Source organism: Mytilus californianus, unplaced genomic scaffold (genome assembly GCF_021869535.1).
Source record: "Mytilus californianus isolate M0D057914Y unplaced genomic scaffold, xbMytCali1.0.p SCAF_2, whole genome shotgun sequence".
In the NCBI taxonomy this organism is placed as follows: domain Eukaryota; kingdom Metazoa; phylum Mollusca; class Bivalvia; order Mytilida; family Mytilidae; genus Mytilus; species Mytilus californianus.
In genome coordinates this window covers 7297811-7369899 of record NW_026262668.1, presented here as the reverse complement: position 1 = coordinate 7369899, position 72089 = coordinate 7297811, and the positions used below count along the sequence as shown (strand labels likewise).

General features: G+C 32.0%; 2 protein-coding genes across 2 annotated transcripts in view; both read right to left on the bottom strand.

The window, feature by feature from the left end:
• Positions 1 to 33429: 33429 nt before the first annotated feature.
• LOC127728764 (histidine-rich glycoprotein-like) lies at positions 33430 to 51850 on the bottom strand. The gene is made up of 9 exons (XM_052236387.1): positions 51805 to 51850; positions 51024 to 51074; positions 49200 to 49361; positions 38996 to 39190; positions 38481 to 38609; positions 37399 to 37944; positions 34622 to 34750; positions 34201 to 34288; positions 33430 to 33478 (listed from the first exon to the last, which is right to left on the bottom strand). Exons 1-8 carry the CDS (start codon positions 51848 to 51850, stop codon positions 34218 to 34220), a joined length of 1329 nt encoding a protein of 442 aa, XP_052092347.1. The 3' UTR covers positions 33430 to 33478; positions 34201 to 34217.
• An 11294-nt stretch (positions 51851 to 63144) lies between these two features.
• LOC127729193 (histidine-rich glycoprotein-like) overlaps positions 63145 to 72089 on the bottom strand; it is a 12284-nt gene continuing 3339 nt past the window's right edge. The window contains exons 4-9 of the mRNA XM_052236881.1: positions 70530 to 70655; positions 69470 to 69757; positions 68977 to 69105; positions 65967 to 66500; positions 63919 to 64047; positions 63145 to 63233 (exon numbers count right to left, since the gene is read on the bottom strand). Coding sequence (XP_052092841.1) covers positions 63163 to 63233; positions 63919 to 64047; positions 65967 to 66500; positions 68977 to 69105; positions 69470 to 69757; positions 70530 to 70655 — 1277 coding nt within the window. The 3' untranslated portion in view covers positions 63145 to 63162. The remainder of the gene's footprint in view (positions 63234 to 63918; positions 64048 to 65966; positions 66501 to 68976; positions 69106 to 69469; positions 69758 to 70529; positions 70656 to 72089) is intronic.

Here is a 72089-nt window from a genome sequence, read left to right as displayed (position 1 = left end):
AAACATTTAAACTTGCACAAGAAGATAGCCACTCACCATGTTGAACGAATCCATCATACAGCCAACAGTCATGTATCTGCAATATCTCATCTATCCAACAAACACGTGCGAAACATCCAATACGAGACTAACAAACACCTGAGCAGAATTTCAAACAAGGCTAACAAACACATTAATAAGTTCAGACAACTGATAAACCATCATATCAACAGACTTCACTAACAGACAAAACATCATCTGTCTGCAGTTGAATATCAACATAAAAGACATTTGAGTGAAAGTGAATATCAGAATCAATGACATCTGGCAAATGAGGAACACATCCATAAGAAAAATGAATATGATTTAAGTAAACAACATAGCATGGTTGATTATGGTTATGACCAAGGACACATAGTTACCTACCTTGATTACTACAAAAAGTACCATGGATTCAGAATTGATCATGACAGATTTTCATATGGTGGAAAAGTAAGATAAAGATAAATTTTAAGTTAAAATTATGTTTTAAAATCATGAAAACATGCATATCGTCTAATAATCTCTAACAAATGTATCAAAATCCAAATGATGAATATCAGTATTTATATATTTACAGCACAGATTACATTTATAAAATATATTTAGGTGTTTACAGATCTTTAGGAGATAAGTCGATGATTATCTGTACTACGGAAGTAAAAAATTGTAACAGTTAAGATAGTCATGCAGGTTTTCTTTTCATTTTCAAAATATTTGAGGTTTATTGCCTTAATATCAGTCCGTGTATAGTTTTACATCATTTGACTCAGTTTGTATGGTTTCTCAAGTTTTTAATTTAAAAATTGGCATGTCTGTTTTTAATTTGTGTAGAGTCATGATTTTTCAAATTGAATTTGATGCCATTTCTTAACACGAAACTTCTTAATTAAAAATACTAGCAAACATTAAATCAGTATATAAAGTTTTATTTTGAACCAAATAATGATTTTAGATAACCTATGATCAAAATTTAAATGTCCACTGGAAATCTATCGTTTTGTTTTTGTTTTTAAAAGGTTTTCGAAGTATATTTTTGTTTTTGTTTTTGACCTCAGACCATCAAAAACATATCAGCAAGCAAAGGAAAAAACAAAAACAATAACTTTTCGAACGCGCGAAATATGGTATGTTTGTCTTTGATTACGTGCATTATTTTCTTACAAGTACTATGTGACTCATTCAAATGCACATTTTAATATATTTGTAGCATACACGCTGAAATGTGAAAGTATACGAAGTCCTTGAGTGATTGCTGGTCTCAGTATCATAGCAGGAGTACCTGTTTTGCAAACCTGAGGAAACAACACCTCTTTATTGACTACCCTGGAGGTAAATTACTTTGAATTGGATAGATCAGAATCAGATATACAGGTTCTTTTAGATTTAACATATACAAAAAAATTGAAGAAAACACATAATTTCAGTCGAATGTGCCTTTTGTAATGGTATATTTTTTGAATGGTGTTTTATTTAAGTTTCCTGCGTTTTTTTAACTATTACCTTGCCTTACTTCAGCTGATCTTTCCATGATGAGTATAAGAAATGAACTATATTTATAATAATACATAATCACTTACAATTGTGGTTGCTTAAGATATGTATAGAATAATTTACTGTTTGTTTTTATTTGGGTTATGCAGATCCTTACACACCGACAAAGATTGTACTCAAGGAGGGAGGCGATTATGAGTACAAAAAATAAGGGATTACTTATAGGAGGAAAGTAATTTAGTTCATGAACAAAAGTAATTACGCTCAGCAACAATATGTAGCTGAAAAATATTAATGAGTTTTCTTCGTCAAATCCAGTTACAGGCAAATCTATCCTAAACTCCATTTATATAAGGAGATATGGTATTATTGCCAACGAGACAAATATAGACTTAAAACAAAAGGACAAGAATGTGAATATCTACCGGTCACTGTATGGCTTTTAACAATGAGCAAAACCCATAATGTATAGTTACGACTCGGGATAACAAAATGTTAACAAAGAGGGGAACTAAACCGCCGATTTAATTTGCTCAAAACAATAAGCGAAAAACAATTATGGCAGACAGTTACCAACGACAGCAAATGAACTACTGGCTCCTGAGGGACAGGCATATAAAGAATGTAAAGTGGTAATAGATGTGTAAGCCCGCAATCCTCTCCCTCAGTGTTAACTAAAAATAGTAGTTATCTTTTCTGGGAGAAATCGCTGTCTGCAATGTTTACATCATTGCGTTTCTTTTTATCGAAATGAACTAAGGTATGTGATGGCAATACAAATACCACACATACTACTAATGAAGAGAAAAAAGGGAGAATAGTGTCTCAAATAATAGAATGTGTGATTTAATTCGATAAATAAAGGCAACAGTATTATACCGCTGTTCGAAATTCAAAAATCAATTGAAAAAAAACAAATCCGGGTAACAAACTAAAACTGAGGGAAACACATCAAATATAAGAGGAGAACAACGACACAACAGAAACTCAACACTAAAATGCAACACACACAGAAACGAACTATAATATAACAATGGCCATTTTCCTGACTTGGTACAGGACATTTTAAGAAAAAATTGGTGGGTTGAACCTGGTTTTGTGGCATGCCAAACCTCCCGGTTTTATTGTAATGTTAAATATGACATTAAAATGACAAGATTACATGACAGGACTACAATACAAATAAATAGGAGAACATACAGGACAGAGACACACACAAATAATAGCTATCAAAAGATACCAGGCTTATAATTTAATACGCCAGACGCGCGTTTCGTCTACATAAGACCCATCAGTGACGCTCAGATGAAAAACGTTTGAAAGCCATAACAAGTAAAAAGTTGAAGAGCATTGAGGACCAAAAGTTCCAAAATGTTGTGCCAATACGTCTAAGGTTATATGCCTGGGATAAGAAAATCCATAGTATTTAGAATAATTCATACTTTTGCAAACAGTAAATTTATAAAAAATTACTATGTAATAGATATACATGTTAACACCGATGTGGTGATAGCTACAGAATAAAGACGAATACATAAAACAACCTAAAATAGCACATAAAAAAGGCAAAGCCGATTAAAGATTTGAAAGTAGATTTTACAAAATCTGTTGACGTAACATGGTAGCCGCTGATAACTGAACAGCTTATTGTCATTTTTATATTGTAGAATGAACAATGACGAGTACGCTGATTATAAATAAATCTATTTCAACCAATGAACATTTTCGTTATACAACTTAGTAATGTTTATGTTGGGAAAAAATAATAATATGATAATGCTTTCGCCAATATGCTCCAAATATAGTTTCTGTGAGTCTATCGTAGGGGTGGCTGCACTTGGCAGATGTGTTCGATTCCGATCTTAATTTACTATGATTGCCAGTTTTCTTGGCAAAGGCCGGTGGTTTTCTCCGGACACTCTGGCTTCCACAACGAATAAAACTGACCGCCACGATATAGCTACGAGGGGAACAAGTGGCGTTAAACAAAAACTATCAATCGTATGGGTTGATTTAAAATACAAATACTGATTTTTTTCCGGGAGCAATAAGGCACCAAGAGACCGAACATGATCAAATTGATTCGGGCGAGAGACAAAACCACGATCAAAAGAAGAACAACACAAAAAGTAAGTGATCTCCAATGTCAATTTTAAGTCTTTTTAATTGACTATTTTATAATTTTTTGAAAAAAACGGCTGTTATGAAAGTCATAAATACTATATTATTGATAAAACTTTCCACGCTTAAATCTAACGAGATCAGGTCTATACTGATACTGGCTAGGTACCCGTTAGTGAAAGAAGATCTAGAAATAAAGTTATAAATTCTACGAAATGTTTCATGATCAAACCTTTGATTATATATGCAGTCTCGTTCCTCGACATCTTTTCCAAGTTTATGACTATAGTAATAGAACGGCATTAAAAAAAATGAGGCGGAAGATTCCAAGGGGACATTCAAAACTCATAAGTCCAGAAAAAAAAAATGACAAAACTTTGGCAATAAACGAAAAACAACGAAAATACAAACAAGTCCACAACACACTACATAAAAAACGAAGGATTGAACAACACGAATTCCACCATAAAACTCAAGGATATTAAGCAGTTCCTGCTCGATATGTAGTACGTGTGGTGTTGTTCATGCAAGTTCAAATCTTGTAATAAATCTCATTCGGAGATGTCACAATCGAGAAAAAGGGGACTGGAATGTGGTTACAACAATTGAAACATGTCCGTGGTCATCTGTGACATAGATATTCCATAACGGAACGGTCATCCAACTCAAGATGGCGTCCGAACAACTTTCGACGGAATGATTTCAACTTCACCCCATGGAACCTTTGGTTCAATAGCTTCATTGTAAGCAGCAATCAAAGAAATCATGATAGGAAACGCATGCTCTGAAATAGCATACCAACTGGGAGATAAATACTCCATATGCAGGCGCTGCTGTAATGTTGCTTCATGGAAACACAAAAAAATCCCAATTCGGAAGCTGAAATCATCCCTTTTGTAGTAAATTTTTATCTCAACCGACCCTCATTTTCAATTTCTAGATTTAAGTCAATGTTCAGAACATCAACTGCCGAACTCCTTTTTATCAAGATTCTTTTTAACGTTGGTCTGTTATTCGTGAACGGAACAACCTACCACAAGACATTTTTTTTATTTGTGATGTTAAGAAAGTCCATTCATATTATAATACTGCTTGTAGAAAAGGCCAGATACTTCATGCCAGACTCCTGATGAACTGCAGTGGTTTAAGTGAGCGTCTTTTCCATAAACAATATTGTTCATTTCAACCTCTCTATATGTGGACGGGTTCAGAACAGCAAGCACTTCATGCTAGATTGCCAAAATTATAGATTCAAAGAACACAAACCATTTATACTCTGCCAAGAAATTTCAACATACAAACTTTCTTATCATGTAGTGAACACGAAAAAAGTTTAAAATTGTACATAATTTTATTTTGGAAACAAGAAGATTAAGCATTTAATTCTTCTACGTTGATTTAAAAAAAAATTAAAGTAAGAAATTTCAATCAAAATTAATTGGTAGTGCATATGATTTTATAGGCAAATAAAAAATACAGATTAGCTAGCTGAATTGATTATTGAAAGAAAGAAATCCTGCCATCATTATCGCATACATTATATATTGCAACATTTAACGATACTGATATATAGAAATGCCAGCACATGCTACAACACTGAAAACTTCTATCGGTAATTCATTAAGACATCATGCGCTTGAGGCGATTTAGAGCTTGACCTGTTGAATAGACACTTGTCTATTTTTGACCTCTAGATGTATTTCAGAAATTATTGTGTCATCGGTTTTCTATGTCATAGACGTATATACTCTTTGTTTATGTTAATAAAGATATGTAATTCAAAGAGAACAATAAAGTTGTGTTCTATTTTTAATATGTCTTCAATTGATGGACTCAGTATCCTTTTCCATAGGATCTACCACCATAACCACCATAACCTTTGCCACTATAACCGCCTCCTGCGCCATAACCTTTGCCACCATAACCGCCTCCTGCGCCATAACCTTTGCCACCATAACCGCCTCCTCCGCCATAACCTTTGCCACCATAACCGCCTCTTCCTCCGCCATAACTACCTCCATAACCTTTGCCTCCATAACTTGTACCTCCATAACCTTTGCCTCCATAACCTTTGCCTCCATAACCGCCTCCTGCGCCATAACCGCCGCCATATCCTCTACCTCCGTATCCTCCACCTCCGCCATATCCTTTTCTTCCGCCGCCATATTTTCCTCCACCGCCGCCATACCCTCCTGCACCACCGCCATAACTACCTGCACCATAGGTACAAGCAATAAGGGCTAACAGGGTAAGAAGAATAAAGTATCTCATCTTGGTTCCTGGAAAATTAATCAACAGAAAAGATGACACATAAATAGATCTCTATTGTATCAAGAAATGTCAGATATAGCATAGTATCTTATGTTGTAATTGTTATCTAAAAGAACTACCGGTGAAGGATATCAAAATATATTTTTTACCAATTTAAATCTTACTCCGCATTGATATGTTATATGCATTTTTTCAATATTTTGTCAATGAAAGCCACAACACTTTATTTGTTTGACAAATATGTATGAAATTACATAGAGAAATTACAAAACGACACTATCAAATAAATGAATTTTTATAATTCAAGACATTGCATTTATTTGGATATTTTTTTATTTCAATCAATGTAATTGAATACATATGATTTTTTTTATTAAATTTCTTAATGCCTGAATTAAGCAAAAAGGATCAAATATATACTGTGAAAAACTGAAACAGCTAGAAAACTCTAAATGTTTCAATGAATTGGACTGTGCCATTACAAAAGCCATTTCACATTTGAAATTCAATAAATCATCAGTCTTTGACAGCACTAGTAATAATATAAGGAAGGGACAGACGTTCCATTCAAATAGCTATCAGACAATAGTTGATACCTGTCTATCATCAGTTGTATACCCAACATCCTGGGCTGAAGTTTATACTACACTATTTTTAATGCAACAATGCAAGTGACCCTAACAATTATATAGCAATGACAATAACATGTGCAATTGGAAAACTTTTTAACAGAATTTTAAGTTTTTGACTGGACAAATTTCTCGATGAACATAGTATCATACATGAAAGCCAAATTGTTTTTTTAAGAAAGCCAAAACGGCAGACCTTATGTTCATACTTAACCGCCTCATGACCAAATACTGTAATTCAAAAGAAGGTTGACTGTTTGCCTGTTTTGATTATTTTCCGAAGGCATGTGATACTGTTATTCATACAGCAATTATAATTAATCTATTTGAAATTGGGGTTCGGTTTTACTTCTATAACATTGTCAAGAATATGTATGCGAAAAAAATCAAAATCATGTCAGTTTTTTCCCCATTAAATACTGGCGTCAAACAAGGTAACAACCTTAGTCCTGACTTATTCATGATATTTATAAACGATTTACCAAACAATTTGTCAAGAACAAGAGACCATGTCAATGTTAATGATAAAGATTCACCTAATTTAATGTATGCTGATGATATTGTTTTATTATCTAGATCAGCAGAAGGGCTACAAGATAAGCTGAACATGCTTGTCAAATTTTGCAAAGATTGGTGTCTCAACGTAAACACTAACAAAACAAGGATTTTGATTTTCAAAAAAGCAGACAGGTATGTTAAACAGAAATTCACATTCCAGAATATAAACCTGGAATGATTTTCAAAATACAAGTATCAGATTTATATTTAAGCTAATTTAGCTAAAAGTGAACTGTACAAGAAATACTTAAATTCTCATTATAAATTTTAGAAAGATTTTTTATCACTATATCTGAACATGACTACAAGTATTTATGTTTTGATCACACTCATTCCTCTTTAATATTTTGCGTCTTGATTTAGAAGTCAAACACATATTAGTCATTTAAAATTGGAATTAGAAGATATATATTGATTAATACATATTTTTCTTCTATAAATGAAAATATTTTTATATTCTAATGGCATCATCTCCTGGTGTCAACTGCATTCAATTTACTTTTTATGCTTTTGATACTGGTAGGATAAAGACATTTCCACATATATATTTAGCATGCCAGTCAGTCTTGAAGATATCACCCCTGGTTTCAGTTGCATTTAGAATACCACACTGCTATCTTACTTGCTGTAAACATGCGCAACCTTTTGGGCGAGACAACTTTATATAACTATGTAGTATTATTTTACAAAAGCTTAGGCTGCTAAAAAATTTACTTAAGACAGTTATATATCACTTGATTTTATTGAATGTTATTTGTTTTCATCTCAAATTATATGGTTATTGTCATGTCAAATGTGTATGCCCTAAATATTTTTATTCTTCTTCTTTTATACGCACCAAAAGAAAAGGTATGAAAATTAACTGAATTTACTTTGTTTGTTTCACTTGTTTTTGTTAATATATCTTTTGATTGAAAAAGCCATTTCAATTGATATTTTATAGTGTGTCTTTCTATGTTGTAATGTTACACTATTGTTTGAGGTAGAGTCAATGTTGGCGGCTATTAAAACGTTTAAACCCGCTGCATTTGTTTGCACCTATCCTAAGTCAGGAACCTGTTGTTCAGTGGTTGTCGTTTGTTGATGTAGTTCATAAGTGTTTCTCGTTTCTCAGTTTTCATATAGATAAGACAGTTGGTTTTCCTGTTTGAATGGTTTTACACTAGTCATTTTTTGGCCCTTTATAGCTTGCTGTTCGGTGTAAGCCTAGGTTCCGTGTTGAAGGCCGTACTTTGACCTATAATGGTTTACTTTTACAAATTGTGACTTGGTTGGAGAGTTGTCTCATTGGCACTCATACCACATCTTCTTATATATATTATCAGCTGCAGTCTTACCAATCAGACGAACAGATTGAAAACTAAACACATATACTTTTCAGTATTGTTAACTGTTTTGCATTAATTACTGATCAACTTACCTTTAGTTTGGAGACTGGTCAGGTGTGCAATGTTTGGAACTAAGTCCATCTTATTTATACACATGTTTCGTTCCAGCACATGCACGGTATCAGGCACAAAATTTGCGACATGCATTGCCTGTAGATATTTGGAAACACGAAAGTAATTAAGGAAGTCTACATGACATATCTCTATTATAATAGAAGGAAGATTGATAAAAATCAGATTTGGTGTGGAATTTGTCCCTGAACTGTATGTTTGTACTTCTCTGGTTCATGTGCTCCATTCATGTGCTTTTACAATACTTAGGAACATTAAATTGGCATAGAACTTCCCAAGAATCAGTAAACCATTTTATTTTTTTATTCTTTTTGAAAGAATTCCAAATTTAATGAACTCTCAACATACACCCAATCTAAAATGGGATTACAAACGTAAATTAGTTTCATCATGAAAGTAATGTAAAAAAAGAGATTGGTATGATTGCCAATGAGACAAGTATCCACCAGAGTTTAAAGTGGATGCCAGCAGCATTTGGTCACTTTGCAGTCTCGAACAATGAGCAATACTGATACCGTATAGTCAGCTATATTAAAGACCCTCGTATGACAAAATATAAAACAATTCAAACGAGACAACCAAGGGCCTGATTTAAGCTGAAACAATTAACGAAAAACCAATATGACAAACTGCAGACAAGGACAACCACTGACTAAGAGGCTGCTGACATGAAACAGACATTTACATAATGTGGAGGAATTAAACATGTTTGTGGTGTATACCCTTATATTTTATAGTTATGGGTCTTTTGCTTCTGAAGGAGTTGTCTGCCGTTAGTGTTTATTATTATATATGTTCTATTATTTCACTTTTTCATGTCATGGCATTTTATAGCCGACTTTGCGGTGTGAGTTTTACTAATGGTTGAAGGCCGCACGGTGGCCTATAACTGCTTACTACCACTTCATTTTAACTCTATGGATAATTGTCTCATTGGCAATCATTCCTTATCTTATTACTTTTAGTTCAGAAACGTGTATTCTGCATTTTAATCGGTGTCATGAATATATTCGCTTTGAGACCTGTCCTATAAAAATATATTTGAAATCTAAACTGCAATTGCTCTATCTTTATTATCTTTGTAGTATTTATTTAACTGTTGTTGGCATTTTTGTATTTGATTTTCTTTTGTGCATGGTGTTGTGATCATTAAATAACGCGATATTACCTTTGGAATAACGTAACGTCGTTCCCGGCAACATTGACTGTTGCCGATTTAGCGTTACGAAATTCGGCCAACATGTGGCATTCGAATAACAGCTTTGTTTTCTAGCTTATTATTAATCCTACATTTCTTTAGTTACTGCTATTTACATGCTTTATATTGATAAATCGGTGTCAAGACGTAGGAAATCGTGCTTGCTTTCTATATAATCTAATATTTATGTACGTATTGACAGTGATTTATATGATAAATATAAATTCAAGTTGAATCATTCTGAAATAAGTACAAAATCAAAAAGGATAAATTTCAATCCAAGTTGAATTTTCCATTTGAAATCTTCATCCTAGTATATATTTTAACAGTAAAATGTATATCTCGTATACCAAAGGGTCCAATTCACTTGGTAGGGGAATAAACACATAAATGAGTTCAACTATTTCCACTTGGTCTTTTGCATCTACAAATATTGATACCTGCTCATTTTGGGATGCCACTTCTCATAATTATTTAGACTGGAACCAGGGTATTAGTTTAAACCAGGGGGAGATAAGTACACGCTCAAGTTCATTTCATAGTTATTGGAATAATACAGAAAGGGAGATTACTCACCGATTTGAACAAAATGCTAGTTCTTTGGGCAATTTTAGTGTGAGTTTACAACGGGATAATATTCAAAGGGAAGTAAGCACAAACCCATTTTTTTTCCCAACTCAAAGTAGGAGTGATAGTGCTATAGCTACTATGACAATAGCAAAATCATGTGAGAGTGAGGAAATGATAAAGTTGAGACAAGAATTAGAGCGTTAAGAAATGAAAACCTTCAGATGAAAAACAATGCTCAACATTTCCCTCAGATTGAACCTGACCATGCGTTCATTAGTCAAAATCGTCATGCAAATGTTTCGCAACCAACAGCATTATTACACCAGAATGTCTACACAGGTACAACATTGCCAGAGACCTAGCAACGTCCGACATACTCCTACACTAATACAACAATGCCAGAGGCCGAGCAACGTCCAACATACTCCTACACTAATACAACAATGCTAGAGACCCAGCACCGTCCAAACTACTCTTACACTAATACAACAATGCTTGAGATCCAGCAACGTCCAAAATACTCTTACACTAACACAACAATGCTAGAGACCCAGCAACGTCCAACATACTCCTACACTAATACAACAATGCTAGAGACCCAGCAACGTCCAACATACTCCTACACTAATACAACAATGCCAGAGGCCCAGCAACGTCCAACATACTCCTACACTAATACAACAATGCTAGAGACCCAGCAACGTCCAAACTACTCTTACACTAATACAACAATGCTTGAGATCCAGCAACGTCCAAACTACTCTTACACTAGTACAATGCCTGAGATCCAGCAACATCCAAACTACTACCTGCAGTATCCAAACAACTCAACAGTTCGAACATTAAGGAAACAAGGCAGAGAAAGCATTCATGAGTATGCATCCAGATTAGAAATGCTGGTCTGACGGTCATTTCCTACTATCGATGCAGCCCCTCATAGTAAATTGAATGTCGAGTACATGATAAGAGGAATAACTGACCAGAGCATTGCAATAGAATTACTGACTCAGAGGATTACTAAGGCTATTCAACAGGTGACCTTATATGAAACATACAAAAGAGGGAAAAGGAACAGAAAATACGTCAGCTTAGTACACAAGATAATGTTGACTCACATGAAGTTGAAGATGATAAAGAAATAAGGAAAGTTGATGGAAAGAGATATGTCACTGAGGAGAGACTTATACAATTCGAAAGAGGGATGAAAGATTCCATCACCAAGTCCATCACCCAGTCAGTAGGAGAGATAATTCAGGAAGAGATAACAAATTATTACAAACCTGATGTTAACCAAAGTTATAGACAAAACCAACAGTATAACAAAGACAACAAAACAAAAACAACAACAACTAGATGTTTTAATTGCAACGAAGAAGGCCATTATAATAAAGACTGTAGAAAACCAAAACAAATTCAAAGAAGTATAGAAAACAGGGGGTTTACCACTGAAAATGATATTCAAGAGGGTACTAATTCTTCAAACTGTTAAGGATTGAGACTGGTAATTAGCGAGGTTGAAACCGAGGCAGTTAGTGACAATGGAACTGTGGTGACAGTGGTGAGTGAAGAATTGTATTTCAAGGAGCTCATACCAATCAATGCAGGAATAGTCATTGCTGGAGAGAGGGTTAATGGTAAAACAAAATAAGATATTTCGCTTGATCATGGCAATAAGGGAAAAATCAGAATTCCTGAGTCATGGATAAACTGTTCAGAAAACAGATCAGTGATGAAGTCAAGGACGGTTGTCAGATGAATAAGGCCAATATTCAGAAGATGCCTGAAAAACTGGAAGATTGGTACGGAAGAAACTTGTTGTTGATAAATAGGTATGAAATTGTAGCACCTAAAACAGATTTAGACCAAAAGTTGAAGAGAGTACTGGAATAAACAGAGCAAAGAACAGAAGACATCAGGAAGGATTGGCGAAAAAAAAAGAAAAGACCAGAATAGGACACAAGAAAAATGAAAATCATGAAAGATTTGAGAAAGAAGACCAGAAGAGGACACAGGAAGGAAGGACATCATGAAAGATTAGAGGAAAAGGAAGAAAACACAGAAGAAAAGGACGATATGAAAGAACCAAAAACCCATATCCAATGTAGAAAACATTTAATTCAAAACATTTTATTTACAAGAAACCAAACTAGAATTTTTACATTATTTATTCGTATCGTTGTTGTATTCGATGAATACAATTATAATGTGATTTGTGATATCCGTGATTAATAACGTGTCCAACACTATAGTCCATATTGACAGACACAATTTTTTTCTTAATTTTAATATTCTATTGAGACAGCAGATGCTTGTTAATATTAACTTTTTATTGTTTTATTGTATGTAATGATCTAATATTTCGCAATTATCTAAATTTCGAGAAGAAATTTTATTTTTGACGGAGGGCAGTGTTGTGAACATTGAATAACGCGATATTACCTTTGGAATAACGTAACGTCGTTCCCGGCAAAATTAACTGTTGCCGATTTAGCGTTACGAAATTCCGCCAACATGTGGCATTCGAAGAACATCTTTGTTTTCTAGCTTGTTATTTATCCTACATTTCTTTAGTTACTGCTATTTACATGCTTTATATTGATAAATCAGTATCAAGACGTAGGCAATCGTGCTTGCTTTCTATATAATCTAATATTTATGTACGTATTGACAGTGATTTAAATGATAAACCTTGAACTTTAACGATCTATTTTCTTGCACGTAACGTTATTGTGTGATTCAGCTTATAAAAAGGGGAATTCCCATTGTAGACATGACTATGATTTGAATTTGGAACGAGCTTGACAGATACCTACAAGGTAAATACTCCACGCACAAAAATATCTGAAAACCGTTAAATATATTGTACTTTTATTCATTGTATTCATTTAATTATAATATAATTCCTATTTCTTGAAGATAGTTTAGTTATTATTTAGTAAGAAAATACTGGCCAAGCCAAAGGTATTATTCATTGATTCAGTTTAAAAACTATTGTTGTTCAAATAAAGGCAATTAACAAATGGTGTCGTCTGTTTTCCTCGACTTGATGGTTTAGAATCTCCTTGGTACCTTCATTCATTAAAAAAAAACATCGCAAAAAGTCTGAATTATAGTAATCAAACCAGCACCTCATGTTACAGCAAATCATTTTTTTACCTTCTTTTGCAAAATCGGTGATGATATCGCTTCTAATATAAGTACACATACTTTGTCACACCACTTAGCTCAAGATGCTTTGAAAGGCTTTACAATCATCCATCCAAACGCAAAAAATATCTGTGATTCCTTCTTGCTAATACTGTGTTGCTGATTCTAATTTAAAATAAACTTTATTTGCAGCTTATCAACTGAAATGTAAAAGTAAACGATTCTACAGTCTTTGGAGTGACTGTTGGTCTCAGTATCATAGTAAAAGTATATGTTTTGGAAACCTGAGGAAACAACACCTCTTTATAGACTACCCTGGAAGTAAATTACTTTCATTTTGCCTGATAAAAAATGGAAAAAAACTACTTCATTAATTTCGTTATCCGAAGTGGCTTTCTGAATTAAACTTTATGAGGAAGGTTCAACCCAAACATTTGAAAGCCTATGATGTATAAGACCAAAACATATGAAGGACTGTATGACAAAAAAGCACATAAAAACAAATAACCAAATCCAACAAAGGTCACTTTGCCTGATGGGGTTGGAACCTTATTTTCCTATAAATTTCTAAATTTCTTAACAGAAAATTTACGATCACACATTGTTGTCAATATAATGGAATTTTATGCGACTTTCATACAAGTGAGAGGTTCAGCTAGCTATAAAACCAGGTTTAATCCACCATTTTCTACATAAGGAAATGCCTGTACCAAGTCAGGAATATGACAGTTGTTTTCCATTCATTTGATGTGTTTGGGCTTTTCATTTTCCAACTTGTTAAGGTACTTTGAGTTTTGAATTTTCATTAGAGTTCGATAGTTTTGTTATTTTACTTTTTGTTATAAATCATGCCAGAAAAAGAAATTGACATATCAAAAATTGACCGACACATTTATTTTATTGTTATTTCTTATTATTTTATCATTATTAAATTTCATAGCATTTATTTATAAATGTTTTTATTTATTTGTATAATTCTAGTTATATATTTTTGATTGGGGGATTTCGTTTGTTTTTGTCCGTACAATACAAATGAGTACTTTTCTGGCTTAATCTATTTTTCCATACTGAGTATTGAAAATGAACTAGATCAAAATCATTTCAGCATCTGAACGTGATCAAATGTTATTACGTTAAACATACTGTAGTATCGGAATTTATGTATAAAACATTTACTTTTTAGTTTTTAATTTAGACTACGATGATCAATATGCTCCTACAAAGATCGTTGTCAAGACAGGAGGCGATTTTGATTATGAAAAGTAAACATTACTTATTGAAGGCAAGTTCTTATGTTCGTAAATACAATTAAAACATTTCATTATTTCTTTGTTTCATAAATAATAACTGTGTCAATTTCATGTTCCATCCTTTTCTTCAATATCAGGGGCTTACTTACTGATGGAAAATAAGTTTTATTTCTGAGTTAACAACTTTAAATGATTATTATTGTAGTCATTTTTAGCTACAGTTTGATTTTTTTAAAGATAAATACTAGAAAAATATCATTGTACTTTAATTCAGAACAACACTGTTAAATGTTACGGCTATAATCTCCTTCTCTAGTTCCCAAGCCTCTTTTGAAATAAAGGATTGTATTATATTAGTATGATCGTGTAAATAAACAGTTTCTATATTGTTAAATAGTTATAACTTTATTATCAAAGCCAATCTTGACAGTTTATGCAAAACATTACAATAATTACAACTATACACACAGCTCAAACAACACAAACTCATGAATATATACAGACTAAGCAAATCAAGTTTATAATCGTATATGTAGAGATGGTTGATCAATGTTGACGTCATTTTTAAAATGTAACAAAAATTTAGAAAAGTTCCATTAAACAAAAAGTTATAATTTCTGAAATATATCTTCAATCTGTATTCATCTAATTTTGATGTTTTTTTTTGAATAAACATCGGATTATACCAACAATTCAAAAAGTAGAAAACATACATACAAATTTTAAACAACATTCTTAGTTGGTTAAAAAATAGGAGCCATGCATTCAAAAACTTCTTATTTCCTTTGATATAAATTTGTGAAAGAAATATTTTATAACACTTGTAACATTGACGGTACCAATTTTCCTGCACCAGATGAGTATTTCGACAATACATGTCCCTTCAGTGAAGCTCGAGGCCAAACTATTTGAAAATCCAAAACTTATAAAAAAAATCGAAGACCTTATAGACGAAAAAGGATAAAAAGTATAGCCAATGCTTACCTTTCATTCTAGCTTTTTTATTTACTTCTCAATTTAATAAGTGGATATGTATATTTGATCATTTTGCTTACGATATTCATTTTTATTGCAGGATAAACAGTATCCTGAGTACATGCTGACTAATAAAAGCATTTAAAAAAGTTGAGATAATTTGTTATGTCATTGTATCTAAAAGCTTTAATGAGGGAATTAAAACACTAGCGTAATGTTTTAACTGAGATCTGTAAATGCATTACAACGAAACAGAGTGTATGCTACTGTTTAGAAATGGGAAGTTGACAACTGGAAAGGTGAAATCATCACGTTGTCATAGATTATAGTTTAAAGTCTTTCATCTGGAAAAGATCAAGATTTGAAGCAGATCTTCTACTTGCGGTAGTGTTCTTAATGTCAAGTTCTGTTTTTGTTAAATTCTACTTGTAGTTCGCTACTTATTTTCGACAAATGACATGTTTGCACTTATCGAAATGTGGGTTATTGAGTGAACTTTGAAATGTTTATTTTTTGTCTTTGAGAAGGTTCTGTATGAATTCTGCTTCTTATTAGTAAAAAATCAAATTGGCAGATTGTTTCATAATTAGTACTCACTGAAATTCAGAATGTCTGCTGAAATATTGTAATGATATCTTAGAAGAGAGGGACGAAAGATACCAGAGGGACAGTCAAACTCATAGATCGAAAACAAACTGACAACGCCATGGCCAAAAATAAAAAGACAAACAGACAAATATTAGTACAGATGACACAACATAGAAAACTAAAGACTAAGCAACACGAACCCCACCCAAAACTGGGGGTGATCTAAGGTACTGCGGAAGGGTAAGCAGATCCTGCTCCACATGTGGCACCCGTCGTGTTGCTTATGTTATTACAAATCCGGTAAATAGTCTAATTCGGTAAGTCACATTCGTGAAAAGGGAAGGGTATTGTAGTTACGACATAAGGAACATATCCGATAGGTGTATTTGTTTTGGGAATCAGTGTGGTTATTCACAAAGTAAGTATATTTCATGACCTAAAACATGATATTTGTATCTACTTTTCCCTTTTTTGTAAAAAAAAAGCCTCTGACTAATGCAACGAACTAGTCGGTCTTTCAACTGAGCATAATAGTGCTAAGCGTAGAAAAACAGAGAAAAAACTTAGATTTTCATTTACTGCAATATTGTTAAGATTGTGATTGAAGATTTTGAAGAACATGTTTAATGTTTTAAGAATCCATATCCGAATTGACACCGCTGGTTGAATATAACTCATCATAATATTTATGGACGCCATCTTTCACTCGGCGTTTTGCAGGTAAACACAAGTCGTAAAACATTCAAGTTGTACAGTATTTATTGATATAATAAAAATAATACCCCTTCCGTCTGTCATCTGCTTCTGCTCACCACTGGGAGATGGATGTGGGATTGCGATCAGGATAAATTTATTGTAAAAGTTTCTAAAACTATATGCATCACACGTAAAATATCACTTTACAGAAGCGGAACGTAATTACTATTTTTGCATCTATGTCAGGTCACAGTACATTCGCTGAAAACATTTTGGGAAGCACTTGAAAGTTCCATCAATGAATTTTTCTGTTATATCATTTCACATGTATTACAAATGCACATGGTTTGCAAAAATAGTTATTCCGCTTTCAATGTCATTTACAAGCAAGAAATTTTGATGGTCATGAAGCTGACGGTTATTTGCAAAAGATCAATAATTCATAACTGAAGTGTTGAAATAAATGAGCTCAACATGTATGTATATACATGTACAAATAACTTCAAAATCTTGATCTTTTCCAGTTGGAAGACTTTAAACTATAATCTATGACAACGTGATGATTTCACCTTTTCAGTTATCAACTTCCCATTTCTAATCAGTAGCATACACTCTGTTTCGTTGTAATGCATTTACAGATCTCAGTTAAAACATTACGCTTGTACTTATGTTTTCTTCTTTATGAATTGTTGGTATATTCCGATGTTTATTCAAAAATAAACATCAAAATAAGATGGATATAGATTGAAGATATATTTCAGAAATTTTACATTTTGTTTAATGGAACTCTTCTAAATTTTTGTTACATTTTAAAAATGAGGTCAACATTGGTCAACCATCTCTACATATATGATTATAAACTTGATTTGCTTAGTCTGTATATATCCATGTGTTTGTGTTGTTTGTGCTGTGTGTATAGTTGAAATCATTTTCTACTGTTTGAATTGTTGGTATAATCCGATGTTTATTCAAAATTAAGCATCAAAATAAGATGGATATAGATTGAAGATATATTTCAGAAATTTTACATTTTAATTATTGAAACTCTTCTAAATTTTTGTTACATTTTAAAAAGGAGGTCAACACTGGCCAACCATCTCTACATATATGATCATAAACTTGATTTGCTTAGTCTGTATATATCCATGTGTTTGTGTTGTTTGTGCTGTGTGTATAGTTGAAATCATTGTAATGTTTTGCATTACCTGTCAAGATTTCCTTTGATATCACTATTTAACTGTTTAAACTGTTTATTTACACGATCATATTAATATTATACAATCCTTTATTTCAAAAGATGCTTGGGAACTAGGGAAGGAGATTATAGCCGAAACATTTAAAATACAATGATATTTTTCTAGTATTTATCTTAAAAAAATCAAACTGTTACTAAAAATGACTACAATAATAATAATCAAAAGTTGTAAACTCAGAAATAAAACTTATTTTCCATCAGTAAGTAAGCCCCTGATATTGAAGAAAAGGATGTAACATGAAATTGACACGGTTACTATTTATGAAACAAAGAAATAATGAAATGTTTTAATTGTATTTACGAACATAAAAACTTGCCTTCAATAAGTAATCGTTTACTTTTTTTAATCAAAGTCGCCTCCTGTCTTGACAACGATCTTTGTAGAAGCATATTGATCATCGTAGTCTAAATTAAAAAGTAAAAGTAAATGTTTTGTACATACATTCCGATACTACAGTATGTTTAACATAATAACATTTGATCACGTTTAGATGCTGAGATGATTTTGATCTAGTTCATTTTCAATACTCACGAATATGACCTACCAAATTAGACTATTTACCGGATTTGTAATAACATAAGCAACACGACGGGTGCCACATGTAGAGCAGGATCTGCTTACCCTTCCGGAGCACCTGAGATCACCCCCAGTTTTTTGGTGGGGTTCGTGTTTTGCTTAGTTTTTAGTTTTCTGATGTGTCATCTGTACTATTATTTGTCCGTTTGTCTTTTTAGTTTTGGCCATGGCGTTGTCAGTTTGTTTTCGATCTATGAGTTTGACTGTCCCTCTGGTATCTTTCGTCCCTCTTTCAGTATGGAAAAATAGATTAAGCCAGAAAAGCACTCATTTCTATTGTACGTACAAAAACAAACGAAATCCACCAATCACAAATATAAAACTAGAGTTATACAAATAAATAAAAAGATTTATAAATAAATGCAATAAAATATAATAATGATAAAATAATAAGAAATATAAAATAAATGTGTCGGTCAATTTTTGATATGTCAATTTCTTTTTCTGGCATGATTTATAACAAAAAGTAAAAAAACAAAACTACCGAACTCTAATAAATCGGAAAGTACCTTAACAAATCGGAAAATGAAAAGCCCAAACACATCAAATGAATGGAAATCAACTGTCATATTCCTGACTTGGTACAGGCATTCCTTATGTAGAAAATGGTGGATTAAACCTAGTTTTATAGCTAGCTAAACCGCTCACTTGTATGACAGTCGCATAAAATTCCTTTATATTGACAACAATGTGTGATCGTAAATTTTATGTTAAGAAATTTAGACATTAACAGGAAAATAAGGTTCCAACTCCATCAGGCAAAGTGACCTTTGTTGGATTTGGTTATTTGTTTTATGTGCTTTTTTTGTCATACAGCCCTTCATATGTTTTGGTCTTATACATCATAGGCTTACAAATGTTTGGGTTGAACCTTCCTCATAAATTTTAATTCAGAAAGCCACTTCGGATAATGAAATTAATGAAGTAGTTTTTTTTCCATTTTTTATCAGGCAAAGTGAAAGTAATTTACCTCCAGGGTAGTCTATAAAGAGGTGTTGTTTCCTCAGGTTTCCAAAACATTTACTTCTACTATAATACTGAGACCAGCAATCACTCCAAAGACTGTAGAATCATTTACTTTCACATTTCAGTTGATAAGCTGCAAATAAAAGTTTACTTTGAATTAGAATCAGCATCACAGTATTGGCAAGAAGGAATCACAGATATTTTTTGCGTTTGGATGGATGATTTTATAGCCTTTTTATAGCATTTTGAGCTAAGTGGTGTGACAAAGTATGTGTACTTATGTAAAGCAAAATATTGTCCTATAAAATATATTCCTCAAAGACAATATCTCATTATAGGCGAGTGACTTATTTCAAAAAGACGCTTAGTTAACGACTTTAATGCACCCACCTAACACACGGCTGTATTATATATCATTCGAAAGCTAATAATCTGTACTTTCTGTTTTGTCCGGTCGTAAAAAAATCGCACGGTGCATTCTCTGTTAAATCAAGGTCAAAGGTCATGAAAAAACATTCCTATTTTTGCGATTACTAAACAAAAAGCTATTTCTTAATTCTTGTACCATAAAATTTTTCAAAAGATCATATAAACTTTATATAACATAATACATTATTTCCAAATCAAACAAAAAATAAGAGGTTATATGCGCAATATTTCCCGAAAATTGAAAGTCATCACAAATCCTAAAAAAATGAAAAATTGTTCCAAAAGCAAAATATATCTTGGGGGATCGATATTTGTATGCTAAAAAAAATAGATAAATAATATGTTTTATGTCAAGGAATATTTGTTCTGTAATTTTAAGATGCAATTATTAATTATTGTTCATAGAACAGCCTTCTATTGAAGTGTTTGCAGTTGCCCAAAAATCTGCCATCTGCAAATAGCGATCATTTCGTTATTCTATGTTAAGATAGCACATCGCTAATTGTCAAGATCAGGGAGGAGAATTATTTTCCTTAATAAAAGAAGGGGTATTTAAAGTTCGAAAAGAATATATACGAGCTAATTGAGGTAAAATTATGTTTTTTACGAAGTCAAACTTATTTACTTTTTAATCCTGTTTAAATGCAAACATGACTTTGCGACTAAATCGTAGGCAACATTGAAATAAGTAACCTTGTTTAGAAACACTTGGTTGTCTAAAGCGGAATGTAAACGAACTACATATAATGCTGCTGCTTTTTATTTAGTTTAAAATCGTGTTAGACATATTAAATGTGTTTAGAAGTTTAATCTCTTTAATTATTTGAATAAAAGATGCTTCTATATATCTTTATTCTCACAAACCAAATTTCAAAGGTATAATGATAGGATTGAGTATTTTCAACAAAAGCTTTTAAAATACAAATGCAGGTCATTGTGTATGTAAAACACTATAGGCAGTTGTGAAATAAAAAAATGAAAAAGTTGAATACCTTCCTGACCTCATAAAATCATTCGCTGTTTTAGGCAGTGATCGTTTTCATGCTGTGCTGTGTTTTGTGGACTGTTGTTCGTCTCTTGGACTTTAATTTTATTTTGTTCATGGTTTTAATTAAGTTTATTTGATTCATGGTTTGAGATGTTGATTGACCCTTTGGTATTATTTCACTTTAAAGATATTAACTTGCAGTAATGAAAATCGGCAAAAAAATCGCCTCAAAGTAAAGTGAAGAAGATTAACGCAATAAGACAAATATCCGCGAAAATAACTTAATTTGCTCACGGTGATATATATATATAGAACCAAATAGTTATCATGATACATTTAACTACAATGATCTACAATTTTTAAAACTTTTACTACTTGAAGAGTGACGAATTTTATCAAAGGGACATCAAACTCATAATTGAAAACGAACTGACGAAGCCGGGCAAAAAACGAACAAGACAAGTACAAATTGAGTAACACAAACCCCCCAAAAATATTAGGGGTGAGCTCAGGGGCTCCAAAAGGGTGAGCAGATCATGTTCCACATGTGACACCCGTCTTGTGGCTCGTGTAATTCCTACCTCGGTGCCAAGCCTTATTCGGTAGGTGACATTCAAGGCAGAAATGACGGTATTTTGGTTACGTCGATTGGAACTCATCAGTCGTCATCTGGCAAAACAGATATTTCATAATTGTAAACCAACTCGTAGTGGCGTCCATAAAATTTTCAAAGGGATGATTTCAACTTTGCATTTGAACTCTGGTTTAAAACCATGTTCAAACCACCATTTTTCTTCAAATGTCCTGTACCAAGTCAGGCATATGGCAGTTGGTATCGAATAATCTGTTTCTTTGTATGTTAATGTTTTGTTTTTGTAGCAGTTCAGTGTTTCTGTTATTCCGTTGTGTTCCTCTTATAGTTGATGCGTTTCCCACGGTTTTTGGTTTGTGACCCGGATTTGTTTCGGTTACTAGTAAATCGATTGATGACTATTGAATAGCGGTATACTATAGTTGCCTTTATTTAATATCTTCATTGTGAGCAGTTACGCACTATCACGACAATCGTGAAAGTAAATGCAAGCTCTGGAATATTGTATCAACTTGGAGATATATACTCCACAAGAAGATGCCGCAAAATCTCGTTACAATTGGGCAAGTGTTTAAATAAAGAGTTTTATTTAATTTTGCGGGCAGTACGTCGACTGAGCATGCAAAGACAAATTTAGGAAATGCAAAACCCTCTATTTATACGTCATATCATAAATATTCTGACTTGTCATTGTTTCAGAGGAGTTGAGGCTCAATGAAATCGGTCTCCTCCTTTAATAGTATAGATATGCAGGTGTTGCTATAATGTTGCTACATAGAAATGAAAAGTTTATAATTGGTTAGTAAGGAGTGTTTTTATGGGTTGATTTATGCTCATCTCTTTTGTCGTAAAAATTATTCTCAACCAACCCTCATCGTCGATTTCAAGATAAGTGGTAGAGTAAACTATATTTGTTGAGTCTTTTTTTTTAATTTCAACGGAAAATACGAGTCCAACATTGTGACAAATTTGGCACTATACAGCGAGATGACATCATCTATATAGTGGAAAGTGAAGTTTCAAGAAAATGGTAGCTTCTTTTCAGTCGTCATCAGAAGCTATTGCATGAAGTCATCATCGTATGAAAAATGAACTAGTCATTCAAGCTATTCAGAAAGTCTAGTTGTAACTAGAATCGTTGCGTATTAATGGATTTTTTTCTTCAAAATTATTCTTCTTTGATGAATTAATGCATTTAAACAATGAACAACGCAATTTAAGCAATCAAGAAGTCAAGTTTTATAATGTGTTTAATGGTTTTTAAATTTCTTTTAAATTTCAATTTTCATCAATTTATTTTTTATTTATTTATGTCTAAATTTTCAATTTATTTTTTATGGTTCGCATTAAATAAATAAAAGGTCTTTTCACTACATCAATGTTTATAATGAAGCTGCAAATCAAACAGTTAGAAAAGTCAAAAGATGTTTATTTCAGTCTGGTAGTTACAATGCAGATTCCAATCTCTTAGTTTCGCCTCCTTTATTTCAAGCAATAGTATGATTCGCACACATATTTTTTTACTTTTAATTTTTCAGATTCTTAAAAATTTGTTTATTAAATTTTATATTGACCACATACAATGTTTAAATAGGAAGAAATGCTTAAAAGCTGTTTTTTCGCAGATGGCGGTATTTTGGGCAACTGCATAAGTTGTTATGATTTACTGTTTGATTAGAAGTAAGCATAATTTTAGGAAATTTATGGTGTCAAAAACTTCTTTGATAGTTATTGCAAGGTTTTACTTAGTTTAAAGTGATAAGCAGTTGCATCAGAAAGAAAAATTTGGGTTTTCACACATTTTGTTAACTTTTACTCGAATTTCAGGAAACATGTGCTGTCTATCAAAAACACGTTTTAAATATTTTAAAATGCATTTGATTAATGACCGTTAATCTCTCTGCTAAAAGTTTAAATGGTTTGCATATGTGAATTTAGTATATAAAAGTCATATTATGCAATCAAGCTGAAATCTTAGAAAATATGCACTTATTCGTCTTTGGCCTTTGATCTTGATTTGACGGAAATTGCACCGTACGATTTTTTTACGACCGGGCAAAACAGATAGTACAGATGTGTAGCTTTCAAATGATATATAATTTAGACGTGTGTTAGGTGGGTGCATTAAAAATTTAATTTTATGGTTAAAGTCACTCGCCTATTACTATGTATCGTGAAATATTGTCCTCATCTATGAAAAAATGTCCAGAGTAGGACAAATTTTTATAGTGAAATGTTGTCTGTATATAGACAATATTTCACAGATGAATACTATGAACTTTTGTCCTGTTAATGGGAGGTTATATTTTGTGTGTATTGAGACAATATTTCATAGACAGATTGTCAAGAAACTTTGTCTCATGAAGGGGAGGTTATCAACTGATATCATTCATGTTAAATAATTATATCATTAAAGTGTTTTATTTGACTGATAATAACAAATAAACACAAATATATATTCCAGTTACATTGTACTACTGTTCCTCCAAAACGCTGTTTATAAAAAGATTTGTCAATCTAGTATTTACGAATACTATTAGTACATTCAATTTTGAACATAAATAAGTGATTGTCAGTACATAACTTATATTTATACAGTATAATGTAGTACAATGGAACATACGTTAGACAATTCTTTAATCTATAATTAACCATTTATTAAGTATCAATGCAAATTTGAAACTAGCTTATGTTAAAATAAATATTAGTTTGATATATATAAAATACTTACATTACAAAATAATTTCAATTATAAATCTAAAAATGTGCATGCTGGATGCTTGTGTACTATTTTTAATTTTGTAATAGTTTGATTAAGAAATATTTTCATGGACAGTATTTCACAGTGAAATATTATCATGGACGAAATTTCACAATGAAATAATGGCATTATAGACAGTATTTCATAGTGAAATATTGTCATGGACAGAACTTCATAGTGGAATAATGTCATAATAGACAGTATTTCATAGTGAAATATTGTCATGGACAGAATTTCATAATGAAATATTGTCCTGGACAGTATTTCATTATGAAGTAGTGTCCGCAGACAATATTTTATATGAAATTTTGTCCGACGGATAATATTTCATGGTGGACAACTATTTATGTTACACTTATATCAGAAGCGATATCATCACCGATTTTGCAACAGAAGGTAAAAAACGATTCGCTGTAACATGAGGTGCAGCTTTGATTATTATAATTTAGACTTTTTCAGATGTTTTTTATAATGAAAAACAAATACAAAAAGACCAACAACAGTTGAATAAATACTACAAAGATAATAAAGATAGAGCAACTGCAGTTTAGATTTCAAATATTTTTTATAGGACATGTCTCAAAGCAAAAATATTCATGACACCTATTCAAATGCGGAATACACGTTTCTGAAATAAAAGTAAGAAGATAAGGAATGATTGCCAATGAGACAATTATCCACAGAGTTAAAATGAAGTGGTAGTAAGCAGTTATAGGCCACAGTGCAGCCTTCAACAATTTGTAAAACTCACACCGTAAAGTCGGCTATAAAATGCTATGACATGAAAAAGTGAAATAATAGAACATATATAATAATAAATACTAACGGCAGACAGCTACTTCAGAAGCAAAAGACCCATAACTGTAAAATATAAGGGTATACACCACAAACATGTTTAATCCCTCCACACTATGTAAATGTCTGTTCCATGTCAGCAGCCTCTTAGTCAGTGGTTATCTTTGTCTGCAGTGTGTCATATTGGTTTTTCGTTAATTGTTTTAGCTTAAATCAGACCCTTGGTTGTCTCGTTTGAATTGTTTTACATTTTGTCATACGATGGTCTTTCATATAGCTGACTATACGGTATCAGTATTGCTCATTGTTCGAGGCTGCACAGTGACCTTATGCTGCTGGCATCCACTTTAAACTCTGGTGGATAGTTGTCTCATTGGCAATCATACCACATATCCTTTTTTACATTACTTTCATGATGAAACTAATTTACGTTTGCAGGCCCATTCTAAATTGGGTGTAAGTTAAGAGTTCGTTAAATTTGGAATTCTTTTTTTTATTCACTTTTACAATAAGGATAAAGAAAAAAATGGTTTACTGATTCATTTGAAGTTCTATGCCAATTTAATGTTCCTAAGTATTGTAAAAGCACATGAGTGGAGCACATGAACCAGAGAAGTACAAACATACAGTTCAGGGACAAATTAAACACCAAATCTGATTTTTAACAATCGTCCTTCGATTATAATAGAGATATGTCATGTAGACTTCCTTAATTACTTTCGTGTTTCTAAATATCTGCAGGCAATGCATGTCGCAAAGTTTGTGCTGATACCGTGCATGTGCTGGAACGAAACATGTGTATAAATAAGATGGACTGAGTTCCAAAACATTGCACACCTGACCAGTCTCCAAACTAAAGGTAAGTTGTTCAGTAATTAATGCAAAACAGTTAACAATGATGAAAAATATTTATGTTAAGTTTTTAATCTGTTCGTCTGATTAGTAAGACTGCAGTTGATAATAGATATAAGAAGATGTGCTATGAGTGTCAATGAGACAACTCTCCATCTAAGTCACAATTTGTAAAAGTAAACCATTATAGGTCAAAGTACGGCCTTCAACACGGAGCCTTGGCTCACACCGAACAGCAAGCTATAAAGGGCCCCAAAAATGACTAGTGTTAAACCATTCAAATAGGAAAACCAACGGTCTAATCTATATAAAAACGAGAAACGAGAAACACTTGAACCTATCAACATGTTGAACTTATCAACAAACGACAACTACTGAACACCAGGTTCCTGACTTAGGACAGATGCAAACAAGTGCAGCGGGTTTAAACGTTTTAATAGGCGCCTACATTCACCATCCTGAAACAATAGTGTAACATCACAACATAGAAAGACACACTATAAAATATCAATTGAAATGGCTTAACTCAATCAAAAGACATATTATCAAAAACAAGTGAATGTCAAAAATTCATACACAGTAAATTCAGTTAATTTTCATACCTTTTAATTTGGTGTGTATAGAAGAAGAAGAATAAAAATATTTAGGGCATACACATTTGACATGGCAATAACCATATAATTTGAGATTAAAACAAATAACATTCAATAAAATCAAGTGACATATAACTGTCTTAAGTAAATTTTTAAGCAGCCTAAGCTTTTGTAAAATAATACTACATAATTATATATAGTTGTCTCGCCCAAAATGTTGCGCATGTTTACAGTCCTTCTCGTGTCAGCCGCAAGTAAGATAGCAGTGTGGTATCCTAAATGCAACTGACACCAAGGGGTGATATCTTCAAGACTGACTGGCATGCTAAATATGTATATGTGGAAATGTCTTTATCATACCAGTATCAAAAGCATACAAAGTATTTTGAATGCAGTTGATACCAGGGGATGATGCCATTAGAATATAAAAATATTTTCATTTATAGAAAAAAAAAAAAAAATAATCAATATAGATCTTCTAATTCCAATTTTGAATAACTAATATGTGTTTGACTGCTAAATCAAGACGCAAAATTTTAAAGAGGAATGAGTGTGATCAAAAACATAAATACTTGTAGTGATGTTAAGATTTAGCGATAAAAAATCTTTCTGCAATTTATAATGAGATTTCTTGTACAGTTCACTTTGAGCATAGCTAAGTGAGCCAAATTAGCTTAAATATAAGTCTGATACTTGTATTTTGAAAATCATTCCAGGTATATATTCTGGAATGTGAATTTCTGTTTAACATGTCGGTCTGAATTTTTTAAAAATCAAAATCCTTGTTTTGTTAGTGTTCACGTTGAGACACCAATCTTTGCAAAATTTGTCAAGCATGTTCAGCTTATCTTGTAGCCCTTCTGCTGATCTTCATAATAAAACAATATCATCAGCATACATTAAATTAGGTGAATCTTTATCATTAACATTGACAGGGTCCCTTGTTCTTGACAAATTGTTTAGTAAATCGTTTATAAATATCTTGGATAAGTCAGGACTAAGGTTGTTACCTTGTTTGACGCCAGTATGTTTTTGGGAAAAACACTGATATAATTTTGATTTTTTCCCCATGATTTGTTGATTTCATACATATTCTTGACAATGTTATAGAAGTAAGACCGAACCCCAATTTCAAGTTGATTAATTATAATTGCTGTATGAATAACAGTATCACATGCCTTCGGAAAATAAACAAAACAGGCAAACAGTCAACCTTCTTTTGAGTTAGAGTATTTGGTCACGAGGCAGTTAAGTATGAACATATGGTCTGCCGTTCTGGCTTTCTTTGTGAATCAATTCGGCTTTCATGTACGATACAATGTTCATGAAGAAATCTGTCCAGTCGAAAACTTAAAATTCTGTTAAAAAATTTTCCAATTGCACCTGTTATTGTTATTGCTCTATAATTGTTAGAGTCACTTGCATCGTTGCATTAAAAAAATAGTGTAGTATAACCTTCAGCCCACGATTTTGGGTTTACACCTGCTGATAGACAGGTATCAACAATTGTCAGATAGCTATTTAGATGGAAAGTTTGTTCCTTCCTTATATTATTTCTAATGCTGTCAAAGCTTGATGATTTATTGAATTTCAAATGCGAAATGGCTTTGGATATTTCCGACTCTGCAATGGCAGTCCAATTCATGAAACATTTAGTGTTTTTTTAGCTGTTTCAGTTTTTCACAGAATATATTTGAACCTTTTTGCTTAATTCAGGCATTAAAATATTTAATAAAAAAATCATATGTACTCAATTAAATTGATTGAAATAAAAAAAAAAAAAAATCCAAATAAATGCAATGTTTGAATTATAAAAATTCAAATATTTAATAGTGTCGTTTTGTAAATTCTCTATGTAATTTCATCAAATTGAGAATGGAAATGAGGATTATGTCAAAGAGACAACAACCAGACCAAAGAGTAGACAACAGCCGAAGGCCACCAATGGGTCTTCAACGCAGCGAGAAAATCTCGCACCCGGATGTGGTCCTCAGCTGGCCCCTAAATAAAATTGTGTACTAGTTCAGTGAAAATGGACTTCACACTAAACTCCAAAACATATAAATGAACTAAAATAAAAAAAAACATACAAGACTAAGAAAGGCCAGAGGGAACCAGTACGTTAACAAATTAACATACCTATGAATATTAAATATCTCCCCAAAAGAGGCGTGGTATGAGAAACAGCTGTATTTACAAAGTGCAACCTATACAAACATTTATTCAAATAGAAAACTCTCTAAAAACACTTTTTCTCACAACAATACTTATTTATCAGAATTATAGCCTTAAAGAAATCACTGCATATACTCTAATTTTCCTTTTACAGTAAATTTTATATCCCTACCCCTGTTTCAATTTTTTAAAGATTTGAAAACAAGACTCTAATTATTGCTAGCTTACCCTATATGCATGTTATCTGACATGAACTGTCCAAAACCTGTTTGAAACTATTCTGATAACAAATTGAAAGCATTTTAGAATACTATAAATGTATTGTTTAGTAGTTAAGCATTCCAACATTCAAGATTATACAAAGTATCCAATCCTGCCTGTGTCTCCAGTCCACATCTTACTGTATGCCTATTTGTCAAAGAAAGTTCACAATTTCTGCCTCAAATGGTCAGTTTAGAATTCTTGTCACAACAGTATAATCCCTAACCATATATCTAACGTAAGTTAGTTAATATATGAACTAGAAGTGTTTAAACAAAGCCATATTTGCAAAAGTTGTATTTATGAAGATATCAGTCTGGTGCATAAATTCACTAAAAGTTTGATTGAAATGACTGCTTACATCTGATTTTTGCATAACTTCCTAGCACAGTTATTGTTTACCTTACCAAAGACATTTAAAATAAACAAATCATACCATTTACAAGTTAAATTATCTGTTTTATGACCCAGGGGGAGGCATTTTTCTCTGTTTTTTGCCCCTTGGGCCTCACATTTCCTAATTTTTTTCCCTGTTTCTAGCAATGTGGAATATTTACTACATATTTAGGATAGAACACACTATTGTAAGTTTTATTGAGGTCTTTTTGTAATTCTAGCTTGTACTTTTTTATGCCGCGGTCACAAAAAAGCACATTTAGGCATTACGGCTTAATTTTGGGTTATCGACAGGACAAAAACACCCCACCAAAAATATTTAGGAAGGATCAATGAGTTGCAATTACTGCGAAGAGTAAATATGATCACTTCTAAACAATTTAAATTACAAATAGGCATATATTATGAATTTATTTTGAATTCAGGGCTTTAAGTAAACCATGCATACTGTAAACTGTGAATTTATGCTGAGTCATCATATTTAAGGCCCCGGATTTTCTCAATCTTCATGAAATATTTATAAAACTTCATATTTGAGTTAAATTCTTTAAAATCTCCGAGATAAACCAGATTTTGTGAAATTCTGTATGTTCTATTTTTTGACCCTATATAGGTTGCAATTCTGTAAATACTGACAATGCAATTTCCCATAGGAACTCCCTTTGCGGCTAAAATTGTGACACTTTTACTATGAAGTTTCGTGAAAAATAATATCCCAGAACGGAAAGTTTATATGCACTACTATTTTATTCAAAGGTCAAAATATAGGGCTGTGCGGCATATTTTCAACATTTATATGCCCTGAACTTCTAAGAGTTTAAACTTATACTAAAATTCTATACTACACTTACCTCCATTTTTGGACCTCCTAAGAATTAAAATTTAACCGCTACCATGTTTTTCAATACTGGTTACATTCCCAAGTGATGTCTCTATGAGATGAAACACAGAGATCATCAATGGGAACCAGTACGTTAACAAATTAACATACCTATGAATATTAAATATCTCCCCAAAAGAGGCGTGGTTTGAGAAACAGCTGCATTTACAAAGTGCAACCTATAACATATCAATGCGGAATAAGAGTTTCAAATTGGTAAAAAATATGATTTGATATCCTTCATCGGTAGTTCTTTCGGGTAAGAATTACAACATAAGATACTTTGCTATATCTGACATTTCTTGATACAATAAAGATCTATTTATGTGTCATCTTTTCTGTGGATTAATTTTCCAGGAACCAAGATGAGATCCTTTATTCTTCTTACCCTGTTAGCCCTTATTGCTTGAGCCAATGCTGCAGGTCTTTATGGCGGTGGTGGAGGAGGCAGGGGAGGTGGAGGATACGAAGGTTAAGGAAGAGGCGGTGGTCGCGGTGGATTAGGGGGCGGTGTTGAATATGGTGGCGGCGGTTATGGCGGAGGACGCGGTTATGGAGCAAAGGTTATGGTGGAAGTGGCGGAGGAGGTGGACATAGTGGCGGCGGTTATAACGGAGGAAGAGGAGGTTATATTGGCAAAGGTTATGGTGGAGGCGGTTATGGTGGCAAAGGTTGTGCGGAAGAGGAAGTAGAGGCGGTTTTGGTGGTAGATCCTATGGAAAAGGATACTGAGTCCATCAATTAAAGACATATTAAAAATAGAACACAACTTTATTGTTCTCTTTGAATTACATATCTTTATTTATATTTACATAAACGAAGAGTATTTACGTCTATGACATGGAAAACCGATGACACAAACGTTTCTGAAATACATCTAGAGGTCAAATATAGACAAGTGTCTATTCAACAGGTCAAGCTCTAAATCGCCTCAAGTGCATGATGTCTTGATGAATGTACGATAGAAGTTTTCAATGTTGTAGCATGTGTTGGCATTTCTCTATATCAGTATCGTTAAATGTTGCAATATATAATGTATGCGATAATGATGGCAGGATTTTTTTCTTTCAATAATCAATTGCCTGTTAAATCTTATGCACTACCATATAATTTTGATTAAATTTCTTACTTTAATTTATTTTGAAATCAAGGTAGAAGAATTAAATGCTTAATCTTCTTGTTTCCAAAATAAAATTATGTACAATTGTAAACATTTTTCGCGTTCACTACGTGATAAGAAAGTTTGTATGTTGACATTTCTTTAAAGAGTATAAATGGTTTGTGTTCTTTGAATCTATAATTTTGGCAATCTAGCATGAAGTGCTTGCTGTTCTCAACCCGTCCACATATAGAGAGGTTGAAATGAACAATATTGTTTATGGAAAAGACGTTCACTTAACTTAAACCAGGAGTCTGGCATGAATTATCTGGACTTTTCTACAAGCAGTATCATAATATGAATGGGCTTTCTTAACATCACAATTAAAGTAATGTCTTGTGGTAGGTTGTTCCTTTCACGAAAAACAGACCAACGTAAAAAGGGAATTTTGATAAAAAGAAGTTCGACAATTGATGTTCAGAACATTGACTTAAATCTAGAAATTGAAAATGAGGGTCGGTTGTGATAAAAATTTACTACAAAAGGGATGATTTCAGCTTCCGAATTGGGATTTTTTGTTTCCATGTAGCAACATTACAGCAGCGGCTGCATATGGAGTATTTATCTCCCAGTTGGTATGATATTTCAGAGCATGCGTTTCCTATCATGATTTATTTGATTGCTGCTTACAATGAAGCTATTGAACCAAGGGTATCATGGGGTGAAGTTGAAATCATTCCTTCGAATGTTGTTCGGACGCCATCTTGAGTTGATTGACCGTTCCGTTATGGAATATCTATGTCACAGATGACCACGGACATGTTTCAATTGTTGTAACCACATTCCAGTCCCCTTTTTTCGATTGTGACATCTCCGGATGAGACTTATTACAAGATTTATACTTGCATGAACAACACCACACGTACTAAATATCGAGCATGAACTGCTTAATATCCTTGAGTTTTTGATGGAGTTCTTGTGGTTCAATCGTTAGTTTTTATGTAGTGTGTTGTGGACTTCTTATTTTCGTCGTTTTTCGTTTTTTTTGCCAAGGTTATGTAAGTTTTTTTCTGGACTTATTAGTTTTGAATGTCCCCTTGGAATCTTCCGCCTCTTTTTTTTTTAAATGCCATACCAGTACTATAGTCATAAACTTGGAAAAGATATCAAGGAACGAGACTGCAAATATAATCAGAGGTTTGATCATAAAACATTTCGTAGAATTTATAACTTTATTTCTAGATCTTCTTTTACTAACGGGTACCTAGTCAGTTTCACAATACAGACCTGATCTCGTTAGATTTAAGCGTGGATTTGCTTTATCAATAATATATTATTCAAGACTTTCATAACAGCCGTTTTGTCAAAAACTTACAAATTAGTAAATTAAAAATACTTAAAATTGACATCGGATAGCATTTACTTTTTGTGTTGTTCTTCTTTTGATCGTGGTTTTGTCTCACGCCCGTATCGATATTATCATGTTAGGTATCTTGGTGCCTTATGGCTCCTGTTAGAAAATCAGTATTTGTACTTTAATTCAATCCATTCGATTGATAGTTTATGTTTAACGCCACTTTCTCCCCTCTTAGCTATATCGTGGCGGTCAGTTTTATTAGTGGTGGAAGCCAGAGTGTCCGGAGAAAACCACCGGCCTTTGCCAGGAAAACTGGCAATCATAGTAAATTAAGATCGGTATCGAACGCACCTGCCACGTGCGGCCACCCCTACCGTAGACTGGCAGAAACTATTTTGGATCATATTGGCGAAAGCATTATCATATTATTACCTTTTCCCAACATAAACATTACTAAGTGGTATAACGAAAATGTTCATTGGTTGAAATAAATTTATTTATAATCAGCGTACTCGTCATTGTTCATTCTACAATATAAAAATGACAATTAGCTGTTCAGTTATCAGCGGTTACCATGGTTACGTCAACAGATTTTGTAAAATCTACTTTCAAATCGTTTATCGATTTAAATCACACATTCTATTTTTTGTGACACTATTTTCCCTTTTCTCTTCATTAATAGTATGTGCGATATGTGTATTACCATTACATACCTTAGTTCATTTCGCTAAAAAGAAACGCAATGATTGTGAACATAGCAGACAGTGATTTCTCCCAGAAAAGATTACTACTATTTTTAGTAAACACTGATGGAGAGGATTGAGGGCTCACACACAAGTCTTACCACTCTACATTCTTTATATGCCTGTCCCTCAGGAGCCAGTAGTCCATTTGCTGTCGTTGGTAACTGTCTGCCATAATTGTTTTTCGCTTATTGTTTTGAGCATATTAAATCAGCGGTTTCGTTCCCCTTTTTGTTAACATTTTGTCATCCTGAGTCGTAACTATACAATATGGGTTTTGCTCATTGTTAAAAGCTTTACAGTGACCGGCAGATATTCACATTCTTGTCCTTTTGTTTTCAATCTATAGTTGTCTCGTTGGCAATAATACCATATCTCCTTATATAAATGGAGTTCAGGATAGATTTGCCTGTAACTGGATTTGACGAAGAAAACTCATTATTTTTTTTTTCGCTACATATTGTTGCTGAGCGTTATTACTTATGTTCATCAACTAAATTACTTGCCTCATTTAAGTAGTCCCTTATTTTTTGTACTCATAATCGTCCCCCGCCTCCAGTACAATCTTTGTCGGTGTGTAAGGATCTGCATGATCTAAATAAAAAACAATCAATTATTCAATGTATACCTTAAGCAACCATAATTGTAAGTCATTATTTATTATCATAAATATAGTCCATTTTGCATACTCAACATGGAAAGTTCAATTTAATTAAGGCAAGCTTAAATTAAAAAATAAAAAAAACAAAAAAACAAAAAAACAAAAAAACGGAATAAAAACATTATTCAAAAACAATACCATTACAAAAAGACATATTTGACTTTAAAATTACCTAAAATTATGTTTTTTTTTCATCTTTTTTGTTTCTGATTATTCTAAAATAACCTTTACACTGATTCTGATCCGTTACAATCAAAGATATTTACCTCCAGGGTAGTCAATAAAGAGATGTTGTTTCCTCAAGTTTGCAAAACAGGTACTCCTGCTATGATACTGAGACCAGCAATCACTCCAAAGACTGTAGAATTGCTTACTTTCACATTTCAGCGTGTATGCTACAAATACATTAAATATTTGCATTTGAATGAATCACATAGTAATTGTAAGAATTAATACACTAACTCAAAGTCAAACATACCACAGTTCATGCTTTAGGTGCACTTTGTCCACAGTTATGTGTTTCTTGTATGTCCGCTTTTTTGATGATCTGAGATTAAAAAAAAACCCAAACATTTCTGAAACCTTTTAAAAACGAAAAGAAAGGATTTTAAGGGACATTTTAATTTTAATCATTTATAGAAATAAGAAGATATGGAATGAGTGCCAATGAGACAACTCTCCATCCAAGTCACAATGTGTTAAAAGTAAACAACTATAGGTAAAAGTACGGCCTTCAACACGGAGCCTTGGCTCACACCGAATATGTATATCTTATAGGTTTCATGTTAAAAATGGCATCAAATTTTAGTTTTGAAAAATCATGACTCTACACAAATGAAAAATAGACATGCCAATATTCAAATAAAAACCTTCAGAAACCCTACAAACTAAGTCAAATGATGTAAAACTATACACGGACTGATATTACTGCAATGAACCTCAGATATTTTGAAAATGAAAGGAAATGGACCTTCAACCGGCATGACTATCTTCACTGTTACATTTTTTACCTCCGTAGTACAGATAATCCTCGACCTATCTTCTAGAGATCTTTAGACTCCTAAATTTATTTTATAAATGTAATCTGTGCTGTAAATACAAAGATACTGATATTCATCATTTGATTTTTGATAAATCATTTTTTTTAGAGATAATTTATTTAATCATTACTTTTGCATATTTTTTGGAAATATTTTGCACCCACAAGCACACAAAAGGTAAGACTTTGTATCTATGCATAAATGTCAAGCCGTCAATGAAGATTTCATGGCAAAATTGGATCTCAAAGTTCCGCCGAATATTCCATCTCAAAGTCCACATTGAAAAAATGGCTTCATCGGTTAATAATGACGTCGTAGGAAGGCGTAACAGTAAAATATTAAAATAGCCTTTCAAGACGTCAATTATTTGGACTACTGCAAGACCACAAAGCACTGACGCCACCGATGGAATTTAAATAATTCCAATATAATATGCATACGAATAAAAGAGAATCAATCACGAAGCTGATGGTACATGACATTTAAATGGCAACGCAAATGAAACTATTATAGTGTTTACTTTTTATTATCTGTTTTAGAATAAAGTGTTTTCCCTTGAATCTTGCCGGTATTTATATACGCTAGTATTATTAAAAAAGTTATAAAGCCTGGAATTTGACAAAAAAGTTTATGTGGTAATTTTACATAGCATTTCCATCCAATTTGATAATTTGCAAAATCTCAAAATAAGAATATGTATGATTGTCAATGAGACAACCTTCCATCTGGAAGAATATATACTATTCCCAGCTTTCACCAGTGCAGAGACCAAATTTGTTGAGGTTTGCAATATAGTTCACGGTATGGCCTTCAACACAGAGAACACAGAGCAATATCCACATGTTTATATATATATATATATAAGTCTATAAAAAGGACCAACCAGCAAATTTAATATGTACCGGATCGTCTAGAATAGACGATACTGCGCAGATAAGGGAAAAATTATAAAAGTCTAAAGATTTGCGCAACGGTACTATTATAAGATGGTAATATACGAAGATGATGTTATAAAATCGTGTTATAAAATATTTTGGGGGAACAAATAGTCTTCGTTAGTGTCAATTATATATATATTTATACTATTCAAATGCATCACATCAGATGTTATAAACTAACTAAACAAAAGGAACATATCAATACATTCCACTTGTTGTCTTAGTCATTTCTTTGCTGTAGAATTTAATACCAATCAAATCTTTTGTATATATATATATCTATATATACAAAAGATTTGATTGGTATTAAATTCTACAGCAAAGAAATGACTAAGACAACAAGTGGAATGTATTGATATGTTCCTTTTGTTTAGTTAGTTTATAACATCTGATGTGATGCATTTGAATAGTATAAATTGATGTGGTTTTTGAAGGATAGTCCTTTATCAATTTTCAGCTTGTCGTATACAAACATATGTATGGTTGTATATAAAAGCTTTGAACATGCATGTATGCTTTGCATATACATATATGTTAATTTGAATTACATACAATGCATCAATTATAACTTACATCAAACATTGAAATCTGCCTGTTCAAAGCTGTTGCACTTTTTTCATGTTCAGCAGGATCATATTTATGTGATCAGACTACAGGAAGTTGTAGGTTTTTGCTTCAAGTAAAACCATTTCATAGTTGTTTATGATTTTGTATAGGAAATGTTGTGAAAAGATAAACAGGTTATGGGAGAACAAATAGAGAAGAGGGTTGTATAAGATCTAGGATATGAGATGTATAAAACATCAAGCATCAAAACTATGTTAAGATTCTGATCGCTCGCCTGCATAAAATTCTTTTCATAGATTTGTTTTAAATATATCAAAAATTATAGCGCTCGGTAGTAAAAAATTCTTTCGCCTGCCAAAAATTAAACTTCGAAAAAAAAAAAAAAAATAAAAACATTTCGCTCGCTCCAAAGATTGACTAGATTAATTTGGTGTGGCCTTATGCATGTTTTCATGGTTTTAAAACATTATTTTTACTTAAAAGTTATCTTTATCTTACCTTTTCCACCATATGAAAATCTGTCATGATCAATTCTGAATCCATGGTACTTTTTGTAGTAATCAAGGTAGGTAACTACGTGTCCTTGGTCATAACCATAATCAACCATGCTATGATGTTTACTTAAATAATATTCATGTTTCTTATGGAGGTGTTCCTTTTTTGCCAGATGTCGTTTTTTCTGATATTCACTTTCACTCAAATGTCTTTTATGTTGATAATCAACTGCAGACAGATGATGTTTTGCCTGTTTGTGAAGTCTGTTGATATGATGATTTACCAGTTGTCTGAACTTATTAATGTGTTTGTTAGCCTCGTCTGAAATTCTGCTCACGTGTTTGTTAGCCTCGTATTGGATGTTTCGCACGTGTATGTTGGATAGGTGAGATATTGCAGATACATGACTGTTGGCTGTATGATGGATTCGTTGAACATGGTGAGTGTCTATCTTCTTGTGCAAGTTTAAATGTTTGTAGATGTTATTTTGTCCATGATATCCTTGACCATGTCCATATCCAGCACCATGAGATGTGTATCCGTGATGACCTATTTGAATTGACGATAAATAAGTCATCAAAGATAGAACAAACTTGCATCATTTTCAAAAACAGAGAGCAGTCTGATTTGATGGGAAAACATGACCGTCACTTTTTTGTTTAAACAGGCCTGATGGAAAACAATATTATCAAACAGGCATATATTAAATTTAAAAAATGAAATTGCATGGAATCAAAACGGATTGTGACCAGGTAGATGAACAGTGAAATCATCTATGCATTATTTCGATTGTGAATCCACAATCAGAAACGGCAGCCGTCTTCTAAAAAATGCTTGGTACAAATCTGATTTCTTGTATATATAAAGATATAATGAAAAATCGTGATTTTAAAACTAGAGCTAACTATTACAACTCACCTGCAGTGTATGCGATAACCGTTAAGCTTTTTTACTCTTGGTCGGTGTAGTCCAAACGGATTTACGAGTTTCGAACATCAGTTAACCACTAATGGCTCTTATTGTCATCTTTATATGTGTAAAACATGCATAAACAAAGATTCAATCAGATACAAAAAAACTGTTACCTGCTCCATAAGTGACAAAGAGATGTTGTTTTCTTAAAAATCCAAAACAGTAACTTCTACTATGATGGTGAGTAAAACAATCGTTCCACAATTTAAAGAATCGCTTTCTATGACATGTCAGTTTAAATGCTGTAATAGAAAACATGTTCTACTAATGCATCGCATGGGATATGATGTTTCCATGGTAAACAAAGGATCAATACGGCACTAATAGTTAAAAACTCAACATCAAAGAAAATATAAATAATTCCTCAGGCTCGAATGCTTGAAAATATATGTAAATGAATTAATATTTCTATTGGAAAAAACTGCCAATGTCTATGCTTAGGTATATTTTCTGTACATATATATGTATATATGATTAAACAAATATAAAAACACCGCAGCATAAATACGGTAAATATATATATATTTACCGTATTCATGCTGAGGTGTTTTTATATTTGTTTAATTGAGTTGGTTTTATTTATGTTTTTAAAGAAGTCAACTTTATACCTGCAACATAAGATACGTACCTTTACCTCCATAGGAAAATCTGTGATGCTGGATTCTAAATTTGTGATATTTTTTATAATAACTATAGTTAGAAACACCGTGTATAAGTCCGTGACTGTAACCGTCACCATGTCCGTGTCTATAACCGTGACCATGTCCGTGACTGTGGAATTTGTAGTATTTTCTTGATTCATAATGTCCACCATGGGTATGACCTATTTCATTAATTTTAAAAACACAGAAATAGGTTGTTATATAAATCTTTTCTAATTTTCCAAGTAAGGTCAGCATTTTAATTTTGAAATAATGATTTACAAATAATGAAAATAGCTACCAACAGAATCATATCACCATACATATATACTCATGGAAAAAAAGAAACGTTGTAGAGAACAATAAATGCACGAAATCAAATCTGCAACTCATTATTTCATTATTTACAATTTCATAAAAATTAGTAAAATTGGCGTCCATGAAGTTAATTGCACGTAAATTTGTTTTTAAGTGTCAACAAAATCTGTCTTTTGACCAAATAGCCGGAAAATATTAATTTCCTGCAAGTAGTCTCGATCTGTGAGAATGTATATTTGGCTTTCAATCAGAAAGACATTTACTGTGTTGGTCAAACAGAAGAATAACTATTCAATTGTTGCACTTCAGTATGTCAATATCATTAAATTAGTTGAAAATACCAGCAAGGGAGGGCATAAGACTAGTTTGGTGCCTGACAACGTTATCCAATGCTATTAATATAAGATAACCCCTTAATTAACTCTAATGTTAATTGTTCATCCCTCAAGTTTAGTGAATGACGTCCTTAAGGGCATACGATACAGTTTTGATCCCGCGGTGATTTTTTTACGAAAATTTACATACAAGCTATTTTTTACCTAGAAAATTCATAAAAAATGTAATAAAAAATATACCTGCATGTACTTAATTTAGAGATAAATGGAGTCAAAATTTTGGACATTTACTTAAAATTTCGGTTTCTTGGACATTTCTGGTACCTTTTGTTAGCTATTATTCGTATGTTTCTCTGTCATATATGTTCTCCCATTTATTTGTATTGTAGTCCTGTCATGTAATGTTGTCATTTTAATGTTATATTTAACATTGCCATAAAAGCGGGAGGTTTGGCTAGGCACAAAACCAGGTTCAACCCACCATTTTTTTCTTAAAATGTCATGTACCAAGGCAGGAAAATGGCCATTGTTATATTATAGTTCGTTTCAGTGTGTGTTACATTTTAATGTTGTGTTTCTGTTGTGTCGTAGTTCTCCTCTTATATTTGACGCGTTTCCCTCAGTTTTAGTTTGTAACCCGGATTTGTTTTTTTCTCAATCGATTTATGAATTTCAAACAGCGATATACTACTGTTGCCTTTATCTATCCTTTGGAAAGACATACTTAACTTTTTTGCTTCAAAAGATAAATACATGAGGATTTTTGTAAAAAGATTTGGAAGTTCTTCGTTGCAGGAAGTTCGCTCTTAATTTGTGTAATAATTCTTTGTTAACAGTTAATTTTTATTAAATTTTCATGATTTTAGAAAAAAACGGCATTGTTTATGTATATTTATCTAACTTAAAAATATTTCATCGGTGATTTCTTCATAAAAATTGAAACAAATACCGCATCAAGTCAAATGTCATTTTAAAAAAAGAGGGGTCCATGTACTCGTTTTCAAGCTAATGATTAAAATCCCTCGAAAAATGCATCTTTTCCCGATATGTTGCAGTTTGACGTCGCGAATAATAACATTTTACGTAAGCAACGTCATTATCTCCCCTGAAACTGTAACGTATGCCCTTAACGTTGGAAAACTCTAACAGCCAGTGTCATTACTGAATTTAGAAGAAGTGGGAGTGGTTGAAGCACCATTTACACTATGGTGGGATTATATATTACTAACACTCCCTTCTTTTACTGATTGGTTTTGGCAATTAATAGATTTAACCATGTGATCAATATGATTAAAATACAGATCCTATGCTCAAGCTTTGCTTACAAGGATCTGAAAACCCCCTTTTCTACATTTTGTTCTAAAGAACTTTCGGTATCCTCTGGTTTTGAAGGATTTATACACGCCTTCAAAAATTCGAAGGCTAAAATTTCATTGGCTGGTGAAATTACCAGCTGAACAGAAAGAAAAACGGAGAGTTTTCAGATCCCTGTAAGCGAAGCTTAGATATAGTCAGATTGCCATGTGATGAAATTTGTAATTATGCATTCAGGCATGTGAAAGTTATTGCGCATCACGTCAAATATAGTTAGTGGTAGTGAAGTGTTTACCGACTATCATGGTGATTTGTGTGTCCAGCCATGTGGTTATAACTATCATTTTTTTTAATTTATAAACTATATTATAATTTTATTCAATCATCAAGGTCTTCAACGTTTATTTTTTCCAAGATCATATCTGTGGTATGGTTTTCTTGACTGTAGACTATATTTAATCTGAATCTAAATGATCATATATATGGAAAATAATACATTCTTAACACTTTTAAGCAACTGCTGTTAAAATTTATCATTTGTTTGGTTGTAATTACCGTTGTAAACAGCAAAAATGTGTTGTTTTCTGAATCGTTCAAAACATCTACCTCTGCTATGGTATTTAATGTAACAACTTTTCAATAGTCGATAAAAACGCATTTTGCCACAGTTTAATTTATATCCTAAAATGAATAATAGTTTTCGTTTTTTATGTGTGTTAGTTTTATTGATAAAGCATCAATAAAACTGAACCTCTAAAATGAAAAAAAGAGAATATTTCTAGAGGCAATCAAAAACCATAAGTCGAATAAATGCATGTAACATCAGTGTCAAAGACAAAAAACGAAAAGACGAATAAATTCATGTAACGTCTGTGTCAATGAAAAAAACGAAAAGACGAATAAATCCATGTAACATCACTTTCAAGACACTAAACGAAAATACGAATGAATACATATAAAGTCAGTGTCAAAGACATAAAACGAAAATTCTTCATTCTAATGCAATTATTTTGTATCAATGGTTCTGATTGGATGACAGTAAACGTAAAATTCTCTATCTCCTTGTCTGTAACTAAGGAAGCCAGAAAACGCCCGGTGTTTACGTTTGACGCTGGAAGCATACCTATGACGTCACCTAGTTTTGGGGCCAAAGAACATAACATCTTTTCGCGGAATTTTCTTTAATGAGAATTTTACACTGAAATAATGATTGAAATGAATTATGTACTTGTTTTGCACTAAAATAGAGATAGCTGTATTGTATTTGAAGCTTTGCGGACGTCCTTCGGTAGTTTTACTGTCGCAAATACCCGTTTACCTGTCTCTTAATAACACTGAAATAATGATTGAAATTGAATTATGTACTTGTTTTGCATTATAGTAGAGATAACTGTATTGTATTTGAAGCTTTGCGGACGTCCATCGGTAGTTTTACTGTCGCAAATACCCGTTTACCTGTCTCCGCTACGCGTCGCCAGGTAAACTAAATTAGCGACAGTAAAACTACCGATGGACGTCCGCAAAGCTTCAAATACAATACAGTTATCTCTTAATTCTAATGCAATTATATGGTATCAATGGTTCTGATTGGATGACAGTGAGCGTAAATTCTCTATCTCCTTGTCTGTAACTAAGGAAGCAGACATTTTGAATTGCGGAATGTATTTACATGCAATTTTTACAATAATAAGCAAAATAACTCACGTGTTGCACATAGAAACCTTCTTTATATCAAATTTTATTACATTCTGAAGCGGTCTAGAAGCCAGAAAACGCCCGGTGTTTACGTTTGACGCCGGAAGCATACATATGACGTCACCTAGTTTAGGGGCCAAAGAAGATAACATCTTTTCGCGGAATTTTCACAGTTATCTCTTAATTCTAATGCAATTATTTTGTATCAATGGTTCTGATTGGATGACAGTAAGCGTAAAATTCTCTATCTCCTTGTCTGTAACAAAGGAAGCCGACATTTTGAATTGCGGATTTGATTGACATTCTACAATAATAAGCAAAAAAATCATATGTTGAACCTATAAATCTTCTTTTTATCAAATTTTATTACATTCTGAAGCGGTCAAAAAGCCAGAAAACGCCCGGTGTTTACGTTTGACGCCGGAAGCATACCTATGATGTCACCTAGTTTAGGGGCCAAAGAAAGATAACATCTTTTCGCGGAATTTTCTTTAATGAAAAGTTTACACTGAAATAATGATTGAAATTGAATTATGTACTTGTTTTGCATTAGAATAGACGAATTAAGAGATAAGAAGATGTGGTATTAAGTTATCTCTTAATTCTAATGCAATTATTTTGTATCAGTTGTTCTGATTGGATGACAGTAAACGTAAAATTCTCTGTCTCCTTGTCTGTTACTAAGGAAGCCGACATTTTGAATTGCGGAATGTATTGACATGTAACTATTCTTTCAGATAAGGATGAAGGTTTGGTACCATTAAAACTTTAAAACCAAACTTGTCTAAATATGACTTGGATGGAGAGATGTCTCATTGGCACTTATAGCACATCTTCTTACATCTATATAACATCACTGTAAAAGACAAAAAACGAAAAGACGAATAAATACATATGACATCACTGTCAAAGACAAAAAACGTAAAAGACGAATAAATACATATAACATCACTGTCAAAGACAAAAAACGAAAAGACGAATAAATACATATAACATCACTGTCAAAGACCGTTATCTCTATTCTAATGCAAAACAAGTACATAATTCAATTTCAATCATTATTTCAGTGTAAAATTTTCATTAAATACAACGCGAAACGATGTTATCTTCTTTGGCCCCTTAACTAGGTGACGCCATAGGTATGCTTCCGTCGTCAAACGTAAACACCGGGCGTTTTCTGACTTCTTGACCGCTTAAGAATGTAATAAAATTTGATAAAAAGAAGATTTCTAGGTGCAACGTGTGAGTGTTTTGCTTATTATTGTAGAAATTACATGCCAATACAGATATTTTATAGTGTGTCTTTCTATGTTGTGATGTTACACTATTCTTTCAGATAAGGGTGAAGGTTTGGTACCATTAAAACGTTTAAACCCGACTTGTCTAAACATGACTTGGATGGAGAGTTGTCTCATTGGCACTCATACCACATCTTCTTATATCTATATAACATCACTGTTAAAGACAAAAAACGAAAAGACGAATAAATACATATAACATCACTGTCAAGACAAAAAACGAAAAGACGAATAAATACATATAACATCACTGTCAAAAAAAAAAAAAACGAAAAGACGAATAAATACATATAACATCAGTGTCAAAGACAGAAAACAAAAAGACGAAAAAATACATGTAACATCACTGTCAAAGACAGAAAAAAAAACGAAAAGACGAATAAATACATATAACATCAGTGTCAAAGACAAAAAACGGAAAGACGAATAAATAAATATAACATCAGTGTCAAAGACAAAAAACGAAAAGACGAATAAAAACATATAACATCACTGTCAAAGACAAAAAACGAAAAGACGAATAAAAACATATAACATCAGTGTCAAAGACAAAAAACGAAAAGACGAATAAATAAATATAACATCACTGTCAAACACAAAAAACGAAAAGACGAATAAAAACATGTAACATCACTATCAAAGACAAAAAACGAAAAGACGAATAAATAAATATAACATCACTGTCAAAGACTAAAAACGAAAAGACGAATAAAAACATGTAACATCACTATCAAAGACAAAAAACGAAAAGACGAATAAATAAATATAACATCACTGTCAAAGACAAAAAACGAAAAGACGAATAAAAACATGTAACATCACTGTCAAAGACAAAAAACGAAAAGACGAATAAATAAATTATAACATCACTGTCAAAGACAAAAAACGAAAAGACGAATAAAAACATGTAACATCACTATCAAAGACAAAAAACGGAAAGACGAATAAATACATATAACATCACTGTCAAAGACTAAAAACGAAAAGACGAATAAAAACATGTAACATCACTGTCAAAGACAAAAAACGGAAAGACGAATAAATACATATAACATCACTGTCGAAGACTAAAACCGAAAAGACGAATAAAAACATGTAACATCACTGTCAAAGAAAAAACGGAAAGACGAATAAATGCATATAACATCACTGTCAAAGACTAAAAACGAAAAGACGAATAAAAACATGTAACATCACTATCAAAGACAAAAAACGAAAAGACGAATAAATAAATATAACATCACTGTCAAAGACTAAAAACGAAAAGACGAATAAAAACATGTAACATCACTATCAAAGACAAAAAACGAAAAGACGAATAAATAAATATAACATCACTGTCAAAGACAAAAAACGAAAAGACGAATAAAAACATGTAACATCACTGTCAAAGAAAAAAACGGAAAGACGAATAAAAACATGTAACATCACTGTCAAAGACAAAAAACGAAAAGACGAATAAATAAATTATAACATCACTGTCAAAGACAAAAAACGAAAAGACGAATAAAAACATGTAACATCACTATCAAGGACAAAAAACGGAAAGACGAATAAATACATATAACATCACTGTCGAAGACTAAAACCGAAAAGACGAATAAAAACATGTAACATCACTGTCAAAGAAAAAACGGAAAGACGAATAAATGCATATAACATCACTGTCAAAGACTAAAAACGAAAAGACGAATAAAAACATGTAACATCACTATCAAAGACAAAAAACGAAAAGACGAATAAATAAATATAACATCACTGTCAAAGACTAAAAACGAAAAGACGAATAAAAACATGTAACATCACTATCAAAGACAAAAAACGAAAAGACGAATAAATAAATATAACATCACTGTCAAAGACAAAAAACGAAAAGACGAATAAAAACATGTAACATCACTGTCAAAGACAAAAAACGAAAAGACGAATAAATAAATTATAACATCACTGTCAAAGACAAAAAACGAAAAGACGAATAAAAACATGTAACATCACTGTCAAAGACAAAAAACGAAAAGACGAATAAATACATATAACATCACTGTCAAAGACTAAAAACGAAAAGACGAATAAAAACATGTAACATCACTGTCAAAGACAAAAAACGGAAAGACGAATAAATACATATAACATCACTGTCGAAGACTAAAACCGAAAAGACGAATAAAAACATGTAACATCACTGTCAAAGAAAAAAACGGAAAGACGAATAAATGCATATAACATCACTGTCAAAGACTAAAAACGAAAAGACGAATAAAAACATGTAACATCACTGTCAAAGACAAAAAACGAAAAGACGAATAAATAAATATAACATCACTGTCAAAGACAAAAAACGAAAAGACGAATAAAAACATGTAGCATCACTGTCAAAGACAAAAAACGGAAAGACGAATAAATGCATATAACATCACTGTCAAAGACTAAAAACGAAAAGACGAATAAAAACATGTAACATCACTATCAAAGACAAAAAACGAAAAGACGAATAAATAAATATAACATCACTGTCAAAGACTAAAATACCCCCAAGGGTGACTGGGGAATAGAAGTATGGTCACCATTGGTCTTCCTCCGACCGGCAGTAAAACCCGTGCTAAAGTGGGGCGTCCGTTTGGCTGTGCGGGATGTACAAATTTGCAGCCACGTCCGGTCAGAATGGGGACGTTAAATCCGATGCCTCGTGTAAAGAGAGTGCCACGCTCTTTGCACGTTAAGAACCCTTGCAACAACTCTTTGAGGGGTCCGTAGGTGACCTGTTGGAAGGCTAAATTTCTGTCCCTATCCAATATACCCTCATTTCCCGTGGCAGTCTAAATTTCTCCGACCTTAACCCCTTAATCTATTACAGAACCTACATATTGTATTTATTGTGAACTTGTTCTCGTCCTGAATATGCATGAAATATTTGCCACTGGACGTTAAGCAACCAATAATCAATCAATCAATCAAAGACTAAAAACGAAAAGACCAATAAAAACATGTAACATCACTGTCAAAGACAAAAAACGGAAAGACGAATAAATACATATAACATCACTGTCAAAGACTAAAAACGAAAAGACGAATAAAAACATGTAACATCACTGTCAAAGACAAAAAAACGGAAAGACGAATAAATAAATATAACATCACTGTCAAAGACAAAAAACGAAAGGACGAATAAAAACATGTAACATCACTGTCAAAGACAAAAAACGGAAAGACGAATAAATACATATAACATCAGTGTCAAAGACAAAAAACGAAAAGACGAATAAATACATATAACATCAGTGTCAAAGACAAAAAACGAAAAGACGAATAAATACATATAACATCACTGTCAGAGACAAAAAACGAAAAGACAAACAACAGTATATAAATCACTACAAAGAAAAGTGAAGATTGCGCAACAGGAACCCCAGCAAAAACCAGTGATGAACTCATGTACTCCGGAAGGGTCAATAGTTTCTGCTTCGCTGGGTGTGTAGTTTGTTTCTTTTTTTAATTTTCGCATACCATGATTCAAAAAGATAACATGTATCGCAAGACTATATATTTTTTTTATGTTTTCGTTATACTTTCACATACTACCTTTTTGTCAGTAAGCCAAAATTTCCAGGTAAAAGGTCACCGTTCAGTTGAAAATAACATAAGCATATCTAGAACGAAAACATATTTATGTCTTATGAATATACTCTTCTTAATACAAAACCGTTAAGCCGAAATTGAATACCCACATAATAAGATATAAGGAAAATAGTAGTATTACATTTGTCCAGGCTTTAGGTTAACCTTCTGTGTACCCAAGGTAGGTGAAGAAAGTCAAATTTGGAGGGCTGTGATTGGATGTAAGGGTATAAAGTTTTAAAAATCTATTTATGAATAACTGCAATGCGTATATTTACAATATAAATCTTGAAACACATTGAAATATTTTCTTTGAGAATTATTTGAAGACTTCAAAAATTTTCATACATTGGATGTAAAAAGACGGTGGCCATTGATACCATAAATAAGCTCAGTTCGAGGATGGTCATTATACCATTTGACTTGAATTTCTAAAACAGAAAAATTAAGTTCTAATACCACACGTTACTTTTTTGTCCAGGTTTTTATGATAAAAAGTGTTGTTTAGAAAATGTTAGTATTGTCGCCTATAGAAGAATGAATACTACCGTTTTCTTTATAGTATCTTACTGGACACATTTGCCGAAATCAAATCGGCTAGCTCTTACTCTTACTCCTTTATGTTAGATTTTGCCCATTTTGCCCTGCTCTTGCTTGGTTTCTAAGCGAAAAAACCCCTATACCTGAGGCGGGGGGACACTACCACGAAATCACGGACACACACATAACTGCAAACAAATACTGAACACTCAAACTTTTACTTGCCACTCCACTGGGTTCGTATACACTATATATTGCAATGTAACTTGCAAAACCCAGAATATTGTATACCTTCTTCAGTGTCGATGTGGCATGTAGTATGTTGGCGAGACAGAACAGCCATTCAACAAACGCATAAATGGTCATCGAAGTGACTACACTTGCAAGCCCGACCTCCCCGTAAGTCGTCATTTGAGATCACATGGGGACGCTCAAGCTAATCTCAAAAACCTTACCATCACTATCATGAACCACAACGAGGGTTGGTCAATGGCCGACAGACTTGCTCGGGAAAGTTTTTGGATAAGGAAGTTAAGAACAGTTTCCCCAGAGGGCATTAATGAAAAAACATAGAATGAGTCCCTACCATCACTTGTTTCCAGTAACTCAAGCTTCAGTACATGTACAGGACTCTCACAGTTTTAATGAATTTATTCCTCCTTCCAAACATCAATATTGAAAACATTTACCAGCGTATTAATTCGTGATGATTTGTATGACGATCAAGACTACTATTGCGGTGTGACTACCACATTTCAAGATAAGAACCATTTGAAATCTTACTGATGAAGGATATAAGTTATCCGAAATATTTAACTTTTGTTCATGATTTTATTTTCTTTTTGGTGATGTTGTACCCTTTTAGACTTGCTTATTATATATTATATTTTGTAGTGTACTGTATCATAATTATATGATCCATTGCCCAGTAGGATTTATCGTTGGCTATAATTCAGACATTTTATAAACATATATATATATATATTATATTCGGCCAATGTGAAAGAGATTGGAAACAACCATCTTGAATTAAGTGAAATAAGAATGAATTTGATTATACAATTACTTTTCAGTACCTATTCCATTGTAAGAAAATCTGCCATGTCTTATTTTGAATCCATGGTACTTTTTTAGGTATGACCCCATTCCAGGATGACGGTAATATCCCGGGTCAACTACTCCTCTATGATGTATTACTACATGATTGTGTACTGGGTAACTGTTGTAAACATCTGGCCCTATTTGAAAAAATATATTTAATACATACGTAGCTGATAACAACTTCAAAGAGATGATCATTCTTAAAATGGAGCTTTAATTGCTGATGAAATTGTATTTAAACTTTAATTTTATTTATTAAATTTGATTGGTTTGATACATATTTCAGTGCACGCGACACATGTGTCTTGCTTAACCTTCGAACTGTAACTGTAGGTTAAACATGACACAGGTACAATTCTGTATTCAGAAAAGTCTTAAAGAATTTGTATCACTCCGTGTACATATAGTGTATTTATAAATAATACATTTTCAATTTTAATTAATTGTTTATAAGTAGGCAATACTTCGGTACTTCGGTACTGACAGGAAACTTTCTCAGATTTTCTGTTAATAAATTTAGGAATGATTAAGACGGTAAGGTTTTGACTCCTTCAGACAAAGTTGACCTAAGATGGATTAGGCTATTATTTTATGTTCTTTTTGGACATATAGCTCTTTAACTGTTTCAGTTCTAATACATTCTTGACTTTCAAATATTCGGCTTTGGGCAACCAGATGAAGATAAACCCAGAAACGTGCTTTAGACGCACGAAATTCACAAAGTGTTGTTTTCATTTTTAAAAAATAGATATCTATATAAAGCAACGCCAGAATTTCTAAATATTTTTTTCAAAACACATCTGTAATTTTGATTATCGATATTCTTCTGAAAAGGTACTATACTTGAAGATTTATCTTGAGATAAGGATCTTAATTCAGATTTCACATATATTTGCCTTTGATGTATTGCGAGTTATTACAGAAAGTTGACGAGGCAATCTTAATCTGTTCAGACTTAACACTGACTTGTTCCTTTACAGCTAAAAGCAAGACACAATTTGTAAAATCACGAAATAAAAGACTGTAAGCCAAAATAAATTTATGATATTGTTTTATCTATTTGAGCAGTAAGTGTTCTACAATCGAAGCCAATTATTCGCATTTAAAGCATGTAAATTCTTGTTTACATGCAAGAACAATTTAACAATTTAAATGCTAAATACAACAGTATGCTAAGTTAATTGATCCATAATATACCCATCCATAACAACTTAATTTGTTGAAGTTTAGACCAACCGTTTAACAATTTAACTCATTTTGATTCAATTTGTATAATACAGTGAATTCTTTTTCCTGATATTTATTTGTTAAAAATTAGCGATTGGTAGGTGAGTTAATTTAAATTCAACATCTAAATTAAATAACGTCATCTTTCTAAGTCAGCAAATTTCAGGCATACGGTTGTAATTATTCCTAAACATTTGCACTGTTTTAATCAACACTTCATTGTGAGTATTAATGTTTGGATATGTATGTCCCTGAGTCAACGTACATTTTTACTATACTTTGCAAGTGTCTGATAAACTGGTGTTTAAAAAAATCTGTATAAACTTTCATTTGATCCAAAATTACAATGGATTTTTCAATCGCTGTTGCTGAGCATAAAAGTAAATGCTTAATATAATTGCATTGCAGTGGTATGATATTTAGCTATATCTTGGTATACAAGAAAGGTATGGATAATTTTATTATGGTTTTCGGTAAGCGTGAATTCGTACTTTTGATACCATAAGATATCATGATATTAACTAAATTATTGTAAGCCTTGTAAATGTAAACCAACAAACTTTTATACTTACTTGCAATCTTTGGAGGGTAACCACCATATGAGTTATACCCGGATGTAACAACTGTAGCAAAAATAAATTTGTATAGTTAAGCATGCTACATTTTCGTTATTTATAAAAAAAAAATCAAACAGTCAAAATATGCGACAAAAATAAGTGTTCACAAGACACGTTGCATTGAATTTCAAACTTTAAGATCAATAATAACCTTTCAAATTAAAATTTACTGTCACATGAGATGGATAGATACTGTAGGCATATCAGTTAGAAATATACATTTCTGAAATACGAATGTAAATTGGTCTGTTAAGTTATTAAGTTGATTTACTACACAAATGTTATAAACATATTGACTTGAAATAGGGCAGCAATCAAGATTTGAATAAAATAGTTTACTGCATAGAAGTTGTATCTGTAACATAATAAAGGTAACTCTTCGTAATAAGAAAAACATTTGATTTTCAGGAATTTTACATTTTTTGTGGACGGAAAATTCATTTCTGACTTTATAAATTTCTACGACGAAGTTACATGTGGAAATCATAACATGCCCGCAAAACAAAACAGCGGTTATTAAGATAGCACAGTCAGAATAGTTTGACACACGCATGCGTCAATGAAATTAGTTGTGAAAACGGAGCCTGTGTAAAATGCAAAGGGAGTTATTGTTCTAAACTGACTATCATGCATTTCTTTTTTGTATAACTATCATTCAATTATCTCCATAAAAAGCTTCACATATATATGAGTTGCAGCGGATGTTTTATAATATATTATAATAATGAAACATTACCTGCAGTGACGACCACTAGGAGCAGAACACATATCCATTGAGCCATGCTGCTTGATATGTAAATAGACTTTGCGGTTTTACTTATAAAGTAAAGGTAAATAGCCACATGTTACCATGAAGTACCAGTAAGTAAGTGTTTACAGTTTTGCTGTTTTCACCTACACAATACATAACATGTAATTAATAACTTATGATTTTCTATCATGCACTTATGCACTCTTTTTCTTTCACTTCATTTACTTTTCAAAATGGTTGATTATTCAATTCATTGTATACTCTGCGTTTCATGGTTAAACATAAGTCAGAAACATTGATGACCATTGTTGAGATTTCCGGGAGCACCGTGGACGTAAAAACAATCTTTAGAATATTAACCCTGGTTAAATAAAGAATGAATCATAGTCAAGTTTTTAAGTATGAATACGCAAGTATGTGTCTGAAGGTTATAGTCCATCCAACGGTAATGAGCAACGATAAACTGTGTTCATTAAAGAAATGGGCAGATATCTCAATTATCGCGAAACCATAGAACGTGTCTGACCTGTAAAACCATTGAAGATGAACCCCAATTTCTACTATACTGTCGAAACAATTAAAACATACGTAACTTATTTTTTAATGAGATTGTTAAAGATGATCAAAAAGATGTAGTTCAAAACATCTTTCTGATACTGAAAAAAAACTAGTGGTCCTGCAATAGATGTAAACCAATTTGTTAAAAACTATGGAAATTTCACTTTTGAAACTTGATTTATTATATACATGTAATTTGTTGAATACTAATTGTTGTCAGTAGCTGGAAGAAGTTATTATGATATACTTCTAGACGATCTAATTATAGAACGCAAGAATATGTGAGTAATATACATTGAACATACTTTTTTCAAAGTCAAACATATTTTCATTTTGAAATGATATATGAATTGACAACTTCAATTTAAATTGACCCTGAAAGGAGTTGGCTATTATTTTAAGGTCTTTTTTATCATAAAGCTCTTTTATTGTTTCGGTATTTACACATCATTTTTATAATGTAGATTAGCATGACCAGTGGCTTCTTAAAAAGTTATTGTTTATTGTTCTTTGCATAGTTTCTTGCATATAATATTGTAAATACGTAAATGTTTATTGGATAATGTTTTGTAATTTAAATTTCAAAAGAAATTTGATGAGAAACGTTGGTTTGTTATTGAATGTGCCTCTTAGCCTACCAAGATAGGAGTAAGCTTCCCGAGATCGTTGGCTTTATAAAATTCTACTTTGAACGTATGAATGTAAATCCAGAAAAGCGCCTCGGACAAATGAAATTTATAAAGTGTTATTTTCATTTTTTAAGTGACTCTTGTAGTTAAATAATTCCCAATTCCCAAAAAGAATTCTTGTTATATCGTATAATATAAGCTAAATGAGGATTTTAAATTTAATGTATGCCTTTTTGTGCTTCTTCGTTACATTTGTTTGTTTTTATAGTGATTAAGATGATAACACAATGTTGACTGCTGTACTTCTATTTTTGACATTTTTACCTATTGTGTCTGTTTGTTTTGTTCACGCATCGTTGTCAATATAATGGAATTTGATGCGACTGTCATACAAGTGAGAGGTTTAGCTAGCTATAAAACCAGGTTCAATCCACCATTTTCTACATTAGAAAATGCCTGTACCAAGTCAGGAATATGACAGTTGTTATCCATTCGTTTGCTGTGTTTGTTTTGTTTTATTTTGCCATTTGATTAGGGACTTTCCTTTTTGAATTATCCTCGGAGTTCAGTATTATTGTGATTTTACTTTTTCCCAAATTAATGCGACAATGTTTTACAGATGTTCAAATCTCGTAAATCGATTAAAGAGAGACAAATCAAGGTAACAAACACAAACTGAGGGAATCGCATGGACTCCAAAAGAAGCAAGACATAAGACACTTTTAACTCTATAAAACTAAAGAAAACTAGTCCTAACGAATCGAACAATAGTCCAATTATGCATTATTTTTTTTAAATACCTCCAAAATGGTGATTGTTGTAGAACTTTTCTACTATATCAACGGCAATATTGAAATCAGTTAGTTGCATTTGCAAGCTATAAATCGTTCGTTGCATTTTGTCATCAATAAAATAGCTATAATTTTGTTTCTCTTGTTATAGAATGTTTTAAAGTTGTGAAGAAATTAAATTTCATTGAATTATCGAATGAATATTTGTTTTAAACAAAAATCCAGATATATTTTTTTAATGTTAGCACACTATTAAACAGTTGTTTTTTATTATGTAAAGCCATAATTGCAGATTAATATATTTAAAAATTGAATGTGCAGCCACTAGTTAATAAATTTTAGTCTGAAAGGTCATTCTTCTGCAAAGTCTAAACAATATATTAGTAAGCTATATTCAGTCTATCAGATAACTTTCAGACGTATCCACTGCAGTCAATTCAGTGCTATTCAGTAGTTTTTCATACGATGTTGTTGACGTTTACAGTTAAATAAAAATTGGGAAATCTGAACATAGACTGAACAATTCTAAATTGACTGCCAGTTAATTGTTTGAACAGTACTGAATTTACCGCAGTAGTATAAGTCTTTATATATTATGCATTCATGCAATACAATATGCACGATGCATTAAATAAAGCATAAAGACAAGTTATTTACCTCATTAAGTTTAAGTTTTTCTCCAGCAATATCTGTGAAAATTGTTAACCATAGGCTATTCAAACCAGTAACAACTAGTTTCAAAAATGATAAAAAACATAGTTTTTTTTCAAAGTAGAAAGCGCTAATATGGGTTTGAATGCCATCAATATTGGTAAAAGTTTCCGTGAAAAGTCTTTAGAGAAACAATACCTGATTACTTCAAATATAAAACTACACTCTTTACCCTCAGGGATGTTAAATCCAAACCATCCGATCGTTTTTGTGCATTCTCTCCGTGCAAATATTGTCCCGCTTGTCATGTCATAACCTTGGCATTGTCATTACAGAACAATCAAGTTAGCTGTTAGCCAAAGGCCCGATGGCCATCAGAAATATTGTGATGAGGTATATTCAAGAGAGAGGCGAAAGATTCCAAAGGGACATTCAAACTCATAAGTAAAAAAAAAACTGACAATGCCATGGCTAAAAAAGAAAAAGACCAACAGGCAAACAATAGTACACAAAACACAACATAGAAAACTAAAGACTGAGCAACATGAACCCCACCAAAAGCTGGGGGTGTCAATCATATGTGGTTTCTTAAAATCTATAATCACAGTTTTGGCAATATTGCAGTAATATCAACACCAGACATGGGGTAATGCAAATTTGTGATTGTAATGCATGGTAATGCATTACATTTTTCCAAGTAATTGCATGTAATGTGTAATGCAGCAATTTTTGCATTACATGTAATTGTAATTTAATGCATTATTTTAGCAAAACGTTGTGTAATGTCATACATTACATTGGATTACATGGCATTACTTTTGTCACATACTACATGTATATATCTTTAACAGATTGTTGGAGGTTTAACTAAAGCAAAATTTAAGATTTCTTGATAAACTAAGAACAGCATCATTTGAATATTGATTTTCTATTTATTATTTATTTTTCACACATTACATAAATCACTAGAGGGAAATTGGAAATTAAGCCTTGCCCCAGGTTGAACTCGAGAAAAATTTGTATAAATACTAGAATGACCAAATTACAATTCTAAATGAATAGCACTACACTGTATGTCAGATTGAGTTCTTTTTTTTTATAATTTTATTTGATTTTATTTCATACATTTTCATATTTTTCCTGCATAAAAAGATTGATATTTGAAAAGCATTACTGTTTTCCATTGTTGTCAAAAGATCAATGAATACCTTGTCATGATTAAACAATAGATAATTGGACATTGTCATAAAACACTAATTAGTTTGTTTTATAATCAATCTTTTCATCATTTTGACACTTGGTCATAAATTAAGCTCTGTGTTTATTATATAATTAAGACAGAAATTCTCAGGAAATATTTTGATTGAAATTAAAAAAACAAATGTATATTTATAAAAGTAAAGTTAACATTAAGTTAAAATAAGTATTAAACTTCAACTCTGTAATTTCTTTTTAGAGAAAACACAGAGATGTTCACCTTGAAACATAGAATGTGCATGAAGGATAAAACCTTTGAAACCTTATGATGTTAAAATGTGTTTTGACATGTTTACTTATATTCAATACATGGAACAGTTACTGCATATGCTAGATACTTTTATGACTACATGTTGTTTTTTCAAAATGTTTAATTTTTCTTTTCACTTGATAATAAAATTTACAAATGTAATGTGTAATTCAAGGCATTACTTTGCAAAAAATGCATTACTTTGTTAACTGCATGTAATTGTAATTGTAATTTAATGCATGGTTTTCTCATAGTAATTGTAATATAATGCATTACATTGCAATGTAATTCGCCACATGCCTGATCAACACCTCGGACTTTTCTTTCATTTTTCATCGCTTTTTTTCCTACTATTCCCCATGCTTAATTAAAAGACCAACATCATCGTCTTATAAGGCAGAAGGTTTTTTTTTTACAAAACGTTGAAAACGTAAATACAAATACCTTGATTGAGTCATGACATTTCGTTCTTTGTGAAGAACCACAAGGATTCTCACAACAAATACACCAAAGGTGATACATTCAAAATGATGGACGTTTTGATCAACAACATATTTGTTGAGTTTGATGGATTGATATCTCAGCAGACATTTGGGAATTCAATGGGTACTAATTTTCCACTATCCTGCCGATTTATTTTTGTACTCATATGAAGCAGACTTCATACAAAACCTTCGGAAAGACAAAAAGGAAAAGCATCTTTCAAAGGTTTTTCAAATTTCAAATTGATGAGCTTGAGTATTTGATTTTTCTTACCCTTGGCTAACAACTATTATTTGTGCATTGTTTGCGCTGCTATTGTCCTCGGTTTTAAATTAGCCAGCAGGAATTTATGTTTATAGAGACGACACACAAAATCAAGCAAGGTCTCTAATTCCCTTTTTATGATAAAAAGAAGTCACTATTGTAATGAAAGCTGTCAAGTATTTAGGGTCGAATGTTCTTTATACTAAAAAAAAAAAATAATAATGAAACTAGTTTGCTACCTTAAAATTTTGGAAGATAAGATTTGTTTTTAGTTTTTTGTTTTGCTCAGAGTCTGACAACTATAAACCTTTGTAAAGAAATCAGTCACGATAACATAACTTTCTTCATTCGTAATAATAACTTAGGTTTTCCCTTCAAGAAATTGATATCTTGTTTTATTCGTTCATACAGCTTTTCTGAGTTAAACTAATCAGTAACACTGAAATCCCAAAATAATAAATAGATAAAAATAAAAAGCAAAAGGTGTCATATCTTAATAACAACGCAACTAAATCCTATTACTACATGTCTTATCAAAGAATTTGGAATAGATGAACTCAGGTAAACCCATATACAAAAATGATTACCACTTTTTGATAAGGATGAGATCTGGGCAAATTATAAGTCCTTCATGGTCTCATTTCATATTCATTGAGCAACAAATCTGTGAACAAGGGATTACAGAAATACTGTGATACTGTTTACTGGATTCTCAGTCATATCTACGAAAACCTTCGATATTTTTACCCTTTACACCATCATACCACATTATTGTTTTAGGATACAATTCGGCACTTTTTTAAAAATGAACCAGTGGATAAAACATGTTACACGGAAGAACAAGTGATCAGTATGCTGGATTTTTTCATTGACAACATATTCGTTGAATTTTTATGTATGTATTTCCAGCATGTTGTCTTCATTCTTATGGGAGCAACTGTGCGCCTCTCCATGTCGACTATTTGCTTATTCTAATATGACGTTCTTCTTTCGCTTTGGAAACAACAAATTAAATAAAATCATTCTAAAAGTAAGTTTACATGTATCTGTTCATTTTATATCGTTTACTGTTGATTTTCTATAGTGTTTTTGGTTCATCAAATCAAACTGGCTGCCTTTCGAAAGTGTATTATGGGTCTGCTTTGAAGTACAAAAGTTCTAAATTTTCTTATGAGAATCGAAATAATTATATCATGCCATGCTCTATGCTAATTTTACCACGGGTAGGCATTATATTTATCAACATTTTACACCTCGCTTACGCTAGGTATAAAGATGTTGACAAATATAATGCCTACCCATGTTAAAATAGGCAAAGAGCATGGCATGAAAGAATCATTTCTTAATTTTAATATCCTTCAGACTCTTTTGAAAAAATACAAGTAAACCAAAGAAGCTAGATCGTTTAATTTCACATAAGGCATATTGATGATCTTCTTTCCATTAACAATCCAAACTTTTCTGATTGGGTCCCATTTTCATATCCTCCTGAACAAAAGATTATAAAAACGCAGATACAGCTTCTTCCGCTTCATTTTCATACATATACATCGAATTTAACTACAGCGGTCATCTCAGCACGAGACGATTTCAATTTGAATTTTGAAATTATGAATTTTCCTCACTTAAGCAGTAATTTTCTAATTTACTTATGGAGTATACATTTCTCAACTCATATGATATTCAAGAGCTTGCAGGGGTTACCCAGACTTTGTAAAACGTCATTGGTGTCTGAGCAAAAAAATAATAATAGAGACAGGGTTTTGTCAAAGAATATCTCATTTTTTTTTCTCTCTGTCAAAAAGTTCATTGGAGAAAGTACCAAGACCTAATCATTGCTAATAGATAAATATTCATTGTCTATTTCACAAATAATACAGGATGGTCTTGAGTTATATATTATAAGTGCTGACTTTGTGTGTAATTATATTTACCTTACAATTTCCTTTTGTTTTTGTTTTTCTTTTATGTTCCGTTTGGTCTGATATATGAATCTGGCTCGATATTCGTGCATCCAGAGTTCGGTTTTATGACTGTGGGCGTTCCTGATGCGGGTATGTCCATAGGTACGATTCAGACACATGAGGTTTTCATATTATTGTTTTCATTTTGTATTCCCTTGTATTGATATTTTACTTAATTTGTACTTTATCGGGAAAGTGTATATGTCATTATAATTTACTATATGTATGTACTATCAACTACAAAACATTTTTTTGTTGGCGTCCTTGTCAAATTTAATTGTTTGAAAGTTTAAGTCAGTTGTTCCGTATGTCTGTGATGTACACTTACATAGTTTTGTCTAGGATTTTTTTGTATATTTGTTTGAAGTTTTAAGTGAGTTGTGTTTGAATGTCTGTGATGACTGTTTACACACATTTGGGTGCTGTTTCCCAGTAATTTTCACATTAATCAATTATGTCTATGATAGTTGCTCAACCAAATTAGTCAGAATAACGAACTATAAACAACTGTCTTACAAGTGGGAGGTTTAGTTAGCTATAAAGCCAGGTTTAACCCACGAGTTTCTTTGGAAAATACGTGTACCATGTTAGGAGCATGACAGTTACTTCTCATTCGTTCCATTAGTTGATATACCTGATCGTTTGTTTTTGTTAGGTTTTATGGACTTCTCCCTTTTTGAATTTCCTTGAACACGATGTGAGTTTGCTAATTTTGTTATTACTTTTGTTACTCAAATTTTGTGTGGTCATTATTTTGATGTGCCATTAAATATAAAAATAAGAAGATGTGGATTATCAATAAGTCACCATACGGCTTTCAACAATGAGCAAAACCCATACCGCATAGTAAGTCTATATATTTTTTGTTATCTTTATAAACAGAAGGAGTATTATTGTATTGTGTAAATTATCATGAATTGTGTAGTGTTTTTCTACCTTATTTAAATGTGTAAGAAATTATTTTTCTAATGTCATATATACTTTTTTCTAATATCATATATAAACTGCTGCTACCGATAAGAAAATTTCTTAGGGAGCCGTCAGAAATAAGTCAACTCGTTTTCTGTTTTTTTAAAGTAGGATGACATGCTCCCGAGTAAACGAATTTTCAACCATAAATTAATGGACTGCATGTGGTAAAATTAAACATTTTCTTAATACAAGTGGGGTCAAAATCGTCACTACCAATAGTTTTGTTAGATACTGTATTGTATCACAGATGGCGACGGTAATTTCCTTATCTGATATTAATTTTAATAAGAGTTTGTATTGACCAAAATTAAAGTTTCAGTGCTATCTCATAGTTTGTTTTGTGCATGTGTTATGTTTTTTTTATTCGGTAGGCTGTTGTATTATAAGGGATTTAAACATTAAAGTTTTGAAACCGTTAGTTTAAAAAATATCTTTCTACAGTCATGGACTCTCTTCCTCTCTTTGATGTACAATTTTTGGTAATGCCTTGCAAATTTATCGCAGAAAACTTTGCTCTCAAAATCTGTCACGTCTTGCAATAGCCATATAAGTAAAATAGAAAGAAAATCGTACTTTAGTTCCCTAACTAAAACTTTTAAATGACATAATAAATAAATATTTTTTTTTCAAATTCATTTATTAATAATCACATACTCAGGATTCTCTTTATCCTACAATAAAAAAGGAATATCGTTAACAAAATCATCAGCAATATCCACTTGTTAATGAAAAACGAATTAAATTAAATAATGAAAATTAAGATTTCCATGTGAAAGAAAGATGGTTATTATAAAATATATCTTCCCAAAGTTATATGTTAAAAAAAAAAGTAGTTCAGATGTTTGGCATACCATGAAACCAGGTTCAATCCACCATTTTTCTTAAAATGTCCTGTACCAAGTCAGGAATATGGCAGTTGTTATCAAATAGTTTGTTTCTATGTGTGGTGGCGTTTGTTTTTGTTGCATTTCGGTGTTCCTGTTGTTCCTTTGTTTTCTTCTTATAGTTGATGTGTTTCCCTCGGTTTTGGTTTGTAACCCGGATTTGTTTTCTGTCAATCGATTTATGACTTTTGAACACCGGTATACTACTGTGGCCTTTATTCAGGAATCCATAGCCCCCCTTTTTTTAACCAATTAAGCATGTTGTTTTAAATTTGTATATGTTTTTCTTATATTTTCTTGTTGGTCTAATCATTTGTTTAATAGTACACATCAACATAAGATTGATATAGATTGTAGACTAATTTCAGGAATTTTTAGCTCGTTTGTCAAATGGAACTGTTTTTGTTGCATCTTAATAATGAGATCAACATTGTTCAGCCATCTTTCATATAGAATTATAAAGTGTTGTTTGTGCCTTGTGTATAGCTGTAATCAATATAATGTATTGCATAACCTGTCCTTTGGTAAGAAATTTATAACTATATAACAATATGGAAAATGTATATATATATTGGTCGATTGATTGTTGGTTGCTTAACGTCCAGTTGTAAATATTTCATGCATGTTCAGTTCGAAAAACTTCATATATACAATGTCATGCTAATGTTTTACACGCTTCGTTTTTTAAGTGGCGTAGCAACTAAGAAAGGACTTGCAACAGTGTCAATCCGAAATAAAAAAAAAACATGTTGCTTTCTTTAAAAAACAAGAAAAGCAATACGTGAACCCGAGAAAGCTGTTTGTACACATGGTAGAGGTGGTATAGAGAAGTTGAAAGTCCAATTTTCATTTGGAATGTGACTCTGTGGCATGCAACATATAAGCACATTATGTATTTTGTTCTTGAGATTAACACATCAGCTTCATTAGGACCACTTATATACTGACAATTAATTTCGTTTTAAAAACATCTCGTTAAGTTACTTTAATCAATCTAAATGTTCTACAGGAAAAACTTAGTTTTGAAGAAAATCTTGATTTAGAAGTTTTATGAATACCTGAACATGCTCTGAAAAGAACCAATTTATATTCAAAGATATGTTTGGTAAAAGTAAATAAACTCATCATAGATACCAGTTTAAAATTTTGCAGGCCAGACGCGCCTTTCGTCTACAAATAGCTCATCCGTTGGGGTAGAAAATCCTTAGTAATTCGAAATTTTAAAGTTAAAAGACTGTCACTCAAAAAAAAAGAAAAAAACAAGCATTCTGAGAGTATTGCATGGCAATACATAGTCCCCTACCGGTTAAAAATTCATTGTACTAGAACAAAATGCTAACATGATCTATAACTTGTCCTGGTGTTTACTATATAACAAATATCAAGCCAATATCTTCAAGCATTAAGGAAAAAAATGTCGAAAACTGATGATTTGAGTGAATTTTCTAAGTCCATGGACCATAACTCTGCACAAAATCATCAGACCGAAACAAAATTCAAACTAGATCTGTAACTTGTCATGATAAAACTATATACCAATTATCAAATCAATATCTTCAAGCATGACGAAAAAAAGTGCTGAAAACTGATTATTTGAGTGAATTTTCTAAGTCCAAGGACCATAACTCTGCACAAAATCATCAGACCAAAACAAAATTCGAACTTGATCTGTAACTCGCCATTATATAACAATACACCAAATATCAAATCAATATCTTTAAGGACGAAGAAAAAAAGTGTAAAAATCTGATTTGCCGAACAGACAGACATACAGACAGACAGACAGACAGACATACAGACAGACGGAGTGCAAAACTAAAGTCCCCTTCGAATTTGTCGGTAGGGGACTAAAAGAGAAACAACTATAGGCCAAAATACCTTAATGATGACCATGCTTCAAAGTCACATGTCAAGCTCTTACTACTTTGATTTGAATTAAGATGAGAAATGCAAAAAATCACATTCCGCGAGTAAAAATAATATTTATTTATGCAAATGGTTTTCTTGCACAAGAAGTAGTAAATGGAAAGCATACGCAATGATATTCTGGATAAGCGTCATCACGTATATTTATTTTAGGCCCAAATCTAATGTCAGTTGAATTGGAATGTCAAACTGCCTAACATACAATTTCAAAATCGAATCACTTTGCAAAGATTAAGATACTATAAGGTTGAACTATTAAAAAAAAAATTAGTTAACATACATTCTTGATCAAATTAACCTCTTCTTCAAGGCAAATTTGCATTTTATGAATAAATTGCTATACAAAAATATAAACAGAGACTTATAAAACCATACTAAAACGGCATAAAATAATAAACGTAGTACTTTAATGGTTGTCGCAATATATTACTTAATTTTTTTGTGAGATGCAAGGACTTTAAATCTTTCTGAATTAAAACCATACAGCTATTTTTTACGTAATACCCTATCCATAAAGGGACCGTATCAAAAATATAGAAAACTACCTGTATAAATGATCGAACATTTTCGAGACGTTCCGAGAATCTTGTTTCCGATGATATCTGAATGGCCCAGAAAAGATACTAAAACTCACCAATATATAGGGTTCACGCAAAAATTAAATTCAGGTATTTACTTTGAGAACATAAAAACTTGCCTTCAATAAGTAATCGTTTACTTTTTATAATCAAAATCGCCTCCTGTCTTGACTACAATCTTTGTAGGAGCATATTCATCAGCGTAGTCTAAGTTAAAAAAAAAAAGTTAAAGTGAATGTTTAATGCATAAATTCAGAAACTACAGTATATTTAACAGATAACATATGACCACTATATGATGCTGAGATGATTTTGATCTAGTTCGGTTTCTATACTCAGTTTGGAAAAATAGATTAAGCCAAAAAAGCGCTTATTCCTGTAATACGGACGAAAATAAATCAGAACAACGAAATCCTAAAAACAAAATTATATAACGAAGATTACACCAATCACTTCAAAGTAAATAAAATTTAATACATATATAAAAAATAGAATTTACAATTAAACATGATAAAATGATAAGAAATATAAAATTAAGTTACAATAAAATGAATGTTCTTGTCAATTTAAAAAAAAATCTTTGTTTAATCTTTGTCTGATTAACAATGAACAACATATTTTTCGTAAAATCTATGTTGATAAATTATGAAATTATTAAAAAAAAAAAATTCACACTCCCTCAGGCACAGTTGACATTTGATCGATTTGACTATTTTTGTAGGTCCCTTTTGATCATACAGCTCTTTACTTGATTTGGTCTTATGCATCCTTGGCTTTAAATTTTTGGGTTTTAGCGTTCCTGATCAAGTTAAATCCAGAAAAACACTTCGGACACAAAAATTTTTTTTTTTTTCTTCTTCATTTGATATAAGTCAAAATCAAAGTAATTTACCTCCAGGGTAGTCTATAAAGAGGTGTTGTTTCCTCAAGTTGTCAAAACATATACTTCTACTATGATACTGAGACCAGCAATCACTCCAAAGACTGTAGAATCGTTTACTTTCACATTTCAGTTGGTAAGCTACAAATAAAAGTTTAATTTGAATCAGAATCAGCAACACAATATTAGCAAGAAAGAATCACAGATATCTTTTTTGTTCGGAGGGATGGTTTGGATAGCCTTTCAGATCAACTTGAGCTAAATGGTCTGACAAAGTAACTGTAGTTATATTAGAAGCGATATCATCACTTATTTTGAAAAAAATGTGAAAAAAAAATTTGTTGTAGCATGAAGAGCAGCTTTGACTTTTTGTTTTTTAAATGAATGAAGGTACCAAGGAGATTCTAAACCATCAAGTCGAGGAACACAGACGACACCATGAACCAAAGAAAAACATCTCATTTTATATTTCTTATTATTTTAGCTCAAATACAAAAAGACCATCAACAGTTAAATAGATACTACAAAGGTAATAAAGATAGAGCAACTGCAGTCTAGATTTCAAATATTTTTTTATAGGACAGGTTTCAAAGCGAACATATTCATGACTCCGATTCAAAAGTACAATACAGTCTGTGGAATAAAAATAAGAAGATAAGGAATGATTGCCAATGAGACAACTCTCCACCAGAGACCACATGACATAGAAGTTAAAAAACATAGGTCATCGTACGGCCTTCAACAACGAGTAATACCCATACTACAAAGTAAGCTATAAAAGGCCCCGAAATGACAATTGTAGAACAATTCAAACAAGAAAACTAACGGCCTAATTTAAGTACAAAAAATAAACGAAAATCAATTATGATATACAGCAACAAACGAAAATGACTTTAATTAGACATGCTGGAGTCAAGAGTTCTTTGAAGCAAAATCAAATCAAATGTTTTGGATCATTAGAACCAATAAGACTGGTTGATTTTGGTATACTTAATAAAAAGAAAACCATAATAGCTTAAACAAATAGCGATGATCCGTTTACCAATTGTTTTTTACAGTTATCTAAGATTTGAACTGAAATTTAAAATCCAAAATGTATCATTTAAATTACGCTTTCTGCTATTATCCGTGATAAAAATAATCGGAAGACAGGAAAGGGGCATTTCAAATGTTAAGGTCGACATAGAACTGATAGTACCATGTAAAAAAAAACCCGAAAAAATGACGACAGGACAAACAACTATCTTCAAGATACTACATAGCAAACATACATCATTTAATACAATATAATATAAAAATTAGAAGATGTGGTATGATTGCCAATGAGACATTTATCCATATAACCCTTTTCAAGCGATTTTCGGAAAATGCATGGATTTGTTTTCCTTTATAAAAGATTTTTTATAATTCAAAACAGCGTCCGTCTATATTCGATGTCATCGTTGTTAAAATAATGGCGTGTTCCAAAATCGCAAATATTACTATGGATGATGATTTTGCAAGGATGTCAGTCTTTTCGTCTGTTGACAACTTACATATTTCACTAACTTGAAATTTTTTCTTAAAGGAGTTCATATTGCGAATTTTATCCAACGACCTTTGTCATTTTATCGTTTATTCTTCTTTCTCTTTCAACTGTAACATGTGATGTAGATGTATAAATAAAGAACTACATGTAAGCATCATGTGACTACTTACTCAGGGGTCATAAACTACGTTATTCAGTCTTAATCAAGCCTTTCATGGTTTTAAACTAACGTTTCCTAAGTCAGGAATCTGATGTTCAGTAGTTGTCGTTTGTTGATGTGGTTCATAAGTGTTTCTCGTTTCTCGTTTTTTATATAGATTAGATCGATGGTTTTCCCGTTTGAATGGTTTTACACTAGTAATTTTGGGGGCCCTTTATAGCTTACTGTTCGGTGTGAGCCAAGGCTCCCTGTTGAAGACCGTACTGTGACCTATAATGGTTTACTTTTATAAATTTTGACTTGGATGGAGAGTTGTCTCATTGGCACTGATACCACATCTTCTTATATCTAATTAATCGTATACTTGCTTACCTTTTCCGGCATATGAAAATCTGTGTTCGGCTATTGGGAATCCATGATATGTGTTGTGGTAATCGAGGTAGCTAACAACGTGTCCATGGCCATAACCATAACCAACTTCGCTATGAAGTTTACTTATATGATATTCATGTTTGTTATGGAGGTGCTCCTCGTTTGAAAGGTGTCGTTTATTTTGATACTCGCGTTCTCTCAAATGTCTTTTATGTTGATTTTCAACAGCAGACAGATGATGTTTTGCGTGATTGTGGAGTCTGTTTATATGGTATTTTACGAGTTTTCTGAACCTGTTGATATGTCGGTTAGCCTCGTTTGAAATTCTGCTGACGTGTTTTTTCGCCTGGTAGCCAATGTTTTGCACATGTTTGTTAGATAGGTATGATATTTTGGAAACATGGCTGTTAGCTGCATGGTGGATGCGTTTAACATGGTGTTTGGCCATCTTCAGGTGGAGAAATAAATTATGACGGTACAGCCAATCATGCGTGTGTCCATGATGATGAGCGTGATGTATGTGTCCATAAGCACCTGAGGAAATAAAATAGGAAAAATTAAAAAGCTGCTGTTATTTCCTAAATGACAAGTTAAGTTTTTGTTGTAAGGCGGAAAGACTATGCAAGTTCGAAATGTATCTTATGGTATAAACGCTTTAAAACCTAGTAATACAAAGTCTGGGCATTTAATGTCGGATATTAAAAGTATTCGCAAATGAAACAGCCACCAAACTACCCACTAAATACGTTTAGAGGTTACACAGTTTGTCAAGGTCTTAATAATTTCGGGTCTAGGTGATTTGTGAATTTATACAAAAACTGTCAAACACATTTAATTTCTATTGGATAAATGATAAAGTAATAATTGAAGACGATTAATTACGATGTTTCTGACGTGGAAAAAGTAAAATAACAAAAATACCGAAATTTAAAGAAAATTCAAAACGGAAAGTCCCTTTTAAATGGCAAAATCAAAAGCTCAAGCACAACAAACGAATGGAAAACAACTAATATAATGTCAACATTGTGTTATAAGCTTAACAACTTTGTCATCAAAGAAAAACAAAATGGCACGTAGAAACTCTATAGACAAAGCACATAAGCAAAAATGAAAGAACAGACCGATGCACACACTGCAGTGTTAAACAAGTATTTTGAGCACTCAACCCTTCCTAATTATAATCCCAATAACTACAATAACTAATCTACAAACTTATTACAAAACCCTGCTGAGAAAAAAAAAAACAAAAAAAAACACTTAATTGTTTGATTCCTGTTAAAATAAACAATAGGAAAGATAAAGTTAGGAAAATCATAATAAATCATACCCTATCAAATAATGCTTGCAGTTACTTAAAATTAATTAAAAGTTCATAACATGCTGATATTGATGTTATGCAGTCCTACACTATAATATCGACAGGTTCACTTCTGAGAAGATTTCTTAATCAATGTCATCAGCTGCGTAGGACGACACTAACTTGTATCAAGCCCCCCAAAAAATGCTGTGCCTTAGTTCAATTATGAAACTATATCCTTGTATAAATAAGTAAAATGATACACAAAAATACCTGACGCGATGAGTTAACAACTGAAAATTAAAATCGTATTATCTTATCATATATCATCATATCGTTTTATGTCAATTTGGAATAAAGATGAGTAAAAGTTTTATTCAGTTCATTATATCTGTATCCTAGTTATAATCAAAATTTTAAATTGAAAATGTTACGTTCGTTCAGAGATATTACTATAATCACTTTCATAACAATTGAAAAGAAAAATGCAGAAGAAGGACCAAACGAGATTAATGAAAAAAAAATTAGCGTTAAGAATTGAAATGACGTCAAGGTTAGAATATTTCTAGTATAAATATTATAATGAGAAATTCGAAAATCAAGTTCTTAAAAATGACAAAGATCATTGGTTTCGTAAAAACTAAGTAAGAATAATTTCGGGCGGAATAAAACTTATCGTAAAACTTATCGGTGTGATTAAAAAAAATGAATCATTTACAAGTATAATGTCGTCCAAATATTGTTGTTTTTTCCCTTTACTATATCATGTTTAGCCATAAATTGTAGTGAATCTTTTTATTAATAAAACCCCTGTTTCATATTCAGTAAAAGGACAAGATTTTGAAGAGATGATGTGTTATTGTCGCATACAAGTTGGGAAATCGTAACTGTGTCACGGTGAAAAAACTAACTATCAAAAGAAGTTAACTTACATAAGACTTAAATGGATTTTTTAACACTCGGAAACATACCGCTGTGAACAAAAGCTTTACAACAAATGAAAGTTCTAAAACGGTTGTGAGATTACTGGCAAGAATAACAGAAATTTAAGCAGTTAAGGATGTTTGGTCCTGTTGTATTCGGATTTTTGTCAGATATTCGGATTCCTCTGATTTCATCTATGTAGTAAAATTAAGAAAGTTTGCCCCCTCACCTCTACGTTTCTTTCCATAATTTTATAACATATAGTTCAAAAGGGCACATTTGAAAATCTTATAAAATCCTTGTTTTTTTTTCTTAGTTTTTGAAAGAAAAAAGGTGTCAACGCTTAGTGTATGAAAAATATAGAGAGAATCATTTCCCGCCAAATTTTCAATGGCTTATTTCTCGAAAACAAGGACACGGACCTATCATTTTTTTCTGATACCATACTTACTTGATGAAATTGGTATGGTATTATATTTATTTCAGGAAGTAACATTATATGGTTGCCATTTTGTTTAGTTTAATACATGTAGCAGCTTTCATTTAAGTAGTTTTTAAAATGAAACATACACACTTTTTTGTTAGGAAAGTTGGTAGGCATTCACTTATTTTGATTTTAATCTCAGTTTTTAGTATCGCGAAAGTATTTAAGTTAAACACTGGCAACTTTATTAACTGATAAAAACACAAAACACTTTCAAAAATTATTTTTGGTTAATTTGGAACCAGTAAATAACAAAATTTAATGATCTTTGACAATATAAGTTCGAACTAATTGAAAATTGTTACCTCCATGATAAGATACGAAGAGATGCTGTTTCCTCAAATGTCCAAAGCAATAACTTCTACTGTGATAATGAGTATAACAAGTATTCCACAGACTGTAGAATCGATTTCTATGACATGCCAGCTTATATGCTGTAAAAAATATCAATATCATTGTACTGTTGAATCTAAAAGTAATTGATGTTCCTATGATCGGAAAAAGTCACATTCTATAGCTTCAATGGGAAAGAATCATTATCAAAATCGACTATGCTAAATAAAGAATTCAGAACAATCTCTGAAACCGTGAATAGTTAAACCAGATATTGGTTATACGAAAATACACAGTTGCTCGTCTCAGTTGAAATGGGGGTAAATTAAAGGAAACTATCATTTGCAATCTCCAAACGTAAATGTAAAATTACATCTTTTATTTTAATGAGAACTTTTATATGAATACTAGTAGTATTTGTTTTTATTTATTGAAATCAAATTTTCTGCAAAACGTAATAAATACCTTTGCCTCCATAGGAAAATCGGTGATGATGGATTCTAAATCCATGATATTTTTTGTAATAACTATAGTAAGCAGCTCTATGTATATGTCCGTGACTAAAACCGTGACCATGTCCATGACCATGTCCGTGAATATAAACGTGACTATGTCCGTGACTATAACCGTGACCATGTCCATGACCATGTCCGTGAATATAAACGTGACCATGTCCATGACTATAACCGTGACCATGTCCATAACCATGTCCGTGACCCTTGTAGTAGTGACCGGTGCTACCATGAGAATAGCCTAATAATCAGTAAAAATGATATTATGAAAAGTTTGTAATATGATTTATTCATTTTATTTTCCAGGAGAAAAAACGAAACTTCGCCTTTTCAAAGACCGCCTGTAAATTGATATATCGCTTAAGTATTTATTTTTAAACAATGCTTGGTGATGCAATTTGTTGTGTAGCCTAAGTCGAATTGAACTTCATAAAACTATTAAAACAAAGTGTATAAATGGAATAACTCTTTTTTAACAGGTAATTTTTTTATTGAAAAACCTGTAACATGTCGCACCGTAATAAACCATGATAGAATTGTATTTCTGCTATAAGGTTAGTTGATTAAATCCATGGTCATCTTTGACACATATATTCCAATACAGTTAACCAAGTTATAATGGTGTACGTAAATATACATATGATTTGGATTAATTCTGCATAGGTTACATCATGTGACATAATAGAGATAAATGAAGTGTGCTAGTTTGTGCATATAGCCATTATGTAATAAAACTGTGATTAATTTTCTTTAAATGAAATATTCATGATACGTGTGATATGATATGCATAATTTTGAAACTGTTGGATTTTCTAACACAAATCGACGCCTAACTAAGTTAAAATCTAATTATGTTAAAAAAAATATAAATAAACTTTAACTTTATATTTGCTGTTAATTCAGTTCCTTCTGTTTTACCATGATTTTATATTCTTCGAGATTATAGTCTTATAAGATAAACCTACTGGACTCATTATTTGTTCGGTATAACATGTGTGTTAAATTATAATTACCTTTGTAAACCGCAAAAAGATGTTGTTTTCTGAATCTCCCAAAGCATCTACCTCTGCTATGGTATCTTCCATAACAACTCCTCCATAGCCGGTAAAACCGTGTCTTACCACAAGTCAATTTGTATCCTTAAATGATATTTTTTATATGTATTCACAAGTTTTGTTTTTTATTAAAAGTTATTGCGAAACATCAGTTAAACGACTAGTTACTAGTTATATAAATCAGTTGAAAAACTTAATCTTTATAGATTGCTATTGTACCGGTCATGGACTATTCCTAAATTCAGTAGTAATCTTAAAATACCATCGCTAGAAAAAATGCAGTCCAGTCCGTATTATAGTTATTATTACTTCTTACTAAATTAGTTCATGCTTATGACACGACACTATAATATTCCCCGCCTGGTCATAATGTCATTGCATTTGTATAACTTATTTGAGGTTTAGGCTGTTATTATAAGTATTCCCAGAAAAAGCGCTTCGGATGCATGAAATTTAGAACATATTGTTTTCGTTTTTTTGGGGTACTTTTCCCAAAACAAAATTGAATATGAAAATGATGCAAATTATTACTGTGAATGAAAATAAGACTTTATACATTTCCAGCATTTGAAGCCTCTTTCTGGATTATCCTTCATTCAGGAACGCTGAAACCAAAATACTTGACAGCCAGAGACGCATACATACGATGAAACCGAAGTAGCTATATGTTTAAATAGGACCTTAACAAGATAGCAAAATTCAAAGGTAAACTTTGCCTAACCTTTGTTTTCTTAAAAACATATTCGTGGTCATTTGTGACACAGATATACATAAGAGGTCAACCAAATCAGATGACCCCAAAGACTTCTTAAATGTTTTATATCGTGATTTAAAGATTATGTCTTTATTTATATGAAAGGATTACATTCAGCATGCTAACATTTTTTGTTCAGTTTTATTGGATTTACATTGAAAATGTTGACATTATTATCTAAGTATCCTTATTTTTAAAGTAATATTTCAAGATTGAGTCTGCTTTTTCTTTTGTGCGATTTTTTTTTATTTATTCTCTGAAAAGACAGCAACGACTATAGTTGATAAAAAGATCCATATACATATATAGAGAATATCATATGGCTTTTTCAATATCACATCCGTATCAACCCGAGACAACAATATAATCCCAAAGGCTCATAAAAATTAAATAATTCGAAAGTTATATTCAAGCGATATCCAATTTTCACTCGTATTGAAACCTATAATCAACTACGCCTACTGGCCGTGAATTTACAATAAATACGCACGCTGATCTAATATTAAATATACACTGTTCCCATGTGATCGCTTTTAACCAATGTTTTTCCTATAAGCGTACATGAGGTAAGATAAATCACCATACACGGGCACATCATACTTACTACAAACCAATCAGAATTCGCTTTCATACCTGAATGCCGCTTACGTTGCAACTCATCAAAGATACCTGGCTTGTAATTTTGAACGTCAAACGCGCGTTTTATCTCCATGATATAAAAATTAGGAGATGTGGTATGATTGCCAATAAGTCAACTCTCCACC

Bases quoted from the DNA above. Each gene is read 5' to 3' on its own strand.
- LOC127728764 (XM_052236387.1), bottom strand. From the start codon at position 51,850: ATGGCTCAATGGATATGTGTTCTGCTCCTAGTGGTCGTCACTGCAG. The intron at 39,191-49,199 runs GTACTGAAAAGT...TTAATGAAATAG, and splicing joins ATTTTCTTACAATGGAATAG to GTCATACCCATGGTGGACAT. The intron at 34,289-34,621 runs GTAAATATCTTT...TTTTTTATTTAG, and splicing joins CTTTATTGACTACCCTGGAG to ATCATGCAGATCCTTACACA.